Raw genomic sequence first — 71,571 nt, 5'->3', positions numbered from 1 at the left:
CCACCGCCAAGGTGATGTGCTCCTGTACACAATCCCTGTGGATGAATAATGCCAGCAGTGCATTGCTGCTGCCATGGGTGGCCATGTGGGTCACAGTCAGAGCCAAACACCCTGAGCCACAGGTGCTCTGTCCCATTCCAGACTCCTCTGGAGGAACCAAACTAGGATGGTGTGCCAGATTTTAAATGGATAGATGTGTATCTGTGTAAGAGACAGAGATACAGCACCCGCCCTGCATCCTAAAAGAGCACTCAGCTTCACTAGGTTTGCCACACTTGCCCAATGTACAAGAGCCACTGGGGACTTAACCTTCCAGTTTGGGTGTTCAAAAGGGAGAAGACATTTTCCCTAAGGCAGTAAAACCTTTCCTTTGGGGTTAATTCCTCTAACACTGCCCTGGTGTTGCCCAGGGAAGGTTGTGGAGTCTCCTTCTCTGGAGATCTGGTTGTGTTCTTGTGTCACCTACTCCAGCTGACCCTGCCTTGGTGGAGGGGTTGGACTAGATGAGCTCCAGAGGTCTCTTCCAACCCTAACACTTCCGTGATTCTGTGCTCAGTGCTGCCCTGGGGCTGGGTCCCCAGGCCAGGTCCCATCTCCCTTCTTAAATGTCACCCACTGGGGTCTCCATATGAAGCCCACAGGACCGTGTTTCAAACTCTGGGAGTGTTTCCAAGTCAGACTAATTGGTTAGTTGCCATAAAAAAATCCACCACTGCCATTGCATAGCAAACCTGCACTCAGAGGGAATGAACGGACCCAGGGAAACTTCATGATGGACAAGTCACCAAAAATAACCGCTCATTTACCAGGAGTGCCAGCAGCTCCTAGAAAATGAGCTCCACAATTAACACTGAGGCATCAGCACCTGCTGATGCAGCACTGCTAATTATAGAGCCGTGGCTCAAGCAAGCACAGCACAATTAACAAATCTTAGACGAGGCTGCAAGAGGCACGAGAGCTGTTGGGCTCTCCCAGACCCCCTCCAGGCTGGAGGTGACGCCAGGATTCCACCCAGAGCTGCCCCACCACGGTGGTGGTCCCATGGTGAGTGGCAGGGATTTACACCCTGCTGCTTCAAGGGTGACATCTGGGCTGATAGTCCAGCCTTTAATACTGGAGCAATAAATTGCAGGTGGGTTTCCTTTAATACTGGAGCAATAAATTGCAGCTGCCCTCCTGGCAGCTCCAGCAGGAGGGAGGGAAATGGTGGGAGTGTGACATTAAGGCTTGCAGCACCCATCACCTGCGTCACTCATTGACATTTTTCCCTGCAAGGCTTGGTTAAAAAGCACAAGGTGTAATTTTCAGTGCTGAAGTGTTGGCATCTTACCACCTCTGATCTCTAAATGTGCAGGCATTTTCTTCCAGAGGAGACTTTTTTCTGAAGATAAAAAGAAACACATATTTTGAACAGAGTAAGCAGCTGATTTCCTGCACTTGCTGGTTTTTGCAGCATCTGTCACACTGATGTTATCACATTAAAATCACCCCATAGATTTCCCATCCTCAAGCTCAGGAAAACCTCCATGACCAGGACCACTAAAGCATCTGAAATTCCTCATTAAAGGCCAGAGACAGTCCCTGTGCCCCAACACGATTCCCATCGCTACTGTGACTGGTATCAGCCTGGGCACCAATTCCAGGATGGATTCTGAGGAGGTTAAGTGGTCCTTTTTAGTAGGTTTTGTTGTCATAGGACATGGGGTAATGATTTTAAAGTAAAGAAGGTTAGATTTAGACTATCCTCTTTCACAATGAGGGCACAGTTTGCCCAGAGGGGTGGTGGATGCCCCATCCCTGGAAATGTTCAAGGTCACGTTGGATGGGGCTCTGAGCAACTTGATCTAGTTGAAGGTGTCCCTGCTTCTGGCAGGGTGTCGGACTAGATGACCTTTAAAGGTCCCTTCCAGCCCAAACTAGCCCTATGATTTTGTAAGCTCTGACCAAAGGGCTGAGTGGGAATTGTAGGATCTCTTTGTGGGGTGTAGATGCTCAAGTTGGAAGTAGCATCAAGTCCCACAAGGCTTTCCTGGGCCACATGGTGGTTTGGAAGTGGACATCCATCTCCATGGCTGCAGTGAGCAGGCTCTCCAGTGTCCTCCAGCTTGGGAATGGGTCCCCATGGGGTTTTGCTGGGTATTTCAGATAAGCTCAGTGCTCAGGAAATAGCCACATTGCATCCCTTTCCACTCCTCCCCAGCGGCTCTCGGCAGTGTTGGAGCTGGTTAATGGGTTTTACTGAAGAGTTTGATATTTAACTTGTTTCCTCAATCAGGCGAAGGCAGGAGAGGTGACTCAACAAGGTCTCACCCTGGTTCAGCCCTGGTTCAGCCAGGAAAATCACGTCCTATTCTCTTAGAAGGAAAAATACTCGGTCACAAACACTATACATCTTGTTGTGCATGGAGGCATCTGCTTCTCACCCCAACTGGTGTCACCTCCTCTGACCCCTATGATCATGGGCTAAGAGCTGGCACAAATGCACAGGCACAGCATTATTGATGCACACAACTGCCCGGGCTCCTGGCAATTTCAAAGGGTGGCCCACGTGGTGCTTGGGACTTCAAAACAACTCTCCTTGTGCCTGGGATTGGGCTCTCTCCATCCCACTCGAGCAAGGAGTTTTGGTCTGTGCCTGTCTGTGTGTGTGCGATTGCACATCCCCATCACCACTGCTTTAATGAATCTGAGGAAACGAGCACAAAACCATCGAGCCGTACCGATTTTATGTCACTGCCAGGTTTTGCACTCAGCTTGGGAGCCAGGCAGATAAAATACAGCTCGTTTTGTTGATGTCAATGAGGTTTAAAACTCGAGGCAAATTAATTGCATCTGTATTTTTTTGATCCTTGAAGGCAATTTCGTGAGGCATTTGTTAAAGATGCCACTTTAGGAGGAATTTCCTAACTGCACAAGTTAATAACTTTATAACTGCTGCTCAGGCTTCCTGCAAATGGGGCTTTGTGCTGCAAATCTCTTTGAGGCTCATAATTCAATCCTATTTAGAAGCAAATTTTCTTAGATTTAGAGCAATGAATATTTAAATACTACTGGTTGAACAATTTTCAATTTTTAGATCATTTCAAAGCCAGGAGAGTTTATAGCATTCGGCTACTGTGCCACGCTTTAGCATCTGAACCTTAGCTGACTCTTAAGCAGCTTAAACAGCTATAAAGGGTTAGAGTAGTTTAAAGGGTTAGGGTAGTTTAAGCAGAATATCATGTTTTCACGGCTTTGGTTAAAGAAATGGGAGTTCACAGGCTGTCAAGCTCAGCAGCTCCAGATGAAGGACCTGACAAGCCTCGCTAGAAAAGCTCTCTGAAGCACTTGGCGTGTTCTCTGCTTTCAAACCTTGTCTATTTTATTTTTTTTCTAAGAAAAAATAAAGAAGAATAAGGAAATGAAGCGAGCATGTTGAACATTGACACAAAATGCAGAACATAGGCAGAATGTTTGGGAAGTGCTGTGAAGGTGGGTTTGCCCTGACAAACAACTTGTTTTGTTGCTCCCTGTATTTGACATTTTTCCTCAGTACAAACCACTTCAAAACACAGTAACGCTCTGAAAAGCGGCAATGTAAAAAAACACATGAGCTTTGCTGTGTTCATGTTTAGCTCCTTCGATGTCAGATACATGCAAATTAAAAATCGAAAGATGGGGCTTTTAAAAACTCTCTCGCAAACCCAAGCCAGTTCTGGCATTTGGCCAGGGGGATTATTTCTGATAGCAAAGCAGACAAGGGGAGAAAGAGGTCTTTTTTTTGCAAGAGATTTTTTTTGCCAGCCCTAGCCATAGAAAATTACCTCTGTGTGCCGTTATAATTTATTTCTTTTGACTAAAAGCCATGCATGTTCCAGTATGTTGCTCCATCTGTGCTGTTAATGCTGGACTGTGCAAAAAACTGATTCAGGTTTTGCTGGATACGAGAGACAGCTGAGGCAGAGGGGAAACCCCTTAGCTTGGCATAAGGCAGATGGATGAACATGGGGGATCTGCTTCCAGGTGTTTCTCCAACTGCACTGCCATAAGGAGAGCATCTGTGCTGGCACCAACCACCCACACCTGTGCTACAAAAGTGAGGTGAGAAATAGTGCAGCCCAGGTGAGCTGCAAAGGCTCTGCTGGGGCTGTTTCTGCTGCAGCTGCTTTATATCGGTCAAAGGGTTATAAGAATGTGACAGGGCTCCTGTACCAGGTCATCCCATGTCCCAGTTCCTCACAGTCCCATCCCTGATACCAGAACCAGATGCCTGGGAAAGGCATAATAATACCTAATGTCATTTCCTCTGCAAACCCTTCTGTCTCAGACAGTTTGTGGCTTGGGGAGAGCCTGCAGCACCTGAGGTCTCTGTGTGCTGGGAGACCCTTCATGGGTTTCTCTCCTTTGACCACTCAGGGTCCTCTGGAGAAAGCAGGACCAGCCTTTGCCACCCAAAGCTTCCGTGCCAGACCTTGTACCAAACACTGGCTGATTTGTCTGTTTTGAGCCTGGCAACCTCTGCTGATGCCCTTATCTATAATTTATTTTTAATTTTATTTGCCATTGGCTGAAGCTCTGAACAGCCTGTCCTCTCCCAGTTTCATAAGCCTCACCATGTTTCCCCTCCAGCCACCTCTTTTCAAGGACAAGGAGCCCCAACCTACTCATGTTTGATTTCCCTGCATCCCTTCTTTGAACTTCTCCCCTTCTGCCCATGGTGAGCTGTGATGATGGATGAGGCAGGGCCACGTCCACATCAAGATTATACCCTTACAGCATTAATGCTGCAGAAGAAAATGCCAGTCCTGACCAAATATCCCCTCTGAGGCTATTGCCAGAAATTCCATCAGGGATGGGATATTTAGCATCACCACAGGTTGATCCAGGCAATTACTCAGCTGGAAAAATAACTCAGGTGCTGTGTAATGAGATCTGACAGAAATGTAGCAGTAAATGATTTAATTACTCAGCCTGTTTCAGTGATGGTGCCAGGATGGATGCAGCGGTGCTGGGTCCCTGCAGCTGACAGCAGCATCCTCCTGGAGCACGCCTGGGGCAAGCCTGTGGCTTGTGACCTTCTTGTATCCTACAGAATTGAATTATACTGTAAATACTGAGATTATTAGTGGTATTGCTGATGTATGTGCATGTATACACTGAAATATTCCATACACTGAGGCCCCCAGCAGTCCTATTTTTCCTTCAGTTTCCTCAGCACCATTTCTCTTCTCACTTCCAAACTGCTCCTCCTCATTCCATCTTATCTCCATGCCCTCTTAAAACCCTTTTTTCCAACAATAACATCTCTGTTCATGACTATGATATTCCCACCAGTTTTTTTTTTTCCAGTTTCTGTGGAAACATACACAAAAGACCTGTTTTTTTCAGAGCAGGCACTCAGCACTTCCCAGGAATTGGGTGTCTTCAACAAGCAGCAACGTATGTGTTGTCCTCAAAAGCATCCAACCCCTGCTTTAATACATGTCTCCTGGGACACATTTCTCCATGACTTTGGTCTCTGGGTTAGGGCACCAGGATGTGCTGATCTGGCAGGATTTTGTACCCTCTCTGAAGATGGTGAGTGGAAGATCCCCTTTTTTTCCTACAGCACTTTGCAAAGATATTGTAAATAACATCTGCATCACCAAAATTAGGACTTTCCTGCATGACCCAAGATTTCCGGCTTGTGAATCAGCTCCCAGGACAAGCTACCAGAAAACTTCTCATCTGACCTAAAACACCAGCTGGTTTCATCATCCCAAAAGCTTTCCAGGAAGCCCCGATTTAGGCTCACCCAGTCCATCGTCCTGGCCTTCCCAGCAGTGGTCAGGCTTGGGAGCCGCAGACGTCAGCACAGAAATGAGTCGGAAAATGCACGATGTGGGCGGGAATTCCTTATGACGGGTCTTTCTGCTGGGATTTTGCAAGCAGATCACCTCCAGCTTGGCCGAAGCAATTCCCAGCGTCTTTCCGAAAGGTTTTCGCCCTCTGGAGGCTGACATTAGGAAAGCAAATGCGAGATTGAAAAAAAAAAAAAAAGGATCGAACCATACATTTGCAGAAATGCAGCCCCCATGCGAATAAATCTGCAAAGCACTGGTGGGCTTCAAAGTGCTTTTACTGAAAAGCTGTCCAGGGACTCTTAGCAATCATAGAATCAGGGAATGGTTTAGGTTGGAAGGGACCTTGAAGCTCATCTCATTCCGACCCTGTGCCATGGGCAGGGATACCTTCCTCTAGACAAGGTTGTTTAAAGCCCTGTCCAACCTGGCCTTGAACAATTCCAGGGATGGGGCAGCCACAGCTTCTCTGGGCAACCTGTGCCAGGGCCTCACCACCCTCACAGTAAAGAGTCTCTTCCTAATAACTAATATAAATTAGTTATCATTTAGTTTAAAACCATTCCCCCTTGTCTTAGAGTGAGTCACTCCCACTTTTTTATAAGCCCCCTTTGGGTACTGGAAAGTGCCAAAAGGTCTCTCCGGAGCCTTCTCTTCTCCAGGCTGAACAAGCCCAGCCCTCTCAGCCTGTCTCCATAGCAGAGGTACTCCAGCCCTCTGAGCATCTTCATGGTCTCCTGTGGACCCAATACAAGATGTGTGCATGTTTCTTGTGCTGAGGATCCCAGACCTGGAGGTGGGCAAGGACAATTCTGGCATTGAAAGCCTCACTGGGTCCCCAGAAGCACTGTGCTGAGCCTTGGCTTCCCCACTCCTGCTGCAATAGCACTGAAAAATGTCCAGATAAGGTTGAATCATTCTGCCTTGACAATTCCAGATGAGACCTCCTGATCTGGTTCATTTTGCAATTATTTTATTCCTTTTTTTCTCTTTCCCCATCTTTGCAATAGGTTGTGCATGACAAAGGATTACACAGAGGCTAAAATGCACATGACATTTCTAAATCTTCAAAATTAAGTGTTTGGAAATCTTTTTGAAATCTCCGTAGTTTGCCCTCATCAGACACAGCTCCATTTGTTTGCTTGCAAATAGAACCACAGACGAAAAATAGTAATTTTTTTCTTGATGTAAGATACTGGAGGGAAAAGGGTGACACTGAAAACATGAGCTCAGGTTTGTTTTGCACTGGACTTGGTCTAGCAGCATCTACATATCTGTCTGATTTTATTTCCCTATGTCTTTCTGCCATGACTTCATCCCAGTTCCCTGGAAACCCTGATAGCCTGTGAGGTCCTCCTGTTCCTCTGGATTTTTCTTGCCATCCTCTTGTATATTCTCTGTCAAGCTACACACAGCTCAGCCTCACGAGTCTTGGGAGAACACAGACAGGGCTGTGCATGGAGGCACAATGCCAAGACATGCCCGATGAAGGCCGCTGTCTGGGTGTGGGTGATGTGATTCAGTGAGCTGGAGGCAGAGACACAGAACATCCCCTCCCGACTGTGTTCCCATGCAGGACTCCCTGTATTTTGTGTTTGCTCTCTTCCAGCCAGCCCAGGTCCTTGCACACCTGCCAAAACAACAGCTGGAATCCAGATGTGTGAACAATAGCTAGCACCTAACTCCTGCCAGTCTCAGAAACACCCATGGGTGCTGACACAGGTTAGGAGCCTATAGAGGAATGATGCTCCTAAAAATTGTTTTGGACCTGGATTATTTTTTCTAGAACACAACTGGAAGACAAACTTTTTAGCTGGGAACAAACTTTTTAGCTGAGCATGTTGCAATAGGACATGGGGTGATGGTTTTAAACTGAAGGAGGATCGTTTTAGAATAGGTATAAGAAGTGTTTTTTTAATGAAGGTGGTAAAACACTGACACAGGTTGCCCAGAGAAGCTGTGGATGCCCCATCCCTGGGGGTGTTCCAGGCCAGGTTGGACAGGGCTCTGAACAAACTGTCCTAGTGGAAGGTGTCCCTGTTCATTGCAGGGGGCTTGGACTAGATGACCTTTAAAGGTCCCTTCCAACCTAAACCATTCTATGATTCTGGAACATAAAGCACAGGGCCCCCAAGGATCATCAGATTTCCACAGCCTCAGAAGCATTTGCTTGTTGTTTCTTACACCTCTGTCCATTCACCTGTAAGAAGGAGTTGCCCACCTGTGATCTGCACACCTCAAGAACTCAAAAAGCTCCTATATTCCACCAATATGTCACAGGTCTACATCACCACCCGTGGCAGGGAGAGAAGATGTGCAACATCAAGAAGAAGCAGCCTCTTATCCTGCCCAGCTTAATTCCCAATCTTGACAAGGTGCTCACCTCCACCTCCCCAACATTCAACACACGTAGAGACAGCTCCATCCCACAGGGCTGCTGAAAGGAACAGCACAAGCCTTTTCCAAGGGAAAAACAGAGATTGTGTGAAAACAAAGTCCCGAGAGGAGAGGGATCATAAGGAAAACCTAGCTGGGATTTTCCACGTTTTTGGTCCTTGACCCAGAGAAGTCATGAAAGTTTATACAGTGGCACTTGTCCAGTTCTACAGAACAGGGTTGGGTTGGCTATTAACTTCTCCATGGGAGTAATTTGACTTCCCATTCCTGAGCTTGTTGAGGTTGTGCTCTGCTGTCAGTACATGGTCCACAGGTCACTCAATCATCCACAGGCTGCTCTGGGACAATATCTTATCACTGTCCAGGGCCAACACCAGCCACCATGACTCCTTGGGGCCAACAGCAGCAGGCCTGTGCAGGGCTCAGCTCAACAAGCTTTGATGTTTCTTGGTCCCTCAGCACCTAAACCCACAGCTGTGGGTTCAGCACTCTGCGTCTTCATACAGGACTTGAGGAGACCTCCAAGAGAGACTCTTCCCATGCTTGGATATGCCTGACCTTGGGAAAAAACCTTGTACAAGGTAAACCAAAAGAAAAGGAGAAAAAAAATCACTTGTCTCAGTAAAAAAGCAAGACCGTATCCTACTGTGCACTATTGAGGTTGCTCTCTCTTGATCCCTGTTTTAGGGGGTGTGAGAGCAATTTCGGCAAGTTGGCTCCCTGAGATGGCACTGGTTGTGGATGAAGGCTGAGAGATGAGATTTCCCCCTTTTTTCAAGGCTATTATACTGGGTCCATGAACCAAGTTAGATTTTAGAGAAAGAGACAGATGTGTCACTGTGCAGTAGAGGGACAAAGCTGGGACAAAAACTCCAGCAGTTCTGGGTACCACTAGAAAACATCAGGAGCAGGACAACATCAGTTTAACTTTTGCACTACCTGTGCATCCCAGCACTTCCTAATGCCAGCAACACCATTCCCAGCTCTTGGAGGCAGTAAATGACTTAATAATTTAAAACTGTGCTCTACAACAGTGATAAACACACTTTGGTGGAGGAGTGGAGGTAGATGCATTTCAGTGTTGCAGTCCATCTGCTGTGTGCTGAGGTTGCCACATCGAAGCAGAAGCCTGGAGGGCACTTTCATACTGTGTGGTAAGAGGGCACAGTCACAGGGGTGTGATCACCACTGCAGATTCGGGGTTGGCTTTGTCAGTGCTTTACAGGGAGCCCAGGAAGGCGCCAGAGATGTTTTGTATTCTGTCTGCGGGGCTGGGATTTGTACAGCTGAGCAGGTTTTAATGTGATGTTTTCCAAGGCAATAGATGTGGGAGCCTAAAGTGCCACTATTACAAAACTCCAGTCCAAGCGAAGGCACATTTTAAATAAGCAATAAAGATGCAAGACCAAGTCAGTACCAAATAGCAATTCCACTGAAAGATCACAAAGCCATGACCAGGCACAACCAGATTTTTTATGCATGTTAAAGTAATTGGTAATGTGCCATGTACTTGTTCTTCATCTTATTAAAGGACCTGCTGCTATGAGGACACATGGGGTCATTTTTAATGTTTCTAGCACTTTGCACAATTTCTTGGCTGGGGTTCACATTGTTCCCGTAAACAGTTACCTGGTTGTTTACTGGAAAAGCAAGGATTTCAGACCTTCTTTGGAAGATGATTTAATCATCTTACACATCATTTTGCACTTGGATAAGCAGGTCAGCAGCCAAAGCTGGAGCCAACAATAGGGTCTGCTGTGGCCTTACCTCCTGCCTCGACCAGCACTGGTATGCAGGAACAAGGAAACCAAGGAGTGCACACACATGGCTGAGTCCCTGCAGCTTTAGCGTGTTTCCTCATGCCGATGTGCACATGCCATATTAGCAAAATGTGCAAATTCGACTCAGCTTGGCCTACACTGAACATGAGTCGGAGCCCCAGCGAGTAAACAAACCCATAAGTCATCCTCCAGCTCAGCTGCCAAGAGGCTCTTCAATACCCAGGCAGAATTCAATGGGTGCCGCTCTGCCAGACCGTGTCCACCGCCCGCCGCTAATGGGGACAAATCATCGCCACGGAGCTTCCCTTTGGTTCATCTCAGCGCCCATGGAGAGCTGATCCTGCAGTCTGACTCCCAGCTGGCCCAGACACATGAGAAGGAAGGGGAAGGTCACTTCAGAAACAGCAGCACGACTTTGCCTCGCTCAGCCTGTGGTCGCTCACGAAGCAGAATTGCACCATCTCGACGTGACCCCTGTGGGTTACACCAGCGACACGGACGTGCCATGTGATGTCCAACGCATTTCAGGAAGCAGCTGGTGCTTCCACTTAGTCCCAGAAACTGACTTTTGCCATGGTCACACTGAGCACTGTATGGTGCCTGGTCGAGTCATTGCCCGCTGGGGATCCATTCAGGTATCTCTGAGTGACACCTGTGGTGTACAGGTACCCAGCCCTTCTCAGGAGGGCAGCTCTTTGCCTGTGCACAGAGAAGAGGAATCAGGTCTGTGTAAGAAGTGAAATCCAAACCAAAGGATAATTAAATGATATTTTTCACCATTTCCAAACTATCTCTGACCTATCACCATTTTCCAGCTCAGTCCCCACATGTCCACTGTGAAAACTGAGTGAAGGCAGCTGACTTCCTAGAATCATAGAATTATTTTTTGGGTTGGAAAGGACCTTAAAAATCATCTAGTTCCAACTCCCCTGCCATGGGCAGGTAACAGCTATTCCAGCTGCTGTCACCCCTTGGCTGTGAGCTGCAAAGGTCAATAGAGTTGGGCAAATAAGATTTTTTTTGAGAATATTTTACCCATATCTGCCATCCTGCATAGCCTCTGCACATCACTTGTGTGCTGTTTGCTTGTCCCATTAATGGGGCATATGTGGCACATCACACACTGCTTGCAGCAAGAACAGGAGCAGGAGCAAATGGCATACAAAGGGTAGAAAGGATGGTACCGAAGAAAAGTATGAAAGAAACTATGAAACAGGAGAAATAAAAGAGAACATCAGTAGAAAGCTACAGCAGAGCTCAACAAGGCGATGGCACACATCCCTCTGGGTTCATTAACCACTAATAGGATTTATGAGAAGAATTTGTCACACTAATAGGAGTATTTAGGAAAATGAAAAAATAATCTGGAAAAAATCTTACACCCTATAAACATCTATCCTTTCTAATGAATACTTAATGCTTGTTAAGAGTGCAGGAAGTAAAAGCAGCCCAGTGTAAGGTGATCAGGCTCCAGTTTGAGGTGGAGACCCTGAGGTATGTAAGGACCTGGAGTCCTTGGCTCACACAGGTATTTAGGGCTGTGTGAGGTACCCTGAACATATGGCCTGGCCCCCAACCACCACTCAGTGGATAGTGATGTCCCACAGGTGGACTCTGGAGCCCATATCTCTGTCTCTGATGCCCATGAGCACCTCGATGATGCTTGAGATCTTCAGTGAAGCAAAGCAGTGGAGCTTCCATGGGCTTTTTGGTATGGGTGCTGCAAATCATAAGCCAGGCTCAAGGGCAAGAAAAGTCACATCCAGTTGCAGGGGATGCCACAACAAGAATGAACCCAAATCCTCCACTGTAGCAGGGACATTCTAAAACAGCTGCTGGGAATCCAGGAGGTGCTCGCCCTTGCTTGGGTAGTGAAACACCAGGCAACAACCTCCCTGAAATCAGCTGGGGTGATTTCTGTTGCACCCCTGTCTCCCCCACAGAGCTGAGCTCCTCAAGGTTTTCTTCATTTCTTCAGGGCTTTAGGAGTCCTAAATACAAAGCAATTAAGTAATGCCTGAGGCATTTTCAGTGCCCTGAGCAAAACCACTGAAAATCCTCAGCTTTGAACACGAGGTGGCAGGCTGGCCCCGGGATGGGGAACAACCAAGGCAGTGCTGGTGGCCGGAAATGGTCCTTTGAAACCATAGGAAGGAAAATACTGGTCCTTCTTGTCACCTCCCAGAGAAGGGAGGAAGAGCACAAGGTTCCTGTGGGGCTTGGAGTGACTTAGGGGGAGGAGTATGTGGTGAATGATCACGTACCGTGAAAAGATGTGAAAAGATCTTGCCCAAAACAACCTACCAGCTTGGGAGGATGATGACTGAGGGAGGGATGCCCACGTTCTGTTTGTGGTGACGGTGGGATGCTGCTTGGAAATTTGGTACTGGCAGCACCCTCAGCTCATCTGCTTCATTGGTTTGGCTACCAGGATTTGGGGTCAGACTGGAGAAGCACAGTCAAGAGCTGCTTCCAGATGTTTGGACCTGCCTCACACATGTGAGTGTCCAACAGGACAAGAGGAAATGTTGTGCAAGGGGAGGTTTGGATTGGATATTAGGAAAAGAATTTCTTCAGAAAAAGGGTGGTCAGGCATTGGAACAGGCTGCACAGGGAAGTGGTGGAATCACTGTCCCTGCAAGTGTTCAGAGGGCTTGTGGATGTGATGCTTAGGGACATGGCTTGTTGGTGGCTTGGCAGTGCTGGGTTAATGGTGACCTTAGAGATCTTTTCCAACCTTAATGGTTCTATGAGTCTATGGACTTGTCTGGTGACCACCAGGCTGTGTCTAAGCCTGGTTACCCTGACCCACAGGCTGACTTTGGCCTGCCTCATCACCTCAACATTTCCTGAGGACCTGGACTCTGGACCTGGCCACCATCCCTGGGCCTGCAGCGAATCTGCAACAGCCATTTTAGTAGGGGAGAAATGAGAGTTTGGGTGCTCCCCATCATCCACTGATGCAGGAGCACAGCACCCACATGGAACACAGAGCTCCTGCTGGAGCAGAAGCTTCCCATGGTTCACGGGGCTCCCTGCCCTGAATTTTATTCACAGGGCAATTTCAATGACATTGCAGGGAGTGACTAAGCATGGTGGGACTGTGAAAAGAGCAGTCTAATCCAACAAGTCTCACATCTGCAGTAGCTGCTGGCACTGGGTGACCAGTGAGCTACCTTTGACACTAGTGTTGGCACCTGAGCACACCACCTCCCCCTTGCCCAGCTGAGAGCATCCCCAGCTCATTAAGCCAATTTGCATACAGCTCTGTGTGAAGTCATTAAGAAGTTCCAGGCACATGAGTGAAACTGGATGAAAGCTTCACCGGAGGGAACAATCCAAGGAAATCCCAGTGCTGGAGCTCCAGTTTGCCTCAACAGAGGGAAATTCAATTAAGAGCTGATTTGATTTGTGTCGCTCAGAGAAAAGTCAGCTGACTGGGTGTTGGACATATTTTTGGCTCTGCATTAGCCATAAATACCAAGGATTGTTTTAAGCAGGCTGGAACAAACACACTGGACCAAGCCTGTCTCCGTCTGCCAGCTGGGGAGTCAGAGTGGGCAGCAGAGGAGGAACAACTGCCCCTTACTGATGGAGAACTGATGTGTAACTGCTCGCAGGGGTTGCATTCCCCACACACCCCTCTCTGGGAGGAGACTCTGCAGATTTTGCCTGAGCTGGATCTGTCCTTTTCTCTGCTGCAGCTTGTTCATGCCTTCCAGCCCCTGCACACTGCCACGGTGTGAGTCCTCAGAGACCTGTGCAGTTAATGGCACTGGAAACCCACCTTCTCACTTCCAGAGCTTTTGATCTTGCAGTTGCCTTCCTGGGGACACTGAGATAAGGACAGTCACTAGTTGTGATCAAGCTTTGCAGAAGTGATTAGGTATCCTGTGTTACTCATTATCTTCCTGTTAACATTTTCCTTTTCTTCCTTTGAAAACCCACTGTTTGTTAAATCAACTGATTCATCCTTTGCCAGTGTACTGGAGGAGCAGTGCCCAGTTTGGTTTCCTTCTCCCAGATTTTTGGCTGGGACAACTCAAAATGGGTGGTTTCCTAGTGATCCCCCCCATCTGAGCCCACCTCTAGTGGGTACCTATTAAATCCTATTAACTGCTGGCTGCCCTAAAGCCTGCGAAACTCACCCTCCCTGTGAGTGCTCAGAGAATTTTAGCTCTGGCATGCCAAGAGCTGCTGCACTAATAAAATTAATGAGAACTTTGCTCCCTGAACACAAGAGCCCAAGCACAGCTGTGCTGCTGCATAAACACGAATCAGCTCACATGACTCCCATGCGGACCTTGTCTGTCCCCAGGGTCCCTCTGTGCCCGAAGTTGCTCATGGACTTGCAGCACCAGGCAAGCTCCAGTTCCTGCTCGTGTCGTGAACAGAAAAGCTACACTGAGCCACATGCAGCTTCCCAGGAGCTACATCCACGGAGCAGGATGAGACCTGGAGGCACAGCCGGAGCTGCTGCTTGATTGTTGCAGAAAGCACAGGGCAAATGGAGCAGCCCTGGGTAGCAGGGAGCAGGCACCACTCAGAGACTTGTGAAAACGAGATGTTCATTAATTCCCTTAATGCTTCACATGTGAACAGGGAGTTAGAGGGTCCTTCTTGAAGGAAAACTCATTTGCAGTACAAAGCAGTCCCTTGGGTTGACAGCACAGAGAGCTTTTTCATCTGCTCAGGGAGCAAAATGGAATTACACAGCTCCAAAAGGGAGGAATGAACTGATTTAAAAGGATTTGTCCTTCACATCTAAAGAAAGTCTTTAGAGCTGTTCCTGAGGTCCTGTGAGAAATATCTATGTGAACCTCTTGCTTGTCTGAATAAAACAAGGACTTTTGGTAGGACCAGGCAAAATTCCTCTCTAAATATAATAATTAATTGTGAGGATACAAATTTTCTTGCTGAAACCACCCAAACAGGAAAATTCATGTGGGTGAGTCCATTTGACTTTATTTCCTCTCCTTTATGTGACACATGAGGGCTTGAATGGAGCTGATTGTCTCTTCTCCTCATGGTCTTAACTGTGTCCCCTTCTTGTCCCTGCCCTGTGGCATCTCCAGTGCTCAACCAGTTCCTCCATTTGCCACTTTGCTTCATCCCACCACACTGGCTACAAACCAGCTCAGGAAACATCTGTGAGGTTTCCTGCCAGCTCAGTGGGCTGAACCTGCTGCCCCAGCAGGGCATCCAAGGGGTGCCAAGGAAGGTGAGGATGCAAACAGCAAGGACAGTCAGACTTGCTTAGAGCAGGGGTGAGCTGCTAGGGCAGCTTGACTGGAGCATGCCATGCAGTTCTGCTGGGGCTTTTGCCAGCTAAAAGTTCTTCTTAAAATTGGGAAGAGGGTCCAGGAAGGACCAAGCAATGATTGTGCTATTCGGAATACGTTCCGAAGACATGGAATATCGCTGAGGACTTAGTGCTCCATGTGTTAGTTTCCTCAATTAAAAAGGTTTCCAAAGACTGGCTGGAGTTGCCCGGCAGATTTTGAGCCTCGTACAAAACTCTCAGGGTTTCTGTAGTAATTCTAACATAAAAGTGGTCAGGCAGGCTCTTTCTACACAACTACAGTGAAAGCTAGACCTATCCTTTTCAATGTTTGGCAAAGAATGCATTTAATACTAAGTAAATATTGCATTCTTGGAACCATTTCCCTTTAAAAAGAGCAGGCGGGATGAAAGGCTTCCCTGGCTCTCCCTACCACATAAAAGGGCAAGGTTTATTTTCTTTCTCAGCCGAGCAATGCTGCTGGATACCCATACCTCAGGTTTTCCTTCCTGCTTCTATCCTGTCTGCTTATCAGGGAATGTCACCTGTTTACTCAAGACAAGACAAACAGAGTTTGCTCATCCAATGCCTCTCAGAGACATCCTACGAGCATCCTTTGTAGTGGGAACCAGACAACCTGCAGCCAATACCCCATGAGCACACAGTTCAGGCTGGTCAGGTTTGCCGATGTGAAAGCTGGGCTGTGCTCCACAGGAGCACCTGACCAACTGTAAAGCTTGGAACAGAAGGAGAAAGCAAAAGCTGCTCTCCCCAGGAAGCAGCAGGGACTGGCGCCTGTCCCACCCGACCTTGATATTTGGCCATGGGAATGGATATTGTTGCCATGTGTACACAGATTGGTGTTGCCCCATGGCCCCTTGCAGTTGGATGGGATTAAATGGGTAAGAAGGGTGTGGTAGTGGTCTGAAGTCCTTGGCAGGAGTAAAACCCATCAGCAGCGAGGGGATCTGGTCTGTGCTGGCTGGTGGGGGCAGAAATTATGCTTTTGCTTTTGGACACATCCTGCAACACACAGGAGAGAGAGTTCCCACAGCACCCACAGCCCATCTACCCCGGGAACACAACCCTGTGAAATCAGCAGGGCCAGAGTGAAGCATTTAATGAAGTCTGTGCTTGAGTCACTTGCCCACACGGCTCCCAAGGTCATGCCCGTGCACCCACAGACTCCCTTGTGTGCGTCAGCAGCATCATACTGTCCCCTGCCCCTTGGTGCTGGGACCATGAGGATGGTGGATTTGGATGAGCCTGCAGTGTGCTGAGCCAGGGGCTGTGCAAGGGCTCTGGGGAAAGGAGAGAGCAGGGGATGTGCCACTTCCACCCAACGAAGTCCTCCTACACTGTTTCTCTTTCACCTGCTGCCAGCGGTACCCCCTGTGAGATCCCTCCTATGTGTGTCAGGGGACGGCATGTGTCCTTCTGCATTCCTCGATGGGGTTAGGACAGGGACAGTGCTTTCAAGTGCAGACTAGTCCCAATAAATTTATCTTGCCAGCTTCCCTTTCATAACAGGAAGGATAGCAGGCAAACAATAAATGCAGGAAATGTACAGCTGACCCAGGCAAAGGTAGAAGGTTTGCTCTGGATCAGCCTTGTGTGCAGATGGGAACAAGGAGAAAAGCCAGTGCTGGAAACTGGTGATTCACATTCATGGACTGTTTTTTAACTGAGAAATGCCATTTTGTCACAAATAAAGTCTTGTGGAAGGATGTCTGACTCCACAAAACTATGGATGGAACACTGACAAGGTTACATGTGCTAGAAACCAGCTAAAAAAGATGAGAGAAACCATCAACAACCTTAGATAAACCTATGTTTCAATCCCAGTGTCATTTATTAGATAATTAAAATGAAGGGGTTTTTTTGTTTCAAAATATTTTTTCTATATTTCCTTCTCTTAGAGACCCCACTAGAGATTCTCATTTAAGGTCCCAGAGCAGGATATATGCTTTGCAGTATGTGATGAATTTCAGCTGGAGGGAAAGTCCAGCTTTCAGCCACCTCTAATCTTGTCTATTTTCATTCTCCATTCTCCAGCTCCGTGGACAGATTGGACATGCAAAAAATTGGACCAGAAGAGAGCCTGTGATGCATCAGCCCTCCTGTAAGGACCAGCATGTTCAGTGATCTGGGATTTGAGGAGGAAAAGTGCCAGAGGAGGGGCTCCACTTGCCAGTCCACAGGTCTAGTAGTGCTCTCCATCCACCCCTGTCAACAGAGGATTTACACTGATGCCAGTGCAGTTATGTTGGCACAAAAGTGGAGTGAGAGGAAGTTCAAGCTAAACATTTCTGTCCTTTCTGTTCAGCTGGGACCAGTGAGAAGGTCAAACCCATGCTCAATGTCAGCTGCGCTTGCTGAATGCCCACTGTAATCTAAGATTGGGGTTTATTTTCATGTACACAGTCCACTGTTGATATTTTTTCTCCATTTCTGTGCTAACCATTCAGAAAGAACCACCTTTGTATTGCACTAAGAAAAGGGCTAGGTGTGCTGGTTAATAAACAAACAAACCTTTTCAGTCCATAAATGGCATTTTCAGGATGCGTTAACTTGATAATTTGGTATTGCCCTGTCCTGTGTTCCTCTTCCTCTCTTGAAGGAGTTTTAGGATATGCAGCAGGAGTTTTCCTTCCAGATCTGCTCTACAGGTGACATGTCTGTACTGGGCTATGATTCCACAAGCTTTTTTTTTTAACTCCTAAAAGTGAGATCCAAAAGGCCATTGGGACAAAACAAATCTGGAAGATGCAGCCCCAGATCTTTAACTTGGTCGGGGCAGGCTCCCTGTGTGGATGATATCTGGACCTGATGCAGGCTGAGCTCCTCAGGAGGGGACTCAGAAACCTGCAAAGCTGAACATGGATTTACCCAAATAAGTACTGAGCAGGCAGAGAGAGCTATCTATAGACTTAGACAGTGGCTAATGAAGACTTTTAGAGTATTCAAGAGAGGTACTGACAATGGACACAGAAATTTGCAGGTGAAATGGTGATTAAGTATTGACGTCCCTATGGACACTTAGTTTTGTCTCCTTTGAAAAGCACAAGGACTTTCCAGCCAAAACTGTTGTTGGACACAGCACTTCACCCTTATACCTGTGCATTTGGGATATCTTTTGGTGGTTCTGATCTGCAATAGAATTCAGTTCCTTATGGCCCATGTATCTTGAGTAAAAATCAGCTAACGGACTGATGAACATCATGGATCAGGCACAAAGCAAAGACGCTTGGAGGAAGTTTATCCAACTGCCACAAGAACTTAATAGTGCAAATATTCTACCAGGTGGTCCCATCTTTTGAGGGATGGGAGTGGCATTTGTCAGCATTCCCCTGATAAGCAACTCAGTTGTACCAGATTGCTTTCACTTTACCCAGAAAACAAACTTTACCCTTCCTTAATGCTGTTACAGGGCAGACTTTCCTCATTTCATAGGGCTATAAGCAAACAAGGAAATCTCTGTTAGAAGATGGGAATTCAGGTGAACTACCTCTTTCCTTCCCGTAACACTAACAAAAGCCTGCTTAAATGCTTCTCCAATAGAGCCAGGATGTCTTCACCCATTGCTTTGGCTCCAGGCTAATTGCTGTGCCCCACACCCTGGTTACTGGCCTGGGCTTCTCTCTCCAGAGTCCTTAAGGTGCAGGAGCATTTGGGACTCTTCAGCAACCTCCCACCTGCTTAGCGTAGGACTGTAAAAAGAAAAAAATGTCTTATAAACCATAGAAGTAACAAATTTTTCCCCAGCTTTCTATCCAAAACCTTCTACTGCAAGATCTCGGAGTCCCACCATATTCCCTATAATACTCACCATAGCAGCAGTCAGGCCACCTCACCTGCCCTACACCCTACTGTAGTCCTTCTGTGTCCTCTCTATGCCTCTGTGTTCCTAATTCTCTCCTGCATTTCCAACAGACCTACCTCTTGCCTCCCCATGGTGCCCCCAGTTCATTTCTGTACTCTCCATCCCTTCCTAACACCATCACTCAACTCAAGTGTCTCCTGCCCAGCTCAGTCTGGCTGGTGGCCTGACAAATGTCTTCACCATATAGTTGGTAACCATTTCACTGGTGTTTGACTATCTGGACAGCTTTTTCCAGCTGCTAAGTAGCCAAACAAAACGTGTCTGTCCTTTAGTCCAGCCCCTGGCAGGAAACATGGAGGTACTTTTTAACTTTGGGATTACAAGAAATGGCAAAATGTCTGCATGGCATGGTGGTTCTTCCCCCACTCCTCCTCGGGCCACACTATGATCTCAGAAATGCTCCTTAGGCCTCAGAAACTTAATTTTCTTGCCTGAATAACAAGCCAAGTAGAGAAGATGCAAAGACATCTGATGTGAATCCAAGGGGAAATCCTGAATCCAAGGGGAAATTTTCACAGGTATATCTTGTATATCCTTCAGGTCTTTGAGTATGAGTGTGAATATGCCATAGCAAATGTGCTATAAATGTTGCTGTCCTAGATTTTGAAGTTCTTTAGATTTGTAAGTAAGTTAGTTCTGTGAGTTATTATTGTGCCTATAGTAAATTCTATATGAATATTCTGTTAAATTGCTTAACTTAAGCTATCAATTAAGTACTGTTAAGTTTTAAGTGCTGTTAAAACTTTAGGCCTAAACTGTTGGTCAAGTCTGGGACTTAGCTTTGCAAGAGGATCTGCTCTGAACCTTGTGACTCAAGGGGAAAGTTTTCCTTATTTCTTTTTGTCCTTGCCCTTTCCTATCTTTGTCCTTTTGCCACCCACACCCCCACCAGCCTTCATGTAGATAATTTTTGGGTGAATTCAGGCTTAGATTGATTGATTTTAGACTTTAGTTTTCTTTTTCTCTGTGGGCTTTAACCATCCAGTAAGTAGTAGAGTGACCCTTGCCAATGAACTTTGTCATGCTTTCACTTTTTTATTGAACCTACTTTTGCTGATATCTCTAGTGGTGGTTCTTTAAGTGACCCATTCACATTAAAACACTCATTTGCCCCACTCTGTCTCTCAGAGAAACTGTGAGATCAGTCTACAAAGTGTTAACAAACGAATTAACAAATGTCATAACACACAAAACACACTCATGTCTAAAAATCCCCTTCCTCAAATCAGTTTTCTTCTCCCAATACTTCATGGGGTTTTCTCTTACAAGTGCTGTGGATATCTGGCCAGGGGACCTTTGTGACAATGTTTCTTTCTCTTCAACAGGAGGAAGAGTGTTTCTTGTGCCAGAGCAAGGAAGGACAGCAAAGAATAATTAGATTTAATAAAAAAAATAGGTCTGGGAGCTGGACCTGTGATGATCTCATTCATGTCTGCAAAGGAGAAAAAAGACCAGATTCACACAGAAAAAGTGCCTTTCATGTGGAATTGTACCAAGTACAAAGGTTTCTGTATAGCCAGAAGTTTCTGCTTTGCCTAGTCATTTTCAAGCCCCATGTTATGTAGAATACAGCTTTGCAGAGCTCTCCACACCCAGACCTCTTGGGTGATGATCACTTCTTCTTGGTAGTGCACCATTGAAAAGTGTTTCTTTCATTGTCCATTGTCAGAAGAAATGATGGGAAAACAGTCCATTGCCTGGACCCATCCATTTTAAACAGAGCCCAGCTAACCCAAAGGAAGCTGTTTGAAGTTCCAGAAAGAGATGGGTGGGCTGTGCTTTGTGGGGAGGGACTCAAAAATCCCTGGGGGAATTACTGCATGTATTCTGCTAGGGAAATCCAGCAATTGCATGAGCACAAAGGCTACCAGCAACAGGCCTTTCCCACTTCCTCCATTGGTTTTCACAGGAGCCCAATGAGTTCTCCATCATCCTGCAGAAGTCCCTGCTTTGTCCTGGGTCTCTGCACTGGGATTTCCTACCAGCTACAAAGGCCTTTGGTTACCTATTGTCAATTACTGTTTTTAGCAGATGAAGCTTTTTATAATCCCAGGCAAAACATGTTGTTAAAATCACAGCCCACTAAGGCACCCAGATCCCTAATTTAGTAATAAAAGAGCTCCAGTAAGTCTAAAAGCTGAAAGAGTAGGTCCTTTATTAGGGATGTCAGATAGCTGTATCTCTGTCTAAGCCCAATAATGAAGAAAAGTGGAGTGCTTCATGTAGGAAAGCAGCCAGCTGTGATACAAATATGTCAAGTATTAGAGAATCACATGGAGGTTTAGATGTATGGTTGACTGCTGGGATGATAAAAAATATGGACCTTTGCTTTTAAATTAAATTTTCCAGCTTCAGTTTCTCACATTTTATTTCTGTGCTTTTTTTTCCCTAGAAGATTAAATATCCATTTGGCTTTTTGTGCATTCTCAGCCAGATGATTACATTACACATTTTTGTAGTCATCATCCTCCTATGATGAAATTCATACAAATGGGGTAATTAGCCTTTAAAAAACCTCATTATAAACCCAAATCACTTAAACCTGAAAGAAACTCTTAAAGCTGGGCAATGGCAATATGCAAGTGAAGTACTCTGAATACCCAAATTGATTGTTCTGTCACTGCAGTGAATTCCTGCAGGGAAATAAAAAAAAAAAAAGTCATCTTCAGGGACCTTGTTCATGCAGCAAATAGTTTCAGTTGACCACTGGCTGCAGTGAGACAGTCCAGAGCATGTCACTCCTTTTGGTGTGAAACCATGCAGCCTTCAGCTCTACAGTCAGTTCTAAATATATTCCCCAAGTCAGATGTATAATGAGACATTTCATTACTTCCTTCCTTCTCAGCACATTTAGAGCAAAGTGAGCCAGGATTTGCTCTCCCCGATATGAGCAAAGGTTAATTCTTTGCTCTCTGCCAGGAGAACCAGGACAGCTGAAATATCCCTTTATTGTCCCCCTGCACATTAGAGTATTGCAAGTCATTGATGTCATGACACTCCTTGATGACAGGACAAGCTTGTGATATCCCAAAATACCTTCTATATCATCCCTCTAGTGACCCATGGCATTAATGATTTGTGTTGGATATAGGTACTGAGATGGCCCAGCCAGCTGCAGAGTCCCATAGTTCTCAGTGCTGTACAAACTGATTAAGGTTTGCCATGCAAAGACAGAGCACAGGATATATAAAAGAAGGTGATTGGATTATTCTAATGTCCTGCAAGACTTTCCCAGTTTCTAAAACAGATTAATCCAAACCGAGGCATAACTTGCATTTACTCATGCTTGTCCAAATATCCAGAGTTCAAGCTTTCCTTATTCCTTTCAAAATTTGTATGTTGAGCCTAAGCATCATTCTGGACTCTGGTAAACTGAATTGTTGCTGGATGATACAGTTTCTGAACTGTACCTGTCAGCTCTTGAAGTCCCAGGAGCCATTCCACTTTGCACAATATAACAACACTTTGATTGCAGCAAGGTCTTTCCAAAAGAGCAGCATTCATTTCCCTTCATTGGAAAGGCCAGCAAGGTAAATACCTGCTCCTGACTTGGTCTTCAAGGCTCCCATTAGTCAATAGGAATGAGCATCTCTAGTCTGAGCTGATTTATGTACTTTCTTCTGAACTGTTTTAGGTATTTATCTAACTGTTCTCTAGAGTACTCATTTCTCTCCACTTCCCAGATGTGACAGCAAAATCTGCCCCAGGCTTTCTTGAAGATTTTAAACTTATCTCTGTGTTGAACAGGAACAGTTCTGAAACCTTGGAAAACACCATGGAGGTGGAAAGCAATCCAACTAAAAAAATACAGATGTGAATAGAAGCTGGGAGAACGAGACTGACCAATAAACAAACTATTAGCACTTTCTATATTCTTTGAAAATTAATCACTTAGGTTCTCTGCTTTAAAGGAATAATCATTCTGTCACTCTTATCAAAGTATCACCACAGGATTTTCTTTTCTACATATCCCAAACATCACATTTTACTTATACCAGCCAGCAAAAGGAGATAAACAGGAATAAAACTTCCAGCACTAGGCAGACAGAAGGAAAGGAAACTGAAGACCCACTGAAATGAAGTGACTGCTGTTAGATGTAGAGGCTGCAGGTAAATATAGTCATTAATCAAAATCGTGTAAAAAAGGGGTACATGGTCCAGGCTCCCGTTCTGTCTCTTTCTCTCCCTCTCTGTTGCTAGAAAAAGTGTGTGTCAACGAGCATGTGGGTGAGGTGTATTTGGTAGTGAAATGTCCAAATGTCCCTTCTTGCTTTTGCAGTATGAACTGGATCATGTAGAGCAAAAAAGTGATCCTGAGTGAAGATATCAAGTTGTTAAAATTAATTTTTGCTGTGTGCAGAAAGAAGGATGCTATTAGCTGTAGAGTCTGGAATCCTGGATACAATTTTCCATTCTAAGACATCCTCAGAAAGATGTTCCCGATACATGCCACTCATGTCTCCCTGGAACAGAGAGAGGCAAGCTGTTTTCAGCTACTTGTACGGTCAAGAGGGAGAAGCTGATACCTCTGGAAAGAAATATTCATCACAGATAGCACATGCCCTGGGCCATCTGATGGGTTGATGTTGGGCCAAGGTGCTCTAGTTACCCTGCAAGAACATCAGAGATGGTGCAAAGCCAGAAAAGACAACAGCAAGGAGCAGGCTGCCGGGGAAAGTGGTTGAGTCACCCTCCTTGTAGGGATTTAAAAGATGTGTGGATGTGGCACTTGGGGACACAGTTTACTGGTGGACTTGGCAGTCCTGGGTTAATGGTTGGACTCCACAGTCTTTGAGGCATTTTCCAACCAAAACAATTCTATGATTTTGTGATTCTAAGGAAGTCATTACACTGTCCTTCATTTTATCAGCACAACCAGGACTGAGCTTTGGGGCACCACCCCCACCTTCCTGAGGTGCAGTCATTTGGCTGGTGCTTGAAAAACCCACTCTGGGAGCTCCAGTGTGAGGCAGAAGGACCTGTGCAGCAGAGTTTACGGGTTATTCCAGAGGTAGTTATCTTTGGGAATGCATGAGCCTGCCCAGATTTCTTCTGCTCCTTGACAAGGAGCCCTTGTGTCACAGATGCACTGCTGGGATGTTGATGAAGACAAGCTCCTTGTGAAATGGCTCTCCTATATTAATTTGCAGAGTATCTCAGCACCTCTTAGCATGAAACACACCGTAGCTGAAAGTTTGAGGAGCACCTACACAACTTGGGCTCCAGATCATTAAGTATAGTGACAACTAAGGCTCTCAGAACAGTTTACCCTAGGGAAAAAGAAATAAAAAAAAGTAATTTCTTTTAGTTCCACACCCCTGATGACCAAAAAAGTGTTTTGCTCATCTTGAAATCACACTCCCCAGCAGCTCTGTTAGCACCCCCGCCCAAGTGTCCCTTACATCCACCTTCCCCCTAAAGGCAGGAAATCACTTAGAAAACATTTCCCAGGTTCCTTCCTGGCCAGAGGTCATCTCCGTGTTTCGGACTAGCAGGAATCACCGTGTTCTCTGACACAACACCGGAGAAGGAAGGTCTGTCCTGCCCATCCAGCACAGTGCTTTCAAGCTCGCGTTTTTTAACTGCAACTCCACCCCGTGCTGGTGGAGAAGGGATCAGTTCCCACTGATCGCAGGAAAGGGAGGTCACGGGGTTTGCTTGATTAAATCACCACAAGCCAAAAGGTTCCTCCTCTCTTCTCACTGAGAATTGCTCAGAGGCTGTTTAATTTGTTCCAAAAAGAAAAACAAAACAAAAACACAAACCCCAAGCCCAACAACCAACAGCATACACGGAAAAGCAGGTGTGTCTCAAGATCCTGGGAAAACAAAGGGCAGAGACTGAGGCAGAAGGTGACACTTGGATGGGAAGTTTCCATCCCAGCACAAGAGGACAAGTTTGGAAAAGGCTTGGACGGGACCAGCAGTTGTCCTACAGGTATGGATGATGTGTGTGAAACGCGGCATTCTTTTAACCATTTGGGGCAGGTGAAGGCGGCTTGAAGGAATTTTCAGGGCCAGATTCTGGCAATGTGGTATGAGCTTTGCATCAGCAGTAAACCTGCTGCGGGAGGACTGTGGATGACTGTGATCGGCACGTGTGTCGTTCTGTAGTGATTAGCTGGCAATTTTCTGTAGGAAACTTTTGGCTTTTCAGGGTGTGAATTAAGCCATTCAAGCCTCTGACAAAGTGCTACTGCCTGTTCGCTTGGCTAATGAATGTTAAAAGAGGTTGTGATTAGTTTAAACTCGGGGCTGCAGAGGTGAAGAGGGATGTGCACGGAAATGCCGTGCTAATCCAGACTGCATTTATTACCTCCTAAATCGTGCTACAGAGTTTCAGAAAAAAAAAATCAACTACTATAGCATCCAGATTTTTTTCCACTTCGTTTTATGCTTACAGTGGCTGGGATTTGCAATGCAAATGCAGGCACTGTAATTTTGTCAGCTTTTTGGAGCTGTGGGTTTGTTTCTTTTAAGAGCAATCTCTGGCATCTGCCTTCAGTTTCATATTAGGTGACATTCGCTGACAGGGAAGAGGGACTTGGGGCACCTGTGGCCACAAGTCTTCAAGCATCACATTTATCTTGTTTCCGTTCTTTTCTATCTGTGTTTTGAGCTGCTTAAATGAAAGCCAGTTTTATGGTGTTCTGTTGGAGTGCTGATGTGCTGCTGCCAGTGCTCAGTGTCAGGGGGGATACAGGGATGCTTTCTGATGCTTACAGCTCTGTTGATGCCTATATCCCCAAAAGCTCTGCTCCCTTTCCAAACATCTACATTTCTGAGCAGTACCCACTGTTTGCTTAAATGGTCATGATTCAGAAAAAATCACGGCTGTGATGTAGCCTTGTACAACCTTGTTTCTCTCTTCCCATCAGTGGGAAAGTGATGCCCACCTACGTGCACAAGGAGCTTTTGGGTTTGGGGAAGAAAGGTGTTAATGTTTCTGTAACTCTCACTTCCAGCGACAGTTTTCTGGGAGGCAATGAGCTTGCAACAGGCAAGGGAATAACAAGGGAAAGGATGTTGAGAATTTGAAAGCCCAAGGCTCCATTTTTCCTTCCTCCATCACTTGCTGTTGCATAATGAAAATGGTATTTCTCATCCCATAGATTTTCCTCTCATCCAGAAAATTCCTCATCATCACTTAACCTGTCCTGAGATGTCTGGCAACATTGCAGAACAAAGTGATATTTAGGGAAATTTAGAGGTAAATCTTTAGCATCTGCACAGCAGTGACACTTGACTGAACTCAGTGATGGCTCAGCCAGCTCAGAAGGAACCTGGTGAGAGTATCTGGCATCTGTCATTATTTAGTTTCCCTAGATTCATCTGAGTTTGCCTCCGGTGATCCAGGTTTAAAAAACAAACAAACAGAACATGCGTAGGCTCTGGAAGATATCTTTGTCCTGATCTTCTTGGTTATTTTTATTTTTTTAACACCTTTCAGACAGGCTTAATAAAGCAGTTTTCCGACATCTGAATTGGAGACGTGGGAAATTCCTCAAACTAGGCAGAGCTTCCTCTCATTGTTGTAACACAAAGGACCAGTGCAGCCTTTACTAGAGTTCCTTTTTTAACCCATTCATCTTGACCAAGAAAATCTCCCTGCTGCTGCCACTGCTCAGGGCTGTGATTCACAGTTTGCCAGAAGACAGCAGACAAGCATGGATGTGAATTGCATCATCCATGAGGACATCATTAGTTTTGGGTCTCTCTTTGCACATCATAAATGAAATGCCCTTGCATTTGAAGCTGAAATTATTTGCTGCTGGAATTAATCTCAGCCTTGTGTAAGAATCATGGCTTTTTAAAGCAAGTGGGAAGAACCTACAGCAAAACCAAACTCATTGCAGAAAACCATTTCCAGTTTTCCATGAAACAGTTTCTTAGGACTGTGATCTCCAGCAGAGGTTCAATTGCCATTCATGAGCTGATCCGACATAACTGCATGATTATGCAGAGTTTATTTCTTAAACGATCTTGCATGTGGCTCATCGTGCCTACGGGCAGTTACCACCCTTCAGCTAATCTGATCCAGCACCTGCTGTGCTGGTAATGGAGCAGCAGCTTGTCCCCCTTATCTGTGCTCAGCAATATCCTGAACGAGGACTGAGCCAGCACTGGGTGAGGGCAGGAGCTGTGGAGGGTGTGAGAGTGGCCGCGGAGGGGTTGTATTAGGAACATGGATGAGAGTGAAGGGACAAGGTGGGTGTGCAGGAACAGGGAAAACAGAGATTTCAAAAGATTTACAGTGGCATTGTTTTCTCTCTGATGGAGGAATGGTCCAAACCACTGGTTTGGTGGTGTTTTTTGGTTTTTTTTCAGAAAAGAGCAGCTCCTGCAGAGCAGTTAACTCAGTGAAGCAGGTTGTATATTAATTACAGTGCTATATTTGCATGTTATAATGCTGCCTCAGTGGACTTTGTTAAGGAATTTTTTACTACATTTACAGACAGGCTATTCTGGGGGCTTGTCTGCTTGTAGTAGTGGGAGATGTTTCACTCTGACAACCATCCTATGACATGACATGGATGTTATAACCTTAATCCACCGTCTCTGCACATAGTCCATACCTTTTCTCCAAAATTCAGTTTATTCCTGTGGAAGCCTGCAATGCATTCTGCCCCAAAGCCCTCCCCTCTCCATCATAATTCCCGCCTGAGCAAGACAAATAAGATGGGTGTGCTGGGTCTGGTTGGGATGGAGCTAATGTTCTTCATAAGGTGCTGTGTTTTGGATTTGTGGCTGAAACAATGTTGATAGCACACCAATGTTTTGGCTATTGCTGAGCAGTGCTTGCAGAACATCAGGGATTTCTTTTTTTTCCACTGTCTCTGTAGTCAGTGGGATAGGGGTTGGGAGGGGCTACACCTGGGAAAGCTGACTCAAATTCACAGAAAAGACATTTCAAACCATATAATGTCATGTTCAGCAATAGAAAAGAGTGATGGGGATCCGGGTGGTCTTTCAAGGTGGCCACTGCTTGGAGACTTTCTGGGTATACATGTGCTTGTGGGAGGTGGTGAGACATTGCCTTCATATCACCTTTTTTTTTTTGCTTTCATCTTTCTTTCCCTTATTAACCTTTATTTATCTCACCCCAATAATTTTCTCAGTTTTTCTCTTCCTATTCTGTTCTCCATCCTACCGGCAGGTGAGGAATAAGTGAGTGGCTGTGTGGGTGCTTAGCTTCAGGCCAGGGTCAAGCCACCACAACAGAATATCTAGCCCACCTTTTAGACGCCTTCTGGTGGACCACTTTTGAACAAACAGAAGGTTTTTTCCAGCCCAGGAAAAAGTCCCTTTAACTCCCTTGTGCCTTCTCAATCATCTGAGTTGCACAAAAGTAATACTTGTTTCAGGAAGAACTCAAAGGTCAGTCACCTAATATTGACCACTCCTGGCATTGAAGTTCTCCATTCTGGATGAAAGGGGAGCCAAGTTCCATTTGCCTTTTAGGTATTTCTACAGGTTTTGCTTGGTGCAAGCACTAATGGGTTTTTCCTGCACCAGGGTCTCTCTAAACACACTGTGAAGCAGAGACAGCAAATGCCACCCTTGTTTGGCAGCAGAGCACTGAAGCACAGACATAGTCAGGGTTTAATTACAAGGCTGGCTGCTGCCAACCCAGGCTCTGCTTAAACCCACATCAACAGGAAAGAAAATGCTGTGGCAGGCCAGGTTTGAGGATGCCTGTGAGTAGCAGAGCTGTATGCATCCCCCACTTAAATCTTAATACGAAATATTAATTTCCAAATGCCTTCCCTCAAAACATAATAGAGCTGTGATCTAGTATGTAATTTACTGTCCTCGGAAATTCCTCAAAACGGCAGAGCTTCCCCCAATTGTTCATGCACAGAGGAAAAGCTCTACTAGAGTTCCTGCTTCGGCTCAATCCTGTGACCAGAGGCTTGGCCCTCCATGACCATCAGGCTTTGTGTGTGAAAACCATCTTCATTCCAAAGATGTCCCTACGTGCCTTATGACAGGCTATTCACAACATGTCCCTTGCTCCTGAAACTGTTTTACTGTTCCTTCTTGAGAGAGAAATTCTTTAAATTCCTTCATGATGTCGCTAAAATTTGGGTTGAATGATCCTGTGTCTGAGATCCCGGATGAGGCTGTGCATGCCTTAAGTGTCTCTGTCTGTAAAGCAGGACTGATGGTACTTCCTTCCTTCCTTCCCCTTGTTATCCATCCTGTTTTAAGTCTGTGGCTTAAAAAGTCCAGTGGCTTAAAATGTCCAGTTGCTGTTCATAACCACTCTCCCTTATTGCAGTAGGGACACACAAAATGTTAAAATCATGGAATCACAGAAAGGTTTGGGTTGGAAGGGACCGAAAAGATCGTCTTGTTCCAACTCCACTACCATGGCAAGGACATCTTCCACTAGATGTTGCTCCAAGCCCTGTCCAACCTGGCCTTGAACACTTCCAGGGATGGGGCAGCCACAGCTTCTCTGGGCAACCTATGCCAATGTCTCACCACCTTCACAGTAAATAGTTTTTTCCTAGTATCTAATCTAAACCTACCCTCTGTTAGTTTAAAACCATTCCCTCTTGTCCTATCACTCCATGACCTTGTCAAAAATCCTTCTCCAGCTCTCTTGGAGCCCCTTTGGGTACTGGAAGGGGTTCCAAGGTCTCCCCAAACCCTTCTCTTCCCCATGGCTTAACAGACCCAGCTCTCCCAGCCCGTCTTTATAAGGGAGGTGCTCTGTGCTCTTACTGAAAATCTGCCTTAAAAGCTGCCTTCTCTTTTCCTAAATGCCTTATCTATGGACAGACTTGCAGTGGTTGCCCCAGCAAGGTTCCAGCATCATAGTACCAAACCTAGCAAAGGCTTAATCCACCCAACTGCAGTTAATGGAAGCTTCCCTTGTCCCTAATGTAAGTACAGGTGCTTTTGGGGGTGCTGAAGCAGAGAAGATTCCTACTGAAGTAAGACTTAAATTGCCTGTACAGTCAGCAGAGAGAAACACAAGGGCCTCTGAAGGCTTGTTGAGAGACATGCCACCAAAGTGGCACCAACCTTGTCTCATTTAGGGCAGAAGAGCTGAAGAATATTCCTTTTGTTGAAATGCAGGATTTACTGTAGGCCGTGCTAGGATTAGGAGAAAGACCTGTCACAGCATGAGTTAACCCTGAGGCCATCTGTCAGGGCACAGCTCACCTCCATGTGCCTGAAGTCTCCTTTTATCTCTTAAACAAGGCAGCCCAGGCTGTACCTGTGACTGGGAATGGCCCCTGGCCCATAATGTTCTTTAAATCATTTCTGTGAGTCTTGGCATTGGCATTGGCTGAGACAGGGAACATGCTGACTATGGACTAGATCTCCTAGAAGAACAGGGCAGAGACCCCAGCAGGTCATCTACCCCAGCCCTGCATCTCATGTTTGTTTAAGCTCTCTGAAGGCACCAGGAGCTGGAGAAATGCCCCGCTCAGTGTTAAATCTCATAAGCAAACCTGCCATCAGGTGCAAGTTGTCTTTCCATTGCTGTTTTTTTATGCTGTATGAGCCCAGCAAGCACCTTAGGGATTCACAAGGGAGGATCATCCCTGGTCTCAGCCCAAAATGTGATGTAATTTTGAACCACAATAAGCATGACTGAAGTTTACTGTTCCTTAAAGTCTTCTGAACATTAGTAAAGCAAAATAGTCCCATTTGGGTTGATGATAGTCTGTCTTGATCTGACACATAATGCCAATGATGAAGACATAAGAGTTCTGATGATTTTGAAAACATTATAGACAATGTTTAACTTCATGTTTAACAAAATTTAGCTTCAAAGAAGTTAAATACCAGCACTATTTAGTCTTTCTAAGTTATCCTGTGCTCTGGAAGACAGACCAGCACAAAAATAGTAAGGATGGAAGTGCAATCAGTGGAACAACATATAAACAATTATTTTTTCTCTCAGGCTTGATCATTACAGAAGGGAATTAAGAGATATGGACAGCAGAGACCTGCCTTCACCATTCTAGGGGATTTCCCTCCATTTATATGATTCTGTGTGTGAAACATAGATGCTATTTTGTACTTCTACATTTTTATTGCTAGGTGTGACAGGGCAGGCCCTCAGGCAGGAAACTCCCGCTGTCCAGAGCAGGATTATACAAACTCCAAATGGCTGACACCTACACAACTTACAGGAGTTTCCTATACAGCCAGCTGTGTTTGCACCAATAGCCGGAAAAAAATCAAGAGGTTAATAAAATGAAATGAGCAGGAAGCATGCAGTCATCAGACTTTCTAGTACTCCAGTCTATAGAAGTAACCCATGTCTGGCCTGATTTAGGGACCCAATCCAAAACTCATTGAAGCCCATGGAAATTCCACTGCAACAGATGTTGTTGGGCCTCGCTCTTCGCTGTATTGATATGGGAGTACATGGAGAGTTCCACCTTCCCTGTACTCAGACAGTGCTGAGCTTCAAATATCTTGTTTTGTTACTTCTGTCTGTGAGATAGGCCTGCACGTAGCTGTAGATGCTCCAAAGAGCATGAGGAGAAGAAGGGAAAGTTCATGGTTACGTCCCTTCTCTCATCCCAATCATCAGAGGTGAGCAAATGTACTCTGGTGGGTGCTTTTCCACAGCCTTTCGGTTGCGTGCAAAAAGCTGGAATAGCAGGGTGGAACTCATTGTTTAGCTTTCTTTTTTTATTCCCCCTTTTTTTTTTAATTTCCCTTTTTTTTTTCTTTTTTCTTTATTCCTTCCACAAACTCCAGCATGGAAGTCAAGCAGGAGCCCTTAGCTGGAGCTGAGAAAAAACCTCCTGAGTGGAGGTGAGGAAGAAATGCCAGGAAGAAGACAAGAGATGGGCAGGTCTTTCTTTTTCCAGTAAAGTGCTGATTTAAAGGCCATTTCTCTTTCCTTTCAGCTATCACTGTTTTCAGCCTGGCATATTAACGTGCCATGTGTCATGGGCAGCATTCATCCCTTCACTTATGATGTGCCAGGACATCTGTTTGCACACAACTAACATAAACAAAAACTGCCCCCCTACTCCCCCCAAACAATACCTCTGCTCCTGTCCTAGAGATCCCTGAACATCCCATCGAGCTCAGCCCCCTGCACCATGCTAGGCATAAAGTTGGAATAGCACAGTTGCTCAAACATCACAGAGACAGCATGTCACAGCCTGTTTATTGCCCGTTGGAATCCTTATCACTAAGCAGTTCAGTTTGGAGTCCTTGATTAATTAGTGTTTATTTTATTTTTGTTCTCATTCAGATGTGTTATCTAAGGTCAGTGCAACTTCCCTTGTCCCCCCTTTCCCTTTTAGCCAACTCTCCCATGAAATATTGTTGTGCCTGGGTGTGTATTTCTTAAAGTCATTGTATGTTTTCTGTCTGAAACAAACATTGTCTGATCATCCAGCTTATTACGCACTACCCAAAGGTCATGCTTTATGCAGAGAAAGGAAAGCTCTTCTGTTTTGGCTGAGGAATAACAAACTAGACAGGCACTGAGGATAGGCACTGAAAACAGGGCTTTAGTCCCACAGATCGAGCTTCTGAAAATATGTTCTATAGCTGTTTGAAAAGGGTAAACTAAGGCTCAGTTGCTATAGGCTCTGGGCAGCCTTGGAGCTGGACTGTCCTGTGCCAGTCACACATCTCTCCCTTCATACCTTCCAACCTTTGGCAGCTCCTGGTTCCTCTCTCCATGCATCCTTCACCTCCACAGATCTCACAGCACCATAAGTCTTTCATTCAAAATAGCTAAAGGGAGGCAGAGCTGTTTAAGCCACAGGAAAATGCTGGCATGGGGACAACAGAGATTAATTAAGTTCAAAAAATATAAAGCCCAATTAGAAAGATGCAGAACAAGTACCAAAGAGTGGGAGGACTGCTGTGCTAGAATGGTATAGGACTCTTCAGCCTAGACAACTGATGGGGAGTATAAACATGATGTATGCTGGTATGAGGCCACAGAGAAAATATGCACCATCCAGTTTGACAATTAAGGACCAAACCTGACGCTAAGAGTTGCAGATTCAAAGCAAGCAAAGGAATTCAGACCTCCTTGCTCTTGGGAGTTATGGATATGGGACACTCTCCTAGGTTTTCTTGCAGTTCACTTCCTTTGCACAGCTTGAGAGGGCAGTAGGGTTGTTAAACACCAAGGACTTGCTTTTGCTCCAGAAGTCCCTGTACCTCTGGTAACCAGAAGTGGAAAGAACATTCTGAAGATGTGCTGCTCCAAGCTTACTTCACTTTTGTAAAATTCTTCTGCTTTAGCCCATGCTGGATATTAAGCAACTGGGCTAGAGAATCCTTGGATCCAACCAAGGGCAAATCTGCTTATGGCATTAAGCGACTAGTACCCATTAGAAAGGGTGGGGAATGGTCTCCCAGTGTGAACAAAGAAGTAAAAGCACAGAATTAAAGGCTTTTACAATGAGACTTGACACAAACCTTTAAGGCAGAATATGGCAGACTGACCACACAAGGGGCTCCTGGCCTCAGTGACTCAGGATGTGTCTTACAGCCCAAGGAGAGGGCCAAGAGCTGAGGCTGTGGACTGATATTCACATCACAACAAGCTCTGCTGGTTGAGGACATGTTTTGCCCTCAGAGTTGTTTGTTGTCCTCTTCCTGCTGGTGCCAAAGGTGTGTTCGCCTCCACTTCTGCACAAAAGGAACCACATTCCCAGACACAGATAGTAGAAAAGTTTCAGCCAACAGGAATAAAATACCTTTATCTGGGATGGCTGCATGCAGATGAATAACTCTGTGTATTCTAAAACAGAAGTGCTTGTTCCAACTTCTGCATTTATAACTCCTTACCAAAGAAGTCACTCCAGGGTGACTGTTTCTTTAGGTCCCCTAATCAGTTATTTATAGACATTGACAAGATCCCCCTCTGCCTTTCCTTTTCCAGGCTAACCAGTCCCAGCTCTCTCAGCCTCTCTCGGTGTGACAGAAGCTCCAGGTCCTTAATTATTTTCGTAGCCCTTTGCTGGACTCACTCCAGTGTGTCTAAGTCTCTCTTGTACTGGGGAACCTGGGAGCTGAACACTGTGCTTAAGATGCATCCAGAACCAGGAAATCTCATCTTTAAGTCTGATATCAAATGAGAAATGTTGTCCCAAAGACTCTAGAAAGAAGACATTGACAGGATAAGAGAGGCTTCCAAATGTTTCTGGCTGTAAGAGACAGAGAGTGGATGAGTCAGACAGAAGGATAAGGTGAATAGGCCAGGTTCTGCTCGGTGAAGAGAGTTTTTCTGCACTAGGGAACCCATGTAAGGAGCCACAGGTCTGTGAGAATGTCTGTAGAAGCAACCTGGCCACCAGACAGGGACTACCAAACCCTGCTGCGAGGGATTAGACAGCATGTCAACACCGTGTTATTTCTGTCTCTGGTAGAACCCAGATGTCTCTTGATCATGCTACACTGGTGAGGCCATAAAACCCATGCACTATGTGGCCATCACCTCCCTGCCAAAGATAGAGATACTTACTCTGAAGAAAAGTCAATTCTCAGCAGCCCTACCTATCTAAACACAGTGACATGGCTGTAAGTGCAGGTGAATTGTTACCTAGCCCGAGGAGAGAGGCCAGACAGAGGTCTGGCATCGGTGTGGGACCTTCCCAGACAGGTCAACTGTACAGCTGACCAGAAACTGAGACAGTGTTAATTTTGTGCCAAATGTGTCAGACTGTTTCTCATCTTCCTCCTTCCCTGAGTTAATGCTTAGCCAGTAACTGTGGCAGTTGATGCTTATTCATGCAAGAATACCCTCACTGATTTGGCAGATCGCTGTTCTCCAGTGACAAGGAATAAGTCCAACTGTGAACTGTTCTGGGAGGGCTAGGACAACGTTCCAAGGCTGGCTGGCACTGTCCAGAATGTGTTAAAATGCTCACGGAAAGTTCTGTGGGCTGCTCTCAGAGCATTAGGAATGCCTGAAGGATGTGATAATTTGGCCATTCAGCCAGGCAGTATTTTCTGTGCTCTCAATCATCTGGCTGAGTGGTTCCTATTCCAGCTACTGTTCCCTACAAACATGAGTCCCGCAGAGCTGTTTTCTCCTTGCAGGAAGTCCTGCTTGGTCATGGTATGATTTGAGCTTGATCTGCAGATAGCTGGGGCTGAATTATTTTCATTTTCCATGTAGGCTATTTGGGTATGTAAAAAGGTCATCACCAATTCACAGGAAAGCTTACAGAGAAATAGAAAAGTCATAGGTCAAGAAGAAAAAGTATATATTTCATGAACAAGGGTGGAAAATGTGAGTTGATGTAGAAAAGGATGTGAATCAGAGGCTCCTCTGGAAATATTGTTTTGGGAAAACCCTAGGTAAGGCTACAGGTACAGTTTACCTCCTCTGTGCTTAAACTAGTGGGAATATTGTACTGCAGAGGTCCAGAAAAGAATTCCTTAACTTGTCTAAGATAGAATCATAGAAACATTACATTGGAAAAGACCTCTAAGATCATCAATTCCAACCATTAACCCAACACAGCCAAGTTCACCACTAAAGCATGTCCTTAAGTGCCACATTTACATGTATTTTAAGTACTTCCAGGCACAGTGATTCTATCACTTCCCTGGGCAGCCTGGACCAATGCTTGACCACCCTCTCAGTGAAGAATTTTTTCCCAATATTCAGTCTAAACTTCCCCTGAAGCAACTTGAAATAATTTCCTCTTATTGTATTGCTTGTTACCTGGGAGAAGAGACTGACCTCCACCAGAGGTAATTGGAAGAGATCAACAAACAATCTACCTTGCACCCCATTGCCACAAACTCACATGGAGGTAGAATCAAAGACTCTCTTCCATGTCAGCAGTTTTATTGCCTGTTCTTAAAAACCTCCACTGAAGGAAACTTTGCAGATACCCCGGGTGGCCTAATTCAATGCTTTTAAATGTTACAATTACACATTTTCCATAATCACCAGCGTATTTAGCTTTGCTTCAGATTGTGTGACTTCACTTCATCCTTCACCCAGCTGTCACTGTGAACACACATGTCAGTCCTCTACCAACTGACAGGCTGTAATTGTGTCCATATTTGAGTCTTATCCCATCTAAACTGAACAACCTGTTCACAAGATTATACTCTGATCATGTCTTAGCATTCATAAGGCTCTCCTTTGGATGCTCTCCAATGCAGCAACATCCGGACACAGCGCTCCAGCCAAAACATCAACAGCATCACGTAGAGCACTTCTGTTATCTCCCAGGTCTTAAATGAAAAATATTTGTTAAAAAAAACCTAAGAATGAGATTTGCCTTATTTTGAACATCGTCACCGTGAATTTAGGTAGCAATCTTTGAGTGGCTGAACACACAAAATTCAGACTCAAAACTAATAAGAATTGCAAGTGCTGTAAGAACCTTCAGTGTTGCATCCGGCTTCTGAGAGCTTCTGGCATCTTTTTATGCATTTAGATATGCAACTGGATTTGGTTACACAAATTGCTGAGGTTGGATTATAGAGATGAAACTGAAGTGTTAACAGCCAGGACTGGAATGAAGGTAGGTGAGTCAAGAGGGCTGTATGTTAACCTAATTTCCAAGTTGTTTCCTCGTTAACTTTCGCTTTGAACAGTATCTCTAATGTTGCACCTATGTGGGAATGTTACACTGGTCTATTTTGTTCATGCCAGATGAAATTTGTTCACATGCTTTTGTAACCGCACCTTTCCATTGAATTACAGGATCTGTGTAGCTCGGCCTTGTTTTGAATGAGTGCTCCTCATTCAGAGCAGTTGTCCTCTAACACACCTTTTGCTTGCTTTCCTGAGTCTGTGAAGGCTAAGTGCAGTCTCGGATGTTTAAACAAAAAATGTTCTGGGGTTGAAACTTTAAAACTTTAAAATCCAGGAAGTTCACAGTTTCTGGTGACATGACAGTATGGGATTAATGAGTACAGGAAAAAACATCAGGATGATCAGGACATCCCCTGTGCTCGCATACCAAGTTGATTACATACCTAAAGCTCTGGCATTGTGTAATTTTCACATTCTTCTGCAAAGTAAACCAAGATTTCTCATACCTTTAGGCTGCAGTTTAATGGTACAATGTCTTGAGCAGAAACTCTCTTTTAAGAAAACCTTACTGACCTTCTTTCCCATTCCCACACCCCAAGGTGCTGTTGGTTAAAATTGTTGAAAGCCACAGCAATACGAAAAAGAAGACACCAAAAAAAAAGGAGGAGGGGATGAGGGGAAAGGAGAGTTTAACTCAGACCAGCTTTCCAGTCAAGTGCAGTCAGTGTGGAAAGTGTGGATCCACCACAGCTAACTCAGTCTAAGCCAAGTCTGTCCTCGCCTCCACCTCAGCCTCTGCACTGGCACTGCTGCTTATCTAAACCTGCAAGCAGTCAGCCAAGGGAGCAACACTGGGTGAAAATAATGCAGCTTTTTCTGTAGGGATAGACTATGGACTCGTGCTGAACAGCTTGCCAGGGCAGAAAGTAAGAGGTCCTCTTTGTCCTTATCATCCTGCCCCATCTGCCAACCCCTGTTCCTTTCCCCTTCCCTACTTGGGGCCATGTAATCTGCTCCTCTCCTCGCTTTGGCCTTGGCACTCTCTGGGCCTTCTCTAAGCTGATTAGACTTGGTCAGGTGAAAGCAAGCTTGACACCTTATTGCTGCTTTAGTTTCCCATGGGGAGCATCAGTCATGTCAATTTAATCACCTTAAAACTGCTGCAAAAGGCTGAGGTCTGACTCACCACATTGCAGGCAGCAGCAAGTGACCAGGTTTGCAGACAATGGAACAGACCTATCTCATGAGTTAATCACTGCTTATAAAATAATCCCCCACAACATGAACTTAATCCCAGGCTTTTCCACAGACATTACACGAGCTCAATGTGTCACTGCCTCGCACACTGCTGTGGAAACAAATTCCATTGATGAACTGGCTGTGATCAAACACTGTACAGAGAAGGGCCCCATTGTTATTTGGACAGATGGCTCCTGTTTGTGCAGTGGGTTCCTGGCTCCAGATTTTGTTCAAGGTAGAAACATACATAACACATCAGTTTCCCTTGGTTTCTTGGAATTTCCTACTCTTCCCCACCTTTCACAGTAGCCATCAGAGCCATAGGTCTGCATTCCTGCAGAGCTTCTCCAAGGGCATAAACATGTGTCCCCAGAGCTTTCCAGGCACAGCTCACAGCGAGCATGCTGCCAGCTCAGGCAGGGAAATCTTCAGGGTTTTCCTCCTCTATAATTTAAGTCAAAGCTCACAAACATTTTTCCATAGCTACAAAACATGATTTTGCTGCTTTCAGTCCTCAACACCCTCTTTTGTTAGAACAAAGCAGGTGAGTAACAGCAGCGGAACAAGTTAGTCCACTAATCTGCAGATAAGACACTGGAGGACTCAGATGAGTGCAGGGGGAAATAATGAGTACTACCTGATGAATGGTATCAGGAAATATCTCCTCTTAAAATGCCTTGTGGGTTTTCTGCAGTGGCATATCTGCTCAGACACACACTTGAAATTTGAGTGCAGGCTCTAGAGACAACTTCTTTTCTGGGCAGCACTAACTTGTTCAACTAATTATACAAGTTCCTGTGTCTTAATTTCTCTTTGAGAGAGCAGCCTGGGCTACAGTAGAAAGCAGAGGATGTTTAAGATGGATCTAATTAGAAGATCATCTCTTTGAACGACCTGAGAAGGTAAACCATGTTGTATCTCTGGGTGTTGTGTTTATTTTCTAAAACGTGTGATGGTAACTATTGTGCTAGGTGAATTTGCAAGAGAAGGTGTAATTATTTTGCAACATTCATGAAAAAGAGAAGCTTAGAGGAAAAGTAAAAAGAAGGTCATGTAGCTCACCTGTGTCCTTGGCTAAAGTGAGACTTTGCGATTTACCTCTAAGAATCCTCTGCGTTTTAGAATTAACTTTAAACAATATTTTCATGCCTGAATATTGTGGAGAACAAGAGATTTGGTAGTAAATCTGGACTTCTTTAGGTCTCTGAGGCTTTATAAATTGAAGTTACTTATTGCTTCCCAGGAGACAGTTTGTATGAAAAATGAGGAATGTGTCCACACAACTGCTTTACCCACTGAAGGCAGATAGAATTTGCTGACTGAAAAATTTACAGCAGTGCTTTATTCATTAAGAAATTAAATGAATGAGGGGGACAACTGCATTACTTGAGAAGAACATTAATACTTTTCCCCATTTGCCATTTGTTTGCCAGTTTTCTGGCTTTCTAGATCCTGGCTTGGGATGTTTTGGAGTTTTAAATTGCAATCAAAGCCTGAGTACCACCACAGTTCTTATGTGAGTTGTCCTCTATATGTTGTCTTACATATACAATTAACAGGGCATTTGCTTTCAGCTACATGGTCACACAAAGGATGTGCCTGAAAATAGAGGTGACCTATAACATTTGAATATGAACACAAGTTTGGGAACAGTGCAAAAGATAAATGCAAAACTGTACCAGATATTGTTTAACCTCATCATAAATTTTGTTTAATGACCTTTTCCCCTTTCTATTGTCTGTTTCACCAACCCATCACCTATGTAATACAAGTTCTTTGTACAGATTAAGCTATTTTACCACACTCTGTGAGCATATGCTGCACATACAAAGCTACCAGAAACCTTTATTTTGTTAGTGCTTTAGTTATTAAGTCATGGCACTATCTCAGGGACAGCTTATAATGTTTCCCTCTTGATCCACTTTGATCAATCCTGGTCTTGGGATCACCCAGATCCATGGAAGTCTTGAGTTACAAGTGGATGATGTCTCCAAAATAGAAAAGCAGTGTCTTTTGTGGAATGCTGGGTATACTGACAGACATGCCCAGGAAACTGAAAAAAACCACCCCTGTAACAGTCTTTTTTGGAATAGATTTTGGGGTGGGGTGGGAAGATGTTCTGAATCACTGTGATGTCCTGCTTTCTGGTTATACCTGTATAGGAGTATAAGAGCAGCTATACTGTGTTAGCTCAAATGTCTACGTAACAGTGAGGTTTTTTGTTTTGTTTTGTTCGCTTTTTTGTTTAAATTTTTTTGGTTTGCTTTGCTTTTGTTTGGGTTGGGTTTTTTTGGTTTTGTTTTTTCTCTCTGTTGCTATCCTAAAATATCTTAAAATTAGTTTTCCTTTTTTCAATTACATCTCAGAATTCAGTTGACATTTCTTCAGACCCCGTTTCTGAGTGGTAATAGTCAGTTCAGTGTCTGTCACAGAACACAAAATGTCACGATCATTTCTTTCTGCCTTACACTTACCGGTGCTGAATTTCATGAACTTCATGACTGAGTCACTCAGTATCCTGTGGGTCCAGTGCAGATCTTCACAGGGAGACTTTCTCAATCATGTAAAGTTTTCCACAGTGTTGTATCGCTGACCACTGCCTTTTCCACATCACTTGAGAACAGAGGGTAAGATACAGGCTTACACCACATTCCTGCAGAGCTCTGATGATGACATCTCTATATTGGAATAGAAAATAATTTATTCCTACTTTTGTCTATGTTTCAACCAGGTCTGTATCCAGGTGAAGTCTCACTCCAGATGGATCTCCCTAAGAAACACATTCGGTGATAAATCCCTGCTGGATACCCACATTGGTGACATCAAGTACTATAACTCATTGCCATCCTCTTTCAATTCCCAAGGTGAGACCAGAGATCTTTTTGATATTACAGTTTTCTGTCATGGTCTCTTCTGAGCTAGAAAGTCACAGCAAAGTGCCCTGCTTGCTTGGGAGCACCAGCTCTGATGTGCAATAGTGGCAGTAAGCAGCCACTGCCAATGTTCATTATCATCTCAGGAGGTGCTGATTTTTCTGCTTTCACCTTGTGATTCACAGCCTTGCAAAGCCTGAGTTTGGATGAACAGCCTCTTCAGTGCAAAAAGATCATAATTTTACAAAAGCTCATGACTTTAATCAGGCTGCTGTTATCCACTCAGGTACTGTTCAGTACTATTCTTAAGAGTCTTTTCTCAGTGCTTTCCTCTCTCAAAATGATTTTCACAATCTGCCTGGGTTCTGCCTTTTTCTGTAGCTCTCTACTAGCTGTTAATTCTCGAGGTGGGGAAGTGCTTTGTTAGGAATAACCAGAAAGTGCATATTCATAGCAAAATATGTATTTTTTATGTATTCTTCACCTCCCTTTTTCTATTCCCTTTGGTTGCATAAATGTGTCAGCATCTGTTATGAGGGTCCATGCTTGTTTTACCTCTTCCTTTGTGTTTCATTGTCTGATCTACTGTGTGAGTAAATTAGCTTAGATATTAATGAGCTGGAAAAGGTTATTTTTTTCCTGGATTTTGATTTCAGGCACCACATTATATTCTGATGTGTCAGTATTCTTGGGTTCTAGGTTACTTATTTATTAACTCCAGTGCAATTAATCGAGATGTATACTAAAAACTCAAGATAACAGGTACTTTTTTCCAAGGAGATACCACTCTTCATTGTTTCCATTGTTATCCAAGGCACAACAAACATGCAGAAATCTCTAGCTGAGTCCAAGGTGTTGCTACAGCCTTCTCCTGAGTGGGATACAGCCAGTAGCAGAGCTCTCCCTGCTGCAACAGGACGGGCCCTCACTTACAGCAACATTTCTAGTTGTTCCCTCATGTCCTGGCTGTGCATTTCCCAAGTGCCACTGTGAGGAATAGTTGAAGATCCAAAGTCAACTTTCCTCATGGCAGATGGATTTCCAGCACCTCATTTGTTCTTGTTAGGAACCTGCTTAGGACTCTGCCTTCTTCAAGTGATTCTTTCTCCTATTTAGAGTAGCTACAGCCAACATGAAAAAAAAGGAAATATGAGGGAAACAGTCTGATGGTAGAGACAGAGGAATAATTACAGGCCTTGTTCCATGCCTTGTCTTGGATGGAGTGAACAGGCAGAGTGTGCTGAAGGAATCTGAACACACTGTTTTTGTAGAGTATGCTGGTATTTCCTACTGTGTGGATCAGCTGAAAATTCCCTTTTGTTTCATTATCTTTTCAGGTCATACAGCAAAGTCACAGGAAAAAATGCCGTCCCCAATCACTGCAGGTCTCCACTGCCTAGTTCTGCTGGTCTCAGCCTGCTGCCAGACATCACAGGACTCAAACTTCAAACCATTCCCATATGTAGTGAGTATTCTTTCCCATCCCCATTAGTTTTCATTTGGTCTCTGCTTGTAGCATCCTGATGCTCTCCTTCACATCCACAAAACCTTGGAGGAAGTCAGGATAAGACCAGGTAGAGAAACTGAACCCAGAGTGTGTAAAAGAGATGGAGAAATCCAGAAACTGGGCTCTTCTTGCTTTCCAGTCTTAAAGCCTCTCCAGAAGGCACTGAAAAAAACACTTCTGGTTTCTTACCTGTGTTAGTCTGCAAGGGATTTCAACTGCTGTCCCTGGAGCTAAGCCTAGGTAACAGTTACGTGGGCATTGCTCCTGGATGGAATTCACTCATCCTATGAGAGAAGATCCAAATATATCTTGCCTAGAAGTGACATGTCAACAAAACTAGCTCAGGCACAAAGGTGTTACAGGTGGGTGACAGGTGTCTCACCACTGTCTTGACAAGAGGACAAGTCCACAAGACCAAAATGCCACTCCTGAGTGATTTGTGTTTAGATGTTGCTCTTGGACTCAGATTTCACTTCAATTTCTCACTTTCTTGATAGTCCTCACATACCTCTTTTGCTTCATCTGTAGTGTGAATTATGGAAAGCTGTTTTGTGCTTCGTCCTGTACATGGGTTTGTTAACAGACAGTTTCTGCACAAATAGTCCCTAACAAAAAGAGGAACAGAGAAACCAAGTTAATGGAAGTTAATATAGTTAATATAGTCTGGTAAATAAAACTAGTCTACAAATCTACCTACTCTTGGTCATCACTATTATTGTTAGACCAGAAAATACTTCGATCGTCTTCTCCATTGTGAGAGAATGGGACAACCTCCTTTATTGAGCAGGTTGAAAAATGGAAACATGAAAAGGAAGATAGAAACTCCTTAAGCTGTTTCTACCACTATCCCCTGTCTTGGCAAACCAAGATATGTCTGGTTCCAGCAGTCTCACCTGCACTTCAGCAGATGTCTAATAGTGACCAAGTATGTTGTTTGGTCTGTTTTTTTGAAGCAGTCTCCATCTCAGCACTTAAGAGTTTTCATGAAAAAAGCAACACCTTTTTTTTTATTTTCAATCATCATTGATCCATGGTACACCCTGCAAATGAGTCATTATTTAATGGTGTGAAATATGTGAAGTATTTAGGAACGTAGCAATACCCTTCAGTTATTTGGGAGAATAATTGAAAAAGGAAACCACTGAGTCCAAACCTGGAGTAAGACATGGATTGCAATGGGATTTCTGTAATTCTTGCAGCCAATTTCTAACACAGAGGTCGTACCCCGGCAGTGCAAAAACTGCCAGAGCGCCTTGGGATCTTCACTCCGGCACAGCTGCGACACAAAGCCCAGCTCTAATCACACACCAGATGGTTCCTTTATGTAAAGAGATGACTTAAGAGTTGCCAAGCTATTCACCCTTTCTGTAAATAAAGGTTTCAGTAGGAATCAAGAAACTGGCAAAGCCGCGAATTTCCTGCCTGTGTCTGTGCTTGTTCTTTAGCCTTTCTTGCTAACAGTGGTGCCAATGTATTTTTAGGGCACGATTGAAAAAGATAAGATGGTCTGCATCTCACTTGGCTGCAGCCTGCATGAACCAGCCATACTGAAGCTGTGCCACCACTGCCCTGGTCAACTGTGTGTTACTGATGGCCCTAAAGTAGCTGACCTGGCAACTGAGCTGGAGCCAAGACTTTTCAATTCTCTTTCTTTTCCTACTCAGGGTGGCTTTGCTGCTGCAGAGATGGAAGCTCAGAGCAAAGATGAAAGAAAAGGGTGATGAGAGTCTGGTTTCTGAATTCAAAGGCCAAGTGGCTGGGTTTCCCAAGCAGTGGGACCACCTGCACAAGTCTGGCCCAGGCCTAGGGTCATGTATCTGCCCCATAGTGGGGACTGCAGCTCAGACACAGAAATCCTTTTCAACTGGGGCAGTTGCCTTGCAGAGTTATGCAAAGAGGCATCTGCAAACTCAGTACATCCCTCAGCTGGTGTTTAACCCTTCCCTGCTAGGAAGATAAAAATATTCTGTTTAAAGAGGAAGATGGGGTGGGAGGTTGGAGAGTTGGGGCCAAGAGTGGTGGGAAAAAATTACCTATGTCAGTATCTTCTTCACTAATTTCTTTTGCCAACAATGGCAGCTAAAGCTTTACTTTGTTTTTCTCACAGAGCTTCACTTTCTGGTTTTTCCACAGATTGACAGCACACTAGGAGAGGAAAGTTTCCACCCAGATATGCAAAGGCAGAAGCGAAACGGTACGTACACAAATGTATGGTAATAGAGCAGTTTTCTGGTAAACCAAGGGTGAAATCACTATTAGGGACAGCATCTATTGATGTACTGAACTGGGAACATCAAAGGAGAGGTGGTGGTGTTCTTTAACCCCATCGAAGCACCACAGGGCCATTCAGTCACTCTCCTTCAGTGGGATGTGGAACAGTATCAGAAGGATAAAGTGAGAAAACCCATGGGTTGAAATAATGACAGTTTACTCAGTAAAGCAAAAGAAGAATTCATTTGCTACTTCCCATTTTCAGACAGGTGTTTAATCATTTCCAGGAAAGCAGAACTCTCCAGGTCCCTCTGGATGGCATCCCTTTGATGACATATATCAGCACAGCTTCTATGCAAGTTGAAATACCAGTGTAGAAAATACTCCCCCCAAGCTTCTTAGTAGGACAGGGGCCACAAGATAATCCTATATCACCTCAGTCTGTGGCTGACAGCCCATCCACTTACTGACTCAAAGGAGAGACGAGACAATTTTTCTCTGTATATATTATGTCACTTATATCCTTTTCCTATTGCTCTGAGACCAAAGAAATCTGGCTTTTCTCAGACAAGCAGCAGATAAAACAGAGGCAGAATGTCTGCTGAGGGGGAAGTAAGGAGATTCTCTAAGCAGAATGCCACCAAAGTTACCATTAAATAGCAACCAAGAGCCCAAATGCCAAATCAGTTTGTGATTTACCTTTAAACACAGCTTTGCATTGAAATTCTATTTCTCTTTCAGAGTATATTTTTGACGTTCCCCTTCCAGAGTACATGGCTGACATTGAAGTAACCCTTACAGATTCATCTTACCTGCAGCCAATCAAAGAGTATTTCAAAAATCTTACAGTTCCAACAAACATTTCAAATATACAAACAACAGTTTCAAGCATCCATGTTACAACAGGTGGGTTGGTTATTGATTTTAATATTCTGGATGATGTGGTTTTTTGTCAGTATTTGATGTCTCCCACTTCTACCACCCAGCACACTTAGAAATCAGCAAAACTGAACCATCTCTGCTGCCTACTGAAAGACCCAGCAAGACTGAGGCTCTAGCACACAGCAGCATGTTTTGTTATCTGTGTCTTACCACTGCTCTTTATATAATGTTGGCATTAGGAACAGCTCTGAATGCTTTTCTTTTCCTAAGGAAGGGACAAAGCCAGAGGAAGCCTGAGCCAAAGGATCCTGCTCCAGTTTGACTAACAAGCAGTCTGAGTTACTTTCAAGTTTCAGGAAGCTGGGACAGCGGTTATCAGACTGTTTACTTCCCTCCTCCTGTATTTGGGACGTAATTCTCTGTAAGAGGCTGTACTCTGACCCTGACAGAGACAGGCTACATGAGATGCAGTCTTTTCCTGTGTAACTCACTTAACTTATTCTTACAGGGCATGATATCAGGCAGGTTTTATTACATAAGCTGGGGTTGTGCAAAATCATATCTGAGTAACTAGTACAAACACACCAATCATTTACAACAGTAGAGGAGATTTGGTACCTCCTTATCGCTGGCCCATAAAGCAGTGAAAGGAAGTGTTTAGCAGTTCCCAAAACAACGTGCAAATAGATCTTTTAAAGGCCTTCTGGGTCACATGCAATGTGTAAAAGTAATTTTGTTAATATCTTGCTTTACAAATGACACATTAGGAGCAGAAAAAGTTACAGTCAAGTGTTTTGTTGGGTTTTTTTTGTTGGCTGGTTTCTTTTTTTTAGTGCTTTAAAGCATTTTGTGACAATGTTACCTTCTGTCACACAGCATCTGTCAGGACACAGTCAGAACAACACAACAGCCAGACTCTGAATGACCTTGCTCTTACAATCTTTTAGAGCTGACATATTTGCTTTCAACCCAAGTAACATAGAAATATCCAATCTGAAAAGTATCATAGGACCCTGGCCAGTATGCCAGATAAATTTTTAGGATCAGGCTTCACATTTCCATTCAGTTACTTAAAAGTTATTGATCAGGCTTATCGCTGTACCAGTCTGGTTCCCATTTCTGTTTAGTGATTTGCAATTAGTAGAGTAAGATTTGCAAGTCTTCTGCTCATCCTGTTTGCATCATTCAAGTGAACTCACAAGAAGGGCAACATTTAATTGGGACCACTGTCATGAAGATACAGAAAAGTAAATACTTATCACCATTCCCATGTTATTTCTCTGTCTGTCTGTCTGACAGTCTGTCTGTCCAGTGGTGAGAACAGCAGCTGTTGTTCCTGTGAAAAGGGATATGCCTGGCCGAGCAGGGTGTGCAGTGACATGATACCCTGCCCTTCTCTCAGCCTGGAACCTGCCCTGCCCTGTGGCTACATGCAGAAAATGCCTTTCTACGGACCTTACTGTGAGCCCCAGACTGAAGGTAAGGGGACACAGTGCTGAACTCCATCACTGTACAACTCATATACTGGTTAGAAGTCACTATAGTGCTAAAAGATGGGATAAAGCAGCATGTCAGGACTGAGCTGGCTACTACATTGCCTATGAACGTGGAAACTCTGTAGAGATGGTCTAGAGCTCTTCTCCTTGTGATATGGGCCCATCTTGACCCAAGTTACTTGCAGATATTTAGTGCCATTTGGAGCCCCAGCTCCTGGAGTCACTCACATGCCTCTTTGTGACTTTCTGTTTTTGCTAAGCAAAGAAAGTTTCATCTGATCAGATTTTCACAAATGTGACCAAAGTGTCCCATAGTGCTCAAGAGAAGAGAAGGAACTAAAAAGCCCAGCATATGTGTTTGGTTTTATTTCATGAGTCCCATGACAAGGTGCCCAGGAATTTTTAGGAGCCTGACTGATGACTGGTGACAAAAGGATGGATACTTAGGCCTGACAGCACTGGGGTGGAGCACTACATGTTGTCTCTGCAGTCCAAGACAAACACCCATGAGGCTCTGCTTCTTATTTGTGATGGAGCAGCATGCAGAGACACCCAGAGGCAGCACTAGATCTGGAAGCAATCCAGTATTGTCAGCATGCCCATTCCAATTAATTCTGCTTATAGGCAATGCTTCTATTACTGGGCAGTCCCATATCCATATTGCCATACTATTTCCAGGACTAGAGCTAACACCTGTTTCATGTTGAGGTTGCACACCCCTTGGAAGTCCAGGCCCCTGGATCCAGAGCTCCTTCACATGTGGTATGGACACGTCCTTAAATGAACCCAGCATAGAAAATTCCAGTATCTCTATAAGCATTTTATATTATTTTGTGCTCACTGATGAGTCTCCACCCAGAATATTACCCTCCCAAAGCAATGGGGATTTTTCCATTCATTGCAGGGAAACATAGGTGGAGATTCATCCTGTGTACATTTCACTATGTAAGAGTTAAGTCTCTGATCAGTTATTCATCCATATAACATCCTCATATCTAGAGCAATGTAGGAATTCAACCATTGCAGGAAAGCTATCATCTTCTGAATGTTTCATCTTCTAAAGATGTCTACAGCTTTGCATCAACTGGAAAGGGAGTCTAGGTATCTAGCAGATGGCAGACACCTAAATTAGACCTAGAAAATTAGAAGAATCACAACTTTCTTATTATACAGATGAATCTTGTCAAGTTGTAATTATTTTAAACTTAAAGAGGGTAGATTTAGATTAAATTTAGGAAGAAAATTTCTAAGATCAGAGTAATGAGACACTGGAGCAGGTTGCCCAGAAAAGTTGTGGATGCCCCATCCCTGGAAGTGTTCGAGGTCAGGCTGGGGGGTTGGACTCGATGGTCTTGAAAGGTCCCTTCGCAACCCAAATCATTATGTGATTCTAAGATTATTAAGTTAGAAGAAAAAGCTAAGAAATCACTTTGTAAGCATTGCTTCTGATTATTTTACCTTTATTTTTATGTCTTTCCTTACAGACTCATGTGGTATGGGAGAGCCCATTGTAATGTATATGTCAGTCAGACTCGACATAGACTTTCTGGATGATCTCAGGGATTCTTCCTCTATATTATACCAAAAGTACAAAGCTGACCTTGAAAAAGCGGTAATGACTTTAGTTTTTCTTCTCTGAAGATAGAGAGCCCTCTAAGAAATATGATGTTTACCCTAAGTGTCTGGGACATAGGGTGACCTGTCACTGTCTGTGTGGGGAACTGGGAAGTATGCAGCAGTGGAAGATACAAGGTGGGCCAAAGCTGACTCCATTGAAAGGAATAACAGTAATCCCATTGTTCTTAATACGCTGGCCAACCAGGAAGTATTCAGGGATCTTTTCTATCTAAAGCATGAAAAAAAAATTCACATTATTTGTCCAAGCTTAAATCCATGGGAACACACATGGAATGAAACTATCAACAGACATTTACCCCGTGACAGTGGTGAGAGCACCAGGCCCGTTCTATCAGATATGCTCCATGCCCATACTCACATCAGTCTTGAATGGAGGGTTTCCTATTTTTAGCACACTGGAGTAATATACAAAGCACTTACCTCATGTCATATGTCTTTGTTTACAGTTTAATGCCAGCTACAGGTGTTTACCAGGCTTTGTATCGGCAACAGTAACTGGTTTCAGGTAAGTAAATGGTTTCATTTTTTCCTGAAGACACCAATCTTTATGTCCAGTCTCAAGGAGACACGAGTTAGCAAAGGCTACCTTCACTCTGGCTAGAACCCACTCCCATTATACACAGACTGAATAACAGTATAAATGCTGCAAAGGAAAGCCCAGCTATGAGCATGGAAATAGGGTAAAATTCAACACTCTACAAGAGTCCAAGAAGCATAATCATTCTCCATCTGGTTCAAAGCCTTTTATGGGAAAGACTGAGTTCCACCCAAAAGGGGAAAAGGATGCGAGTAATCTTCACATCATTTCCCAGGTCATGAGGAAGATGAATTAGTACATTGACTCTGGATGCAACACTGCATAAAAGAGATATTACTTGTGCCCACAGATATTTAAATGCAGCTGTATTTTAGGTTTTCTAAGGAGAGTTTACTAGAAATAAACACCAGACGAGGAAGATGTCACATAAAGGTGTTTGTTCTTAGGAAAAAGCTGTAGCACAACATTCTTGTATATCAGAGCAAGTCTTGAGTCCCAACAGGAGCCTTCGCAGGTGAGCCCAGTGAAGCCTTCCCAGCCATATAAGATGGGTCACCACAGATAGAAAACCACTAATAGACAAGAATATTTAATTCTGATGCTTTTCTCATTCTTGTATCTGTTTAGTCCTGGAAGTGTTTTTGTAAAATATGAAGTAAAAGCAGGACCAGCAAGTGCCAGTCAGATTGATCATTCCAACAAAGCTGTACTACAAGTTCTAGAACCATTCTACCAGCCAAAACCATCTACCTTCACAACAGAAGTGCCTTGTAAGTTTAAAGCTCTCCCAGTACTTTCCTTCAACTTCTACTTTAGTATTTTTAGCCTAAATCACGTAGCTTCCTTATACTGCTGATTATTTGGTACATGGCCTTAAAAACCATTTATTTCTCTGGCTGTTTCTTTTTATCCTTTGTCATCAAAACTTAGGACTTTCATGAGAGGACCATGCATGCAATACCTTCCATGAAAAACCAAAGCCTTCCAGCTACTCCACTGGACTTGATGATCTTAGAGATCTTTTCCAGCCTAAACTATTCGATGATCCCTGATGCAGTCTCTCTGAAAGGGAGAGAGGTTGAACACCCTTAAGTTCACCTCCAGAACTGAGACAGCTCTTAGCATGTCAGGCTGCCAGCACTTCCTACTCCTTGGAGCAAAATGAAAACCTCTTGCAGTTTACATGAGAACACATTGCCCTAGGCTTCCTTGGCACATTTTCCATGCTGCTGCTGGACAGTGTGTTACAATTCAGTTGCTTTATCGAGTGCTCCAGAGGTGCTGTACTCTCAGAGTGCTGGAATGTCTGTCTCAGAGGATTACTTCAACCTGGATGCTTCTCCCCCCAGTTTATCTACTTAGAAAGCAGTGGTAGTGATATTTCTAGCTCTCTGCATAAAACCTGCTGGGATCTTTGGCTGAAAAAGATAGGAAAAGATTATATAGAGGGAAAATCTCATGGCTTGTATCAGAGGTAGTGCCCTGCAACTGTTGCTGGGTGCATATTAGTTGTGAAGCACCTGGGAACCCCATAAGATGAAAGACACCACGTAGTCGTGAGATAAAATGACAGTAATGCAGAACATTTCTCTCTGTTTTCCCAGATCAGGTAGACTTCAACGTGGAACCCTTGAACATTTTTGAAGGGGATACAGTAACACTGACCTGTGACATAAATTCAGCATTTCACAGTGCGACCTGGTATCACTTGGATCAGATCATCTCATCCAGCTCCCGGCATTCAATAGAGACGACTGTAGAAACCAGAAGGTCGATTCTTAAAATCACCAATGTTACGATGGAGGATTCTGGTATGATTTTATGTCATTGAAACAGTAGCTGCAACCTCTAGTGGGGCTAGTTTGGAGTTACAGTTTTACATGTGTTGACATTTAGGGTTTTTTGAAAATCAGAAACGTGTGAACTGGTGACATTTTGCTGGGAGGACTTATTAGGGGAATTATTATGTATTATCAGAGTTTGGACTCAAGTTCCCGCTCAGTTCTCTTTGGTCCATGAATTATACTCTCAACTCCAAAAAGGGCAGCCTGTGGCCAGGTATTCAGGCTCATACATGTGACGTATAAATCATGAGTCCGAAAGTCTTTGGACTGAGGATGCCCTGAATCTTGGTGTCTCTATTCCTATGTAAATGGCCTACTCACTTGGCTACCCCCGTGGGGAAGGGGAACCCACATACCTAAAGTATGAAGGAAGTTTGGAGCCCTGACTGCCAGTTTCAAAAACAAGGCAGGCAGCATTCAGGGGACTTGTGCCTGAGAGAGTGACTGATAAAGGGAAAGGGACCTGGGGGTCCTGGTCGATGGCAAGTTGGACATGAGTCAGCAGTGCCCTGGCAGCCACAAGGGCCAACTGTATGCTGGGGGGCATCAGGCAAAGCATCACCAGCTGGGTGAGGGAGGGGATTGTTCCACTCTGCTCTGCACTCGGGCAGCCTCATCTGGAATTATTGTGGCAGTTTGGGGCACCACAATATAAGGAAGATATTGAGCCATTAGAGAGTGTCCAGAGGAGGGCAACAAAGATGGTGAAGGGCCTTGAGGGGAAGTTGTGTGAGGAGCAGCTGAGGGCACTTGTTCTGTTCAGCTGGAGAAGAGGAGATTGAGGGGAGACCTCATTGGAGTTACAACTTCCTAGTGAGGGGAAGCAGAGGGACAGGTACCAATCTCTTCACTCTCATGACCAGCGGCAGGACTGGAGGAAAAGTCATAAAGCTGAATCAGGGGAGGTTTAGGTTGAATATCAGGAAAAGGTTCTTCATCCAGAGGGTGGTTGAGCACTGGAACAGGCTCCCCAGGGAAGTGGTCACAGCACCAAACTTGACAGAGTTCAAGAAGCGTTTGGACAACACCCGCAGGCACATGGTGTGATTCCTGCGAATGGTCCTGCTCAGGGCCAGGAGTTGGACTCAGTGATCCTGATAGGTCTCTTCTGCTCAGGGCATTCTATGATAAATACTCTGCTCTCTTTGGCAGTACCTTCTGAGCAGCCTAAGAGCCTGCATTCCAAGGCCAGTTCTAGTGGAGTCCACCCTGGGCACTTAATCTCTCACCCATTCTGTGTAGGACACTTTTGCACGGTCTACATTCTTACCATGACATATTGGTGCCAGAAGGACTATGGGCAATATACAGGTCCCAAAAGCACCAAGTCCACAAGATTTAAAGTATTTCAGTCCCAGAACACTGGTCTCTTTTTAAGTACCCCTCAACATTACCCCTCCTAATCTGGATGTATTTGGCACCAGAAGTCTGCAGAAAGTATCCTGCAGGTGACCTGAGGGTACATGTTGATCATCAAGTAGCAAAGCCACTGCAGAGCAGGGAGATGTGAAAACTACATATGGAAGTAGATCTTAGTTCCAAATATAGAGGCAAAACCAAAAGAACTGTTCTTAATGCTAAGATACTGTCTATGCTTTACAGGTTCCTATAAATGCACTTTCACAAATGGCAGTCAGTCTTACAGATTGAAGGCCACAGAAACAATATCTGTCTTTCCACTACATATCACTCCAAATGTAGAGGACATCGAAGTTATATGTAACAGTCCTGAAACGCAAAAGAACAGTCCTCAGCTGTCCTGTTGCATTGACAGACACTTACCATCACTTATTGCTTCCTGGAACGTAAATGGAACAATCAATATTACAGGTAAGATTAACAAAAGGCTGTCTTTCACATGCTGGGTTTGTTCATGCTTTAAAGATCTCCTCTTTACTGGCTGCCACAAAGTCCTAGGATAGATACAGGGTGTGCTGCAAAGATGTGGCAGGAGGAGGTGCAGACTCCATATGAGCCATGCAGGTGCCAGTGGGGCTCTGGGTATCTCCATGCACTGTGTAGACATCGATACCTTAAACTGTGACATCCTGGATGGAAACAGCTGCCTGGACCAACATCACACCAACTTCTTCCAAAAAGCTTATTTCTGCATTGTCTAATTCTGGGAGCAAGGATGGGTGCATCAGTCTCAACTACTATCTCCAGGATCACCCTGGGGGTACAAAGAGCTTCTGTGTACCACATATCATGATTTGGCAACCAAGAGAGGCAGGTGCTTTGAAACAGCTGCAGCACAGCTAAATACTGAGAGCACAGTTTCCCTCTCCACCTGTGATTCAGCACATACCAGTTGTGTCAGTGGCATTGCATAAGGCTTTACTTCTAATATAAAGAGTTAATACAAGGACCAAGTAAATGTGCTACAAAGAGTTACAAAATGGCATAAACAGAAATGGTCATAAATGCCTATTGAACCATCATCCTAAATGGTCCGTTGCCCTCTTAATATTTTATGTGTATAAATTAACTGTTTATTGTTAACTGTTTGCTATAAATGAAATTTAGCAGAAAGCAGGACGGCAAAATGAGAGAAAACCTTCCAAGCTCGTGCACACAGTCATTTCCACAGAGAACAGGTACTGGTGTACAGCAGTGCGTGCAGAGAGAGGAGGGGATCCTGGCCTTCTGCAATGAGCTGATTTGCCCTTAATTCCCCAGGTCAGGCTTTCCCTCAGGAACTCTGCTGTGCTTTCGTGCCAGATGCAGTCAGCTGCAGCATAGGACAGATTTAGTGCTTCCAGCTAAACCATCACTCTTCAGATTTAAAGTCAAATGACTGTCAAATACCTACAAATTTTTGTTTCAAAATTAGATGACATTAACATCTGCAATATTTACTCCTGGTTTACTTACCTTTACTCATCCTAAATATCACAGATAATGAGGTTAGACTAAACCAAAATGCTCTTTGTTTTGTCTTACCCTGGGGTTTCCAAGCAATGCTGTTGCTCTCTGACTGATTTTGGCAGTAGATGCCCAGCAGTGTGCTGAGATTCATCTTCAGGCACTTGGAAAACCACTGTGAGTGTTGCCAGAATAAAAGATGTGAATGAACTTCAGCAATGTGGAGTTAAAAGTGCCACACTGTCAATTACATACAAGCCCATGAGGGTTTCTTTACCTGGAGTGATTGCTTGTAATTTCCAGAGGTGTTTTTGGACATCTATAACCCTTCAAGGGATGTTTATTTCTCTCTAGGAGTCTCCAGTTCGAGTGAAAACTGCACTGAATACAAGCTCAAAATCCAGGAGTCACTATGCCCACCTGAGAAGTCAGGTACAGTGACAACATATACGTGTGAGCTGCAGACTAAACACGGAGCCAGGGCCAGTCAAAACATCAGAGTGACGTACCTCTGGAAAGGTGAGAGTCAGGTGGCTGTGACAGACCAGCAGCTCTTTAACATGTAGGTGGCCTCTGTGGCACATGGCATTTGCAAGAAAATTATTAAAAGTGACTCTCAATAATGTGACTTTTGTCTTGTGTTTTCTCAGCCCATGTAACAATATCTTCAAGTACAAACTCACCAGTTCCCGAGGGATATCCGTTCAATCTAACGTGCGAAAGTGATGCGAGCAGTTATGACAGTATCAGTTGGAAAATCCAGTCTGGAAGTGACACAAGAACAGTAGACTGTGATACGTGCATCAAAAATAGCAAATTCCCAGCCACATCTGTGCTCACAGTGAAGTCTGCCACACAGGACTGGAGCGGTGAGTGAATATGGTCTTACTGGCTACAAAGGCAATGAAATTTCTGTGCCAGATCATTTGCAGCATCCCTAGCCCTGCAAATCAGCATGAAGGCCACGGTAAATAAAAAGCCCGCAGTTAAAATTATAAGTGTTGGAGGACAGCAAGGCATGATGCTGCCAACAGCACTCTACTTGTCCAGCATTAGGGCTCATCACCTTGCAAAACCTGAGGAGCACTTCTGTCGACTGAGACATGTTTTTTTGTATCGCTTCTTTTAGGCACCCACATCTGCACAGTCTCCCAGCAAAACTTGGAGAGTTCTGCCAATATGACAATCGAGGTTATTTCCTTGCCCCTGAAGCAGAACATCCTGATAGACCCCATTGCAGCATCGATACCTTGCGGAAAGCCACAAGCCCTCGAGTGCTGCCTAAGAGGGAACACCACGGAAGATTTCTCTGTTACATTCATGATTGAACAAAATGGATTTCCAGTTGGTAAGATACAATAAACTTGCAGAATCATTAGTTTCACTATATGTTATAACCCAGTCTCTGGGTTTTTCAGTTAGGTCTGTGCAAACAATTCATACTTACTGCTTTTAGGACAACCCACAAGTACTCCTGAGGGTGTAAAAAAAAGGGAAATGGACTTTTTTTTTTAGGGTGGTTAGCATGCCTGAGGAACATGGCTGGGATTAACTGAAGAGCAACTGAAGTCACTGCTGTACTGATAAAGACATAATGGGTAAACTCAATGTTTGGTTTGACTTGCCAGGCAGGGAGAAGTGGGCATTCTTACCCTTGTTCAGATTAGAAATTGCTGAACTCCATTTATTCGCTTTTATCTTCCACTCTGCCACTTTTTCTGAATGGAGTATTGAGAACATTACTTTAGAAAATCTCATAATTCACAAAAAATATAGACTAATCCATTAAGAATGCAATTCAAAGGACTGTTCTCTTTTCTTCAAGGATGCAGGTAACACGGTCTTTAACAGCACAAACCCCAAATTTCTAACTCTTAAAATTTAGGGCAATTCTGCAGCTTCCCTGACGTATTTTTATATACTGTAACTTTTTGAGTGAGTTGGTTTTTATATAATAGAAGTTTTGAAGTGAGTTACAAAACAGTTAATTTTAAAAAAGCAGAAAACGACATGCAGGAGTGCAAAACCAACAGACTGAAGAGTAAAGCAGGTAAAGACTGAGGAGTCCTTTGGTAGCTAAGAAGAATCCCAAGATCTTCTTGGAAGAGACTTCAGCCAGGGACCCTCAGGCACAGGCATACTGAAAAGCAATGGGAGTGTGGTACAGATCCTGAGTTCAAAAGAACTATAAGAACAGCAAAAAAGTATCCTGTCCTGTGAAACACCCGTGGTAGAGGCAGAAAGAGTATTCTCCAAAATGATTTCCAAAGCAAATTTTGCTTCCTGAACAGTTAAAAGGGTTTGGGCAGGATTTGCTCATACACCAGTAAGAGAAAACATATTGATCATGCAGCAGCTACCAGATTTATTAAGCAGGGAATAAGAGACAGAGATCAGCGTACGGAGAGGGGGCTTTTTCACAAAGGAATTCTTTTCTGTAGGACCCACAGAAAAGAAAGTTTTGCTGAAGCTTTCTGCTGTTCTGCTTTCTGCTGAGTGACCCCAAATCTATGTTAACCTATCTTCATCCATCCATACAGGGAAAGAGAAAAAAGGAAATTTGTTTTGCTACACGTACAATTACACAGGAAGTGACTGTAGCAAAGAGAAAGAGCTCACAGCATATTGCAAGTTTAAAAACCCCAAGTTTGGAGATCGACAGGGAGTTGACAGTGCGCATATAAGACTGCACCTGATACCTGGTAAGGAAAAAGTTACTATTTATAGCTGTTAAATTGGAGATCCCATTGTCTTTGTTTAATCAGATGCCACAAATTCATCACCACTGACATCTAGCAAGAACAGTTTTTGTTAGCAAAAAATTTTTGACTTCTTTCTTTTCTTTATGGGAAATTATTACATACAGAGGAAAATATCAGTTTTGATGTAACTTCAAAAAATAAATAGACAAGGTGTTTTGTCTTCGCTGTATTTGACAGTGATCCCAGTATGTTCAAAGCAGCAATAGTTTAGTCATCTTCTGTCCCTGCTTCCTTCTGGTGCGGGCTGCACCACCAAGTATCATCCCCTGTGTTGAAATGTGGTCATGCATCTCCCAGCTTGCACCAACAATTTATCAAAGATTTTGGTGTCTCAGGAGGTCAACCTGTGGGAGAGCATATCCACTTGGAACACAAGAAGGGCAACCTCCATGAGGTGCTGCAGGGACCAGGGCAGACCCAGCTTCCAGTCAGCTCTGTAGGGAATGTTCGATAGTTAGAATTCGGCATCACTAAATCCAGCTTTGATGTTTAGTTCTGATAAGTGTTTGGATATTTCAGCTTTTTATTCTAAATTGGAAAGAAAGTAATGTTGGCCATTCCCATAAGGCAGAAATTTTGTTTTTTCCACAGTAGTGGTGCCTACAGTTGAATCAGTGGATCTGCCAGATTTCACTCTCTTGGGTAATAAATATGCAGACAATTTAATTACTTTAATCAGCATACACTGATATGACTAACCCAATCAAGGCCAATTAGCAAGACTCACTGTTCATCAAAAAGGTGTTGAGGCCTCACTATCAAGGTCTTAATGAATTTCCTATTAGTGCTGCAGCAGCATTGAGTCCCTTAGGAGAACAAACTTTGTATGAATTATTGTTCACTTAGCGGTCAATATAATCTCACTCCACCTCTGTCCAACCCTGTAATCTAACAGATAAATCCTAAAACTTTTGGTATTGGTCTGTTGATTTGATTCAGTACTCAAAAACTGAAGCTTTATTAGATTTCCTTTTTAATTTCATTATTCATAAAAAAATCGGGAATGCAAGACATATACATCCTGAAAGGTTGTAATTAATGAAGAGAGATAACTGAAATCCTGTTTTAAAGACCTCTGAACTTCGGGAAGTCACAGGTTTGATGAGGGTAATTTATTAATCTCTCTGCTTCTTGTTTTTTGCCTCTATGACTTTTCTCTGTACAGATAAGCAAGTTTCCTGCTCAGACAGATTAGGCACTGGAATAGAAAGCGGCACATTGATAAAGCCATGCCGTGAGTTAGATAATCCAGATGGTTTTACCCGAGGCAGTACAACTTACAACTGCATCAACAACTCATGGAAGGTTGCAAGGAATGACTGCCTGTCCATATCAATAAACAATCTGCTGAGTAGAGCCGAGGTAACATTTATGGGTTTTCTAGAGTTTGGGGTGGAGAGGTGGGGGGAGAAGAAAGAGCAAAAATTTTTGTTGCCTGGTTTTTGCTTATCATAATCTAAAATATATGAAGCATTAAAACTTTCTTTTAAAAGCTAAAGAATGTTTGGCTATGTCTACACAAGTCAGCGGAAGAGGCAAAGTCCCCTCCTCTGGCCCAGAGGCCGTGTGGCACTGCATGGCTCATATCCACACACATGAATGCTCTGTCTCCCAGGCAAGGTGACCTTGTTCATAGCATCCATAAGGAGCAGTTGCTGACCTGGAGTGTTCCCTGAGCCATGCTCAGGGACTGCCTCGATGAACGCTGGTTGGCACAAGCCCAGAGCAAGCTGCAGAGCACACCAACAACTCCAGGCTACTGCCCAACCTCGTCCCCAGGCCCTGTTTACAATGCCCACTCCCTTGGTCACTTCACTTTATGGATAGATGCCAGGCTTCTGTTTTCAGCCTTGGTATCCTACCATAGTGCTCTTTATTTCATCCAGAGTTGCCTTTCTCTCAGTGAGGCTTAGAGAGACAAATTTCACGTGTGTGATGTACTGTTATCTTCTGTTCCAGTCCTTGGTCAACAGCCCTGAGTCAAAAGCAAAACTGCCTAACTACCTTGCAGAGCTTAAGGAACAGATTGGAAAGGAGCTAAACACAATAAACAGTTCTCCTGCAAACTTAGGCGCAGTCGTTTCCATCCTGGATATTGTCTCCTCTATCCCGGCAGATGCAGACGAGCTCACTATTCAGGTAAGGTTTTATTTTAAGTCTTACCTGCACCTATCAAGCCCTTTGGCCCCTTTTGTCACAGGGGATGACGTTCTTCCTGAAGAAGTTTCACAATTAGTTAGGATCAGGAGCAGGAAAGGAAGGGAATGAGGTAAAATAACAGTAAAGATACAGAGGAGTTTATAAAAAGTCAAAATTTTGAGGACAAGCAGCCTATGCATGAAAGAGAGACTGCTGTGTGCTTAGCAACTAGAAATGTTCTAAGGACCCACAAAAGTCTCCAGCATTCTAAGGCAGAGTGTAGGTTTAGATTATATATTAAATTCCAGGAACCATGATCAAGCAAGGAAAAGAAATTGGATGTTACAATAAATGAATAACAAAAGAAATCTTAGAAATAGTTGGGAACCTTGATTGTGAGGTACAGAGGAAAAGCACTGTTCTTCTGAACAGAAAAGTGCAAAGAGACTTGACAATTTGTAGATGGAGGACACTACATGAGAGAGACCAAGAAATCAAAGATAGCACAAAGGCTGAGAAAAAAGGGAAAGAAGGTTGGAGAAGAAAAAATACTAAGTAGTATGTAAAAAGAAATAGTCACACAGATCTGCTTTTGGAAACCTTAAATTGAAAACAGAGCATGCAGAGGGTTAACAACTGAAGGTTTCACAAGGATTGAGCAAAATAAGAAAATGCTGGGCTTTTTCAAAAGGCAATTCTAGGACCATGCATAAATTACCATCAGAAACAACAATGATTTGTGTAGCATTTCAGTAACTACATTATTCTGTTGTTGTTCCAGAATTTCCTCTCCACAGTGGACTTAATTGTTGGTGATTCCACAATTGAAGCTTGGGAAGAGCTGAATGAAGAGAAGACGCTAAAAAGTTCTTTGTTACTGCAGTCAGTAGAAAACTTTTCCCTGCGCCTCCGACCAGTTAATAACACCATCCCTTCTGTCTCTGCAAACACCGTGCAGCTACAAGGCACAGTTATTCAAGAAAACAACAACACAGGTTATAGTAAGGGCTTCCGCAGTACAGAAAACCTCACAGTTAATGTGCTCATTGGTGAAACCGAAATTCAAACTCTAACCCAAAATTCAACCATTGTCAGCGTGATGTACTCGAAACTTGGACATATTTTGCCCAGGAATGAGTCTGAATATGTGAACGGCCTATTGATAACAACAACTGTGAGCAGCAACAGAAGCCAGAAGTTTGAGGTTAATATGACATTTGCAAAGAAAAACTTATCTCTAAAGATGCCCAAATGTGTCTTTTGGAACTTCACACTCAACAAACATGGTGGGGACTGGGATACTCGTGGTTGCACACCCACAGAGTTAGAAGATTATGTCATTTGCTCCTGCAGTCACTTGACATCATTCTCCATTCTGATGTCACCTGATAAATCCTCCCAGCTAATCTTTGAAGATTATATTTCCTATGTTGGCCTGGCTATTTCGATCTTGAGCTTGGTGATCTGCATTATAATTGAATCCTTGGTCTGGAAATACGTGACAAACAACACAACCTCCTACATGCGCCACGTCTGTATAGTCAACATAGCTGCATCCCTCCTCATTGCTGACGTGTGGTTCATTGTCACTGCCTCCCTCAATGACCAAAACCAACAGCTGAGCAGAGATATCTGCGTCATGGCCACGTTCTTCATCCATTTATTCTACCTGTGTGTCTTTTTCTGGATGCTGAGCCTGGGCCTCATTCTTTTCTACAGACTGGTGTTCATCTTGCATAACACGAGTAAGACTGCTCAGAAAGCAGTGGCATTCTGCCTGGGATATGTGTGCCCCTTTGTCATTGCAGTCATCACCATCGCTGTCACACTGCCAAGGAACAGTTACACCAGAAAGGATGTCTGCTGGCTCAACTGGACGGACAGCAAAGCTCTCTTGGCCTTTGTCATACCTGCCTTGATCATTGTGGCCATGAATTTGTCCATCACCGCAGTTGTTATAATAAAAATACTGAGGCCAACTATTGGGGATAGGTCAAACAGGCAGGAGAGGAACTCTTTGTTTCAAATTGGCAAAAGTGTGGCCATCTTGACACCACTGTTAGGCCTCACCTGGGGGTTTGGCCTTGCCACCATCATCAAAAACAGTCATCGAGCTTTCCACATCCTCTTTGCTCTGCTCAATGCTTTGCAGGTGAGTTACACATATTTTTGTTTCCTCTGTGATCATTATTGCAGTGATGTGCTTGGCAGGGCATAAAACCAGCTCAGAGGAAATGCTCACATTTGCCTTACACATCCTTATTCCAAAAGGGCTCTTTGGGAAACCCATTCCAGGAATTCAGCAGTATTTCGTATTCTCATCTGCCTTATCAGATGTGCCTTATAGATAAAGCTGACCTAAAGATAACTTCCAACTTTGCCAGTAGCTTTGGGAAGATCCTAATTTCTGAAGTTCAGAAAACCAGCCCTGTTATGTTCAGGTGGCCAAGCTTGAGCATCTCTGGTCTCATTTACAGTGCACCTGGAGGAATCATGTTATTCTCTTTGCAGCTGTGGGTTCAAGTATAAACAATATAAAAGTCACCAAGAACAGTTGAGCAGTACTAATAATAAAGAGAGGAACTAACCAAAACACACATGATTGAGAGTTTTCTGTCAGTATGATTTTTACAACAACCTATTTAGGTGGTCAGTAGGATCCCAATACAGCAAGATTTCTTGATGACAAAATAGTTTTGTCTGTTCTCTCTCTTTAAGAATGGCATCAAAACTGTGTGCTTCAAACCAGACTCACTGACCTTTTGTGTTGTGAATCTGCTTTTTTACGTTGTGAACCTGCTGGTTCATCTGGGGGGAATAGGCAGGACATGTCTTCCATACACAAAGGTTCCTTCTTCCAAATATATTTAGTGCAAGGAAACTATCTGTGTTACTTTGTAGACCAGATGTACACAGAATTTAAATAGGCCAGGCCTGGTGAACTCCTACCACATCAGCAGTCCACTATGTAATATGAAGTTAGAAAAATGCCCTCTATCAAAGAGTTCAGAGTTTAAATAGTCACCATGGACAATGTTTGAGATAATTATGAGGTGCTGCAATAAAGGTTGGTGTCATCAAACTGCATGTAATTATCTGTCTCCTAGGGATTATTCATTTTGGTGTTTGGGACTCTCTGGGACAAGAAGGTAAGGATTCAAACTATTTCCTAAATTATGTCAAAATACTGTTGGAATTTGAACAGATTTTCTGTATTTGCTGATTGATTAATTTTTTAACAAATAGATACAAGAAGCCCTGCTGAAGAGGAATTCAACGACCAAATGGAGTTCACAGCAATCAAAGGTTAGAACCTAGACCTAAGAATGTATTTCAGTTACTGCTGAATAGTCTAACATTCTCCAAGTGTCTCTTAAGTCAAATGCACTTTATATTTTGGATTCTTTATTAGAACCAGTCAGAGAAGACCCTAACAACATAAATACGAACATACGCCCGTTTTTCAAAGTTCGTTATTTTACCTATAATTGGTAAAAAATAAGAAGGAGGTTGGTGGACATTTGCTCTAAATTCCACAACAAAAAATATAAAATGTAACTTAAACTTTAGATAGTAAACAGAAAATTTCTGTGGCTCTATTACTTATTCACAATGTGAGAGAAATGCAAAGGGGACTTCTTGGGTAAGATCCCCTTCACCTATGAGAAGGAGAGGATGGAGTTACTGTGACTTGAACTCATGAGACAAGGAGACAGGTTAGCCTCCCCTTTTTTCTGGGAACAGAAAACAGGAGGAAGTATGACTCTTTTGTCAAATCATGTCTATGTGTTGCAAAGACTCATGTTTTAATGAGCAAATGATAGAATGTAAATGAATGTGCTTCTGGAAGAGGAGAGACTTTAGTCCCACACCCTGCAAATTCCTGAGTTTAACACAATATATTCAGTGCCTAAAAAAAAATAAATAAAAAGATGTTGCAAACGAGGACTGGATTCTTAAGGAAGATCCTGGAAGGCTTCTCTTCCATCCAGTGTTCCTCTTGCATTCCTCCCTGCATTAAAGCACAGCTTGAACAGGCATCTGAAAATACCTCTGCTTGGGATAGGCATTCACATTAAAGGGGGAAATCAGTTCCACTACCATCTTTACAAGAAAAATAAAGTTTACACAGGAAACTCAGGAAAATAGCTGGCCACTCATCAAAGCAAGGTAAATTAGAGCAGGTTGCTTAGGACATTGTCTCATCAGGTTTTCAGTATCTCTAAAGCTGGAGAACACACTAACTCGTTTGACACAAAAACTGTGGTGTTTTGTCACCCTCAGCATAAAAAAATATTAATTTTTTCCTTGTGATTGAGGGGAATTTCTTCCATTTCAGTTTGTGCTGCAGAGGTCAAGACTCTGAGAAAAGTGTCCCATAGCTGTTTGAAAAGGGTAAACTAAGGCTCAGTTGCTATAGGCTACTGGCAGCCTTGGAGCTGGACTGTCCTGTGCCAGTCACATGTCTTTCCCTTCACACCTTCCAACTTTAGCAGCTCCTCGTTCCTCTCTCCATGTGTCCTTCACCACTGCAGATCTCACAGCACCATAGGCTTTTCATCCAAAATAACTAAAGGGAGGTAGAGCTGTTTAAGCCACAGGAAAATGCTGGCATGAGAACAACTTGGCTGGATGATCCTTGGATCCAACCAAGGGCAAATCTGCTTATGGCATTAAGCAACTAGTACCCATTAGAAAGGATGGGGAATGGTCTCCCAGTGTGAACAAAGGAGTAAAAGCACAGAATTAAAGGCTTTTACAATGAGGCTTGACAAACTTTTCAAGCAGAATATGTCAGGCCAACCAACCACACAGGGAGCTCATGTCCTCAGTGACCCAGGATGTGTCTTACAGCCCAAGGAGAGGGCCAAGAGCTGAGGCTGTGGACTGATAGTCACCTCACAAAGAGCTCTGCTGGTTGAGGACGTGTTTTACCCTCAGAGTTGTTTGTTGTCCTCTTCTTGCTGATGCCAAAGGTGTGTTCATTTCCACTTCTGCACCGGAGGAGCCACATTCCCAGACACAGATAGTAGAAAAGTTTCAACCAACAGGAATAAAATACCTTTATCTGAGATTGCTGCATGAGGATGGGTAAACTGTGTTTTCTGACACAGAAGTGCTTGTTTCCACTTGCACTTCTGCATTTACCAAAGATGCCAGGATGTGTAGGAATCATAGAATGGTTTGAGTTGGAAATGACCTTAACGATCATCTGGTTCCAACACCCACCTCCACCTCTCCCCCAATGGTGTTAGCATCACTCTTATATGACAATAAAGCTTAATTTTATATTGGTATCTGAACAGGGTTTATTCAGAAGAGCCTGTACAGGTATTGCTAAAGGACTAGGAAGCCGACTTAAAAGCCAGGATAAGTAAGAAGATGAGTATATAGGCTGAAAGGAATTAAGGAGTCCATTAAGACTGAACTGTCAGTTCAGAAGAGCAGCATTGGATCAAATCACTCCAGCTTCCACAGGAATCACAGAATGGCTGAAGTGGGAAATTACCTCCAGAGATCATCTAGTACCACCCTCCCACTCAGAGCATGGTCATCTAAAGCACAGAGCTCTGTCCAGTTGGAGTTTGAGTAGCTCCCAAGGATGGAGACACCACAATCTCTCTCTGCAGCCTTTTCCTATGTTTGACCACACTCACAGTGAAAAAGTTTCCTCTTAAGTGGGATTTCCAGTATTTCTATTTGTTTCAATGCCTCTTGTCCTTTCACTGGGCACCAAGGAGAAAAGTCTGGCTCTGCCTTCACTCTGTTCCAGTCAGAGAGCCCCCAGCATGTCCTGGTATGTGGGTTTGTTCCTCCCCAGGGACAGGAGGACTTTGCATTTCCCTCTACTGGACTTCATAGGATTCCTGTCATCTCATTTCTCCAGCCTGTTGAGGTCTGATAATTAACAAATAAAACAATAGTAAAGTCTTTTGTCGAACTTTTTATACTTGATTCATTTACCTTTTGCCTCTACCACCTTATGATATAGGTGACAATACACAACACTGCCTAAATTCCCCACCACGGTACAACTAACAAATGAGGAGGGACCGAACAGAAAAAGATGTGTTTTCCATGCCTTTTTTTTAACACACCTTTTGGAGGAATCTAATTAAATTCTCAAACCACTCCAGAACTGAAAAAGAAACTTCATTTTAGCAGCAAAAAATTCCTTCCTTCCTTCCCATCAGGACTGCAGTGAGTTGTGTTCTAATGCCCTCTAGTGTGTCAAATTAAATTTGCCTCGGATTATCTCAGGCTATTGGCCGTCAAGGACAATCCCCATTCACATAAGTCTTAGCTTTTCTGTTTATCTTAATGGCTATACTGCCTCAGATAAGGGACCAGAACCCCGTAGTGCCTGATATAGCTCTGGAGCCTACGCTGTCTTCCCTGGCCAAAAGTTAGAGACAAGTTATTTGTGTCCTGTAGTTTCCTTTAAAGTTGATCTCCTTCATCACCACCATAAACACACAAATATGTGACCTTGATGCCTCACAAACATCTAACTTGGCCCTCTGTGAATTGCTTGCTTGTACTACTGAGCAACAGTTTACTGGAATTTTTTTTTTCTGCCTCAAATGTGGCTACAAAAAAATTCTAGGCTTTTGATAAAAAAAAATTTTGTCTCTTACAGTCATCCTCCCTGATCCTGGTGACACCAATGCTTGCTATGAGCTACCCGTTTTCAAGAACCTTTAACAACTTATGTGGGAAAACAGGTATGTGACAATAGACCTCCCTTACTGAAGCACAGACAAAGGGCTTTGCCTGTGTTCTCGTTGACAGAGTCTGTCTGTCCTGATATCAATCAGCCTGTTTGTCTCTCCATGCATCTATAAATGGTATTTAATCTTCTAATGCAAAGAAGCTGTAAGAAGTCAATTGTAACTTAATGGTAGCAGTATAATTGTCTGTCTCTGAAACAGGTGGCATGTTTCACCAATTCTAAAACCCACTAACTGAGCTTTGTTTTGATCTTAATAAGATCGTGACACAGTTCATTTATTATTCTATGTACTCTTCACCATCCTAAAGCTGTATCTCTGCAAAGGCTCTCTGACTGTCACTTTATGGACATCACCATTTCAGTTATGACTTCATTTTGCAAAAAGCATTGCTGGAAATATAATTTCCTTCCTAAATGGGTAGTCTTTGCATCTGAACATTGTCCAGAGAAGACGGTGAGATCAAAGATGGTCAAAGCAGGATATGAAGGAGTTTACTGTAGACAAACATGTGCTTTTTAAAAGCCTGCTTATTAGTCAGATAATGGAACAAGGAGACATGAGCATATTAGCCAGACACAGGAGCCTCCCACCAGAAGAATGAGACTTGCCCACAACTGCTTTCCATGCTTCTGCCACCTGAAACTCCCTGTTATTATCCCTCTTCCACGCTCTGCTCTCAGGCTCCATGCACTTGGGTCTTAGGTAGCCTTGTGCTCACAAGAGGAGTGAGCTGGGATTCATCTCAGGAGCCTGTGTTCTGGATGCATCCCCATGCTCAAGGAGGACCACTAAGTCCCTCCATTTGTGTGAGTAAATCACTGTCCTATGATTCGAGTGGCCATCCAAGCTGACTTATCCTGGCTGTGTCACCAAACATGAGTTCTGTGGTTGCTGGTATTGCTGTAATCCAGGCAGTGTCAGGGCTGCAGGGCAAATCAGAACCACCTGGGTCACCAGCACAGGGGAGACTATCCCTACTTTACACTGCCAACATGTCCCAGCGTATCTGTCCTAAAGTCTTATCACTGTGCTTTGTTTTACAGGAAAATACAGAGTATCTTCTTCAGAGCCATCCACCTCTTCCTCTGAAAACACTTCCAAGGCATATTCTTTGCTTAACTGAAGCACTGCAAATGCTAAATCACATAACTCTGAAAGGACCTCTGCCCTTTCCAAGACACACACAAAAAGTACCTGGGAGTCATGGAGAAGTGGACTGCTTCATTTTGACTAAACTGTGCCTTGGTGCATTCTTCTGGAACAATCATTTCTCGTTAATGTGTAAGGCAGGGAAGCTGTGAGAGGTGGAATTTTACAGGGTCTGCCAATCTCTCAGAAGAGATGACAAAGATTTGAAGGCCTTCAAGTGCAAGAAAGGACATTGGGAGTGACGAATTCTCAGCCCTTGAGTGGGTGCTTAGCACTATGCAGTACTGAGCCATGAATTGCAGTGCTATGCACAGCTGTTGTCCAGTGGTTTTGGTATTTCCCCTATCAACCCTCTGACTGATTCCAAAGGCCTGTGTAGATACACAAGTACCTCATAGCTTCTCTCCTGCCCTCGTATTACAGCGTGGAAAGGCCATAGGGTATAGTGGTCTTCGCCTTCTATTTAAGACTTTTCTGGAACCAAAAATTCCCAACTGAGAAGGTCCATTTCAGATCTTCACTTTTGACTGAGCTAAAGTGAAGACCGTGATGACTCCTGTGTGGTCTTCATTCAGATGGAATGTACTGAAAGCCCTATGTGGTATATTTTTGAAGAAAAGGGAGCTTTATATCCTTAACAATATTTGTCCTGTATATTTCCCTTGATATGTAATGTGATAAGACAGAGATGGTTGCTGCCCTCCACCACAGAGGGGACTGCATTTATTTAATGCATAGTAGTGTTAAGTCTGCAAGGAGTGTCTTGTGTAAAGTCTGTATGTTTGGGTATCGTCTCAGAGGAGAATCACTCTTGGAGGGCTCAGAGAGTCAACTCTGCAGTGAATATAAATCACAATGTGCCAGGCAGGATGAATGGTTTGATATAAATTATTGCTCTAACACTACATTTGTGGAACCAGTTATTTCCAAACCTTTATACCTTTAAAGGCAGGATTCCTGTCTTAAGCAGAGGGCTATAAGAGAGCCTGCAAAGTATCTATAACACACACAAATGTACAAAATTTAATATAAAATATGATAGATGGAATCATAAAGATTTAGATTTGAGGCCAATTTCAAATACTGCTGTGAGGTGGTACAGCCCCATTTGGTTGTCGGGGAATCAGGCCTATGTTTACCAATGGTGAACCTATTCCCAGAACTTTGGGATGAATCAGGTTGGAAAACTGTTCCCTTCAGTTAGAAGCAGGTGTGATGGTTTGGTATGGGCAAGTGGTGATGACTGAAGACAATAATCAAGCAACAATCAAATGCAATATTTATATTGAAAGTAATTGCCTTTTGCTTCAAGATGTAAATATAATACTAGAACTAAAACACATTCAGAGATGAAAATCCAGAATCTCTGAACTGCATGGCCAGTGGAAACTTACAAATCTGACCTTTGCACGTTGTTCCAAGAAAAACTTGCCTTTGGGCAGCCATTTGGTCTAATTCGCTCTGGAAGTAGCTTGTGCAATACTGACTTGCTGCAGAACCACTGGGTTAGAACAGGCTTTACATGAACTGTAAAGTACATGCCCTTGTAGGCAGCACAGTCCCAGTCCCACACCGTGTCTGCACTGGAATGCAGACATTTCATCTCTGAGGTTTCACTACACGTCCTGGTTTAGCTGAGCCTGGGTCCTGCCTGTGTGTGAATGAGAGATCAGAATGTGATGCCAAAGCTGTCTGGCACCAAAGGGCCATCCTTGGGTGGCTCTTCAAAGGCAAAGTCTTTGCCTTGTTAGAAAAGCCATGACAATTCATCAAAGAGAAGCAGCTAAGAAATCAACTGTGCAGTCTTGCGACCAAGGCTTCACTTGTATACATTTACAGATCAAGATAAAATGGGAGAGAAGAAAAAGTGGGAGGGCTGAATGGAGGAAGAAGGGAAAACACATGGCAGCAGCCATCCTGTACCTCTTTCCCCCACTCTCAACAACAAGAACCAAGTCTTTGGCGTAGGCAATAAGGGCCGTGGGCTCACCAGCAGATTCCTTCCTTCAGGCAGATTCACACATGGGGTGTGTAATTTCCTTAGTACTATCCTGTTAGAAAAGCAGGGTAAGACATATGACACCATCTACACAAAAGCTAGGATAATTTCTTCTAACTTTTACTCTTTCCATGTTCTTCTTAGTTTTTACTTTGAGATAAGTTACAAAATCAAAGAATCACCTAAGTTGGAAAAGACTTCTAAGATCATTGAATCCAACCATTCCCCCATCGCTGCCAACTCCGCCACTAAACCATGTCCCTCAGTGCCACGTCTACACATCTTTTAAATACCTTCAGGGATGGTGACATCCCCACTTCCCTGGGCAACCTGTTCCAGTGCTTGACAACCCTTTCAGTGAAGAAATTTTTCCCAATATCCAACCTAAACCTCCCCTGGTGTAGCTTGAGGCTATTTCTGCCCATTCTATCACTTGTTACCTGGGAGAAGGGACTGACCCCCTGTCTGGCTACAACCTCCTGTCAGGTAGTGTAGAAAGTGATAAGGTCCCTGTTGAGCTTCCTTTTCTCCAGGCTGAGCCCCCCACCCGCTCCCTCAGCTGCTCCTTGTGCTCCAGACCCTTCCCTAGATCTGTTGCCCTGCTCTGGAGACACTCCATCACCTCCATGTCTTTCTTGTTGTGAGGGGCCCAGAACTGAACCCACGCAAGTGTCTCAGCAGTGCAGCTGAGCCCCCTGGGCCTGACTGCATGTAATGCCAACCCCAGCCTAATGCTCCTCTTTGCCAATTATACTGGGGACTGGAAATCACCCCCTAGCCCTGAGGGAAGGGGATGGAGCCACTGCACCAGGGAGGAGAGCTGTGGGTGACCACAGATGGTGGGGGCACTGCTCCTGTCACCTTCCCTGGGCTCCCTGCCAGGGTGTGTCACACCAGCCATGTCCTGGGCTGTACCCCAGCTGTCTGACAGGACATCCTCTGTGGTGGAAGCCATCACAAGTTCTTCTAGCAGAGAGGAGTCATTGTGTGGTTTGGCAGAGTGAAGACTTGGACTCTGTCTCCACAAGCAAATGGAACAGTGTCAGAGCCTATGTGTATTTTCAGAGTGCATACAGACAACTTGTAGTCTTACTCTTGGTGTCCCTTTACTCTAGGGACACCGAAATGACATGCAGGATAGCACTAGGCCAGGACTTGCCTGGATCCTCTCTGTCTTTGGTTTCTCTGTCTCGCACATTAACTAGCAAGCTGCACCACACAATTTATTCAAATTTATGGATCTCTTGTCTTTCATTCCATAACCCTCTGTAACTTATGAGCTTGTCAACTTAGGGGGGAGACTCCCTTAAACCAAGGGAGAGTCCCCTAATCAATCTGGCAGAAGGTAATCCAATCTGTAATTATCCGTTGCCTGAGTCCAGCCAGTCAGGTGCGTTGCAAGAAAAATTGATATGTTTGTTTTGATTTCATTCCAAAGGCAGAGTATTAACTTGCTGGTAATGCCTCAATTAAATGGATGGCTTGTCCCTATTTACAAGCTTGCTCTGAGCACCAGGATGAACCCAAGTGGAAAACAGCCCTCTGTGTACTCCTGCTGCCATGAGAGTGCATTTTGCTTTGACTGCCATCCCTTGTGACAGGTACCTGATAAGTACAAGGGTAGTGTCACCCTCTGCGATTATTTGCTTTCTGAACTGCTTCAGACAAGAAGAAACTGCTTTTGAAGGAAACCTGGGTATCAAAGTTTCAGGTGTGAAAACTGTTAGAGCCCTTGAAAGCAGAGATCTTAGGTCATCCTAGATCAGTTACTTCCTGACATCTGCAGTTAGTTCAAGGGTGTTATTCACCTTATTCATCACACTCCAGCACCACAGACCCAGTCTTCATTTTCATATTCTCCCACTCCTCTCCTTGACTTTTAAGATGATGATTTCCAAAGAGATGAGAATTTAATGGCAGCCATGACAGATTCTACCCTTTGATAACTGATAATCTGCTCCTATTTCATCCAGATCCTGCTGAAATCATGCAAGTTTTATAGATGTTTAAAAACCTCTTGGATTATGCCCACAGAATAGATTTACATTTGAAGATTTGAAAACCTTATGTGATGAGACTTTTTAGAAAGAGTGCTAGCTTTAATGTGAAATTATTTCCCTTATAGAGAATTGGCCAATAATATGCCATAGTAGTTTATGAATTCTGTGTAATAGCTAATCAGCATTACTAAAACATCAGAGCTCCAGGGAAAGTTAGTGTTGATGTACTAGCTTACGTAACTATGGATTTGTACTCTTTAGATTTCTTGAGCAATTTTTGTAGGAACATTTCTAAAATCTTTATATATATGCTTCTATGTGACTTTTACCAGTGTTTTGAGAGGTTCTACCAGTTATTTGATGAGTTTGAACTGTGGCTGAGAGTAAATGCATGGACTCTCAGCACTGCTGCTTGCTATGGGATGAAGAAATGAAATTTTCAAAGAACACACGAGAAAGGCATTGCATAAACTTGCATCAGACGGCAGTTCTACACAACACATTTTAATCACCAGAACCCTCAGAGAAAGCAGATTGCTGCCAAGGTGTTGATAGAGCTTTCCATCCATGTGTTGACTGGTCTTCTACAGCTTGTATTCATCATTTTCACTGAAAATCAATGTTTTATGAACTATGGAAAAACACCAGGTTGAGATTTATTCCCCCGCAGTTTTTTTATCTTCTAGCCATCATGGAAATGAGGACGATGGTTAAGACAATGGTTCCAGCAATTCCACCAATTGTCATTCCCAGGATGTCCCCATGGATCTGTCTTGACTCACACCTCTCACCCGTGAAGAAGAAGGCTTGTCCTGATGGACACCTGGGAAAAAAATACAGACCCACGTGTATTGGGAGTTTTGTCCTACCCTATAGACTCACCTGAAGGTCCTCACACTTACTATCTTGGATAAGCAGTTCCCATTAGAGGAGTTCGTGTCACAACATCCCCACTTTGCTTGGGTGCTATTTACATACCCTGGAAGCACCAACAGATGGGTTTTCTTTGCCTTATGCAAAGAAACC

At 44.0% G+C, this 71,571-nt stretch overlaps 2 protein-coding genes across 4 annotated transcripts in view; one reads left to right on the top strand and one right to left on the bottom strand.

Moving 5' to 3' along the window:
* Positions 1-24,733: 24,733 nt before the first annotated feature.
* ADGRF5 (adhesion G protein-coupled receptor F5) lies at positions 24,734-67,448 on the top strand. Of its 2 annotated transcripts, XM_027690078.1 has the most exons (23): positions 24,734-25,098; positions 40,640-40,772; positions 40,967-41,067; positions 42,119-42,246; positions 44,422-44,482; positions 45,241-45,405; positions 46,681-46,860; positions 48,362-48,489; positions 48,962-49,020; positions 49,681-49,823; positions 50,658-50,864; positions 52,500-52,727; positions 54,117-54,281; positions 54,413-54,631; positions 54,892-55,110; positions 56,303-56,464; positions 57,690-57,886; positions 58,484-58,663; positions 59,445-60,815; positions 61,771-61,812; positions 61,910-61,969; positions 65,304-65,388; positions 66,441-67,448. In XM_027690078.1, exons 4-23 carry the CDS (start codon positions 42,145-42,147, stop codon positions 66,518-66,520), a joined length of 4,053 nt encoding a protein of 1,350 aa, XP_027545879.1. In that variant the 5' UTR covers positions 24,734-25,098; positions 40,640-40,772; positions 40,967-41,067; positions 42,119-42,144; the 3' UTR covers positions 66,521-67,448. The 2 variants fall into 2 exon arrangements, with proteins under 2 accessions (XP_027545879.1, XP_027545878.1); XM_027690077.1 differs by lacking the exon at positions 40,967-41,067.
* Positions 67,449-71,003: 3,555 nt separating this feature from the next.
* Positions 71,004-71,571, bottom strand: part of MEP1A (meprin A subunit alpha) — a 14,337-nt gene continuing 13,769 nt past the window's right edge. For both annotated transcript variants that reach the window (XM_027690079.1, XM_027690080.1), the window contains one exon: positions 71,004-71,368. In XM_027690079.1, the coding sequence (XP_027545880.1) occupies positions 71,221-71,368 (148 nt within the window). In that variant the 3' untranslated portion in view covers positions 71,004-71,220. The remainder of the gene's footprint in view (positions 71,369-71,571) is intronic.

The sequence above is a fragment of the Neopelma chrysocephalum genome, unplaced genomic scaffold (genome assembly GCF_003984885.1).
Source record: "Neopelma chrysocephalum unplaced genomic scaffold, ASM398488v2 Primary Assembly neopelma1_80, whole genome shotgun sequence".
Classification (NCBI taxonomy): domain Eukaryota; kingdom Metazoa; phylum Chordata; class Aves; order Passeriformes; family Pipridae; genus Neopelma; species Neopelma chrysocephalum.
This window is presented reverse-complemented; position numbering and strand designations above follow the sequence as displayed.

Excerpts from the sequence above, each read along its gene's own strand:
- ADGRF5 (XM_027690077.1), top strand. The coding sequence starts at position 42,145 with ATGCCGTCCCCAATCACTGCAGGTCTCCACTGCCTAGTTCTGCTGGTC. Across the intron at positions 44,483-45,240 it reads GCAAAGGCAGAAGCGAAACG|AGTATATTTTTGACGTTCCC; the intron begins GTACGTACACAA and ends TTTCTCTTTCAG. Across the intron at positions 61,970-65,303 it reads GGAGTTCACAGCAATCAAAG|TCATCCTCCCTGATCCTGGT; the intron begins GTTAGAACCTAG and ends TGTCTCTTACAG.